At 35.0% G+C, this 72,089-nt stretch overlaps 3 protein-coding genes and 1 pseudogene across 3 annotated transcripts; all 4 read left to right on the forward strand.

The window, feature by feature from the left end:
• The first annotated feature begins 20,117 nt into the window (after positions 1-20,117).
• Positions 20,118-21,524, forward strand: LOC116104973 (peroxidase 24-like). Its single transcript, XM_031391403.1, has 4 exons — positions 20,118-20,345; positions 20,526-20,714; positions 20,846-21,011; positions 21,086-21,524. Exons 1-4 carry the CDS (start codon positions 20,118-20,120, stop codon positions 21,493-21,495), a joined length of 993 nt encoding a protein of 330 aa, XP_031247263.1. The 3' UTR covers positions 21,496-21,524.
• A 916-nt stretch (positions 21,525-22,440) lies between these two features.
• On the forward strand, positions 22,441-24,914 carry LOC116105103 (annotated as a pseudogene).
• Positions 24,915-29,042: 4,128 nt separating this feature from the next.
• Positions 29,043-32,398, forward strand: LOC116105286 (ankycorbin-like). The gene is made up of 3 exons (XM_031391734.1): positions 29,043-29,305; positions 29,963-30,436; positions 31,802-32,398. The coding sequence occupies exons 1-3, from the start codon at positions 29,209-29,211 to the stop codon at positions 31,963-31,965; spliced, it is 735 nt and encodes a 244-aa protein (XP_031247594.1). The 5' UTR covers positions 29,043-29,208; the 3' UTR covers positions 31,966-32,398.
• A 13,533-nt stretch (positions 32,399-45,931) lies between these two features.
• On the forward strand, positions 45,932-47,905 carry LOC116105111 (ankyrin repeat-containing protein At5g02620-like). The gene is made up of 3 exons (XM_031391539.1): positions 45,932-45,998; positions 46,792-46,976; positions 47,267-47,905. Exons 1-3 carry the CDS (start codon positions 45,932-45,934, stop codon positions 47,903-47,905), a joined length of 891 nt encoding a protein of 296 aa, XP_031247399.1.
• Positions 47,906-72,089: the final 24,184 nt, after the last annotated feature.

A 72,089-nucleotide genomic window follows, 5' to 3' on the forward strand; every position in this document is an offset into this window, starting at 1 on the left:
AAGTGTCCGTAATCTTTTCAAATTTTTGGCTTTTGCATGTAGCGAACTCTTTTACTAACAGTACCTACATGCAATGACTATGCCGCCCAAAGTACCAAGGTCGTTGAGAGAGAGGGGGTTCATTTTCCCCTGGGTCAGCGCCATAGAACCAGCCTAAGCGGGCCCTAACGACACCTCTATCGAAGGAGCACAAGTAGGGGTGTAGCCACCCACCGAACAACCAGTAATACCTGCTCAGCCTGTGGTCGCACGCCCAAAGCAAGAGAACATATGCCAAAATTCCAAGAAAAGAAGAGTGATGCAACCCAAGGATCAGAGTCCAAGACGGAGGGCTTGGGGGTGCAGCTTGGGAGGTTGTAGCCTTATCAGGTTTTTTGCTCGGGAGGGAGCTCGAGGCGCACTACTGGGGTTACAATGGTCTGTCCACGTAGGGGACAAAGGGAGGCTGCGACTTTCGGGAGGAGAGAAGGCAAAGGGCCGGCTAGGGAGGTGCCATCTACTTCAGAAGCTGACACACTAGTGTTGGACTCTATGGGTCAACTTCCGGAGCACCTATAGCTAATGGTGTTCACCCTTTTAAAGTGCCAACTTGCCAAAGTCTTTGAAGAGCTCGTGGCCTCCAACCTTACGGACCAGATGATAGGGCAGTTCAAATACAAAGCCAGGTAAGACGATTTGTCCTCATCAAGGAATTTCCAATACTTTACTCTTTTTAAGGAGACAGTCTAACGCTTGCTTATTTCACTATGCAGTCTTTGTTCGCCATACACCTGGCCCAACAAAAGGTCCAACTAGAAGCTGTCGAGGGATTCTTCGAGTTGAAGGAAAAGAACACGCAGCTAAGGCCTGACTTCAGCTACGAAAGAAGAACTGACCTTGCACGTCATTCAAACGAACCAGTATATGTCAAAGAGGAACTTTGCTCTCCACACGGTGGACTTCTAGAAGACTGAGCTGGAGAAGAAGGGAGAGGAGCTTAAATAGCTTCAAAGGACAGTGGCCAGGCTTACCAAAGAGGTTGGCGAGAAAGAGCTGGAGCTGTGAGGGAGCTCCGAACGGGCCTTGCGGGCGGAGGAAGAGAAAGCTCAGTTGTGGGAAACTTTCGAGAAGCAAAAGAAGGCACTCGAGGTGGACCTCAAATTATCCCAGGGGCAGGTCGCTTCATTAACCAAAGAGATGAAGCGACAAGAATTAGAGATTGAGAGGAAAGCTACTGACTTGTCGATTCAGTCCATTTATGTCTTTCTGCTAAAGAATCCGACCATGGACCTCACTGACCTTCCGGATGATTATCAGAGGATCCTTGTCTCTATGGCGAGAGCCGACGATGAGGAGGAAGGTCTAGGGCCTCACCTGGAAGAGGATCTACTGAAGGAGTACGTCCCAGTGAACTCGGTAGCTAACCAGGTGGTCAGCGACTGGTGGGTGTCGAATCCAACAAATAATAAAATTCTCACTCTCAAAAAAATACAAATTGTAATAGTGATGAGCAAGGTCGTATCCACAGAGATTGGGTAGATTTATTTTAATAAAAATTAAAGCAAAGAAAATGGAAGTTTTGAAATTTCGAAGTGAAATAAAAGAAAGCCATTATAATCAACTAAAAATTAAGGAGAAATCAATATCAAGCAAATATCCAACCAAAGGTATAATTTCATAATTGGTTCAAAGAATTGATCACAGATACAAGGATAAAATCTTCTATTCTTCACTAAATTGGTTATGGTTATTAACAAGCTCTAACAACCTATCTCTCCTTACTTTCTCGATAACCAAAACAAGCTCTTTGATTACTTCCCTTATTAATAAACAACCCTAAACAAGCTCTTAGGATTTAATCTATCGATAGCATTAATAATTAGAGAGACTACAAATTCTAGCCAACAAATACACAAGCTCGATTCATTTAGACTAGATTATATATCTTCATAACATAAATCGAAAATCCCTTTATAATCAACTATGTTATGTTACCACTAATATTAGAACATTTAAACAATTACGGATTTAAAGTTCTAAATAGCAATCGATTAACCTGATAATTGAACAACCGACCCTTTGCATCAATCAATCAAGACAATAATTGTTAATAAACATAGAAGATATATAAATAGTGAAAAAATAAAGAACACTGAAAATTATTTAGATCTCACAAATCTTGAAGAACCAAAACTTCAATTATCCTTTAGTTGAAAGAAAAGTATTTAGCTACTCATAATTAAAAGAATGCCTAAAGAAAAAAATAGAAGAGAGAGAGGTAGAGATCAATGTCCCTTTTTCTTGTGAATAATCTCCCTATTTATAACTCCATTTAATAATAGTTACCCTATCTAGATCAGGAAACTAATTAAAAGCAAATCCCACCTTAATAGGGAGTCTTGGCAAATCCTAGAGATAAGAATGGGTAACTAAATCTTTCCAGCTGTCATGCATATCCTTTTTCTCTAACAAATTCGTAACCCTAGGTCAAAACCTTGGATCCAATAAGGCGCGCCCACGCTTTATCTGCTGACTGCTTTTGTGAACATTCTGGGAAAACAGGATGTGGCCACGCTTTAAGCAAAAACCGCTTCTGGAATGTATCTATTTTTGAGCTCCGATTTTTTCTCTTCAAATCTCTTGATTGAGGAGTTAAATCAAATTGAATTCAAAATTAAGAGATTTGGAGAGGAAAAATCGGAGCTCAAAAAGATATACATTCCAGAAGCGGTTTTTGCTTAAAGCGTGGCCACATCCTGTTTTCCCAGAATGTTCACAAAAGCAGTCAGCAGATAAAGCGTGGGCGCACCTTATTGGATCCAAGGTTTTGACCTAGGGTTATGAATTTGTTAGAGAAAAAGGATATGCATGACAGCTGGAAAGATTTAGTTACCCATTCTTATCTCTAGGATTTGCCAAGACTCCCTATTAAGGTGGGATTTGCTTCCTTATCTAGAGAGGGTAACTATTATTAGAGGGAGTAACTATTATAAAGGGGGGATTATTAACAAGAAAACTTTCTCTTCTCTTTTCTTTAGGCGTCCTTTTAATTATGATTAGCTAAATACTTTTCTTCCAGTTGAAGGATAATTGAAGTTTTGGTTCTTCAAGACTTGTGAGATCTAAATATTTTTCAGTGTCCTTTTATTTCTTCACTGTTTATATATCTTCTATATTTATTAAAAATTATTGTCTTGATTGATTGATGCAAAGGGCTTGTTGTTCAATTATCAGGTTAATAAATTGCCATTTAGAACTTTAAATCTGTAATTGTTTAAATATTCTAATATTAGTGGTAAAATAACATAGTTGATTGTAGAGAGATTTTCGATTTATGTTATGAAGATGTATAATCTAGTCTAAATGAATCAAGCTTGTGTATTTGCTGGCTAGAATTGGTAGTCTCTCTAATTATTAATGCCATCGATAGATTAAATCCTAAGAGCTTGTTTAGGGTTGTTTATTAACAAGGGAAGTAATCAAAAAGCTTGTTTTGGTTATTGAGAAAGTAAGGAGAGATAGGTTGTTAGAGCTTGTTGATAACCATAACCAATTTAGTGAAGAATAGAAGATTTTATCCTTGTATCTATGACCAATTCTGAAATTATACCTTTGGTTGGATATTTGCCTGAAATCATTTTTAGTTGATTATAATTACTTTCTTTTTCTTATTTCACTTCGAAATTTCAAAACCTCCCTTTTCTTTGCTTTAATTTTCATTAAAATAAATCTACACAATCTTTGTGGATACGACCTTGCTCATCATCAGTGTTACAATTTGTGTTTTTTTTCTTTTTTTTTTTTCTTTTTTTTGAGAGTGAGAATTTTATTATTTGTTGGATTCGACACCCACCAGCGACCAACCAGGAGATACCTATGTCGCACCTTCAAGGCCTAGGGATGAAGACTAGTGATCGCTTCTGCCTTTATTTTTCCCACAACCTTGCTTTTGACGGCCCTTGCATGCTTTCTTGTACTCAGAAATTTATGAATAAAATGATCATTTTTTTCAATTATTTGTGAGCACTTATAATCTTTCGTACTTTACAAACATTACATATGCGAACAGGGAGATGTACTCTAGCTATTTGCGATATTAAATTATTTGCGAGCACTTATAATTTTTCATACTTCACAAACATTACATATGCGAACAGAAAGATAAAAACAATGCGAGGAACAAAATCATTAAATTATTTGTGAGCACTTATAATTTTTTGTACTGCACAAACATTACATATGTGAATAGAAAGATAAAAACAATGCGAGGAACAAAATCATACAAGATTGGTCTTATTTACAAAGCTCAGAAGAGGTCTTTACGAGGAAATTAAAGAGCGAATTCGGAATTACTAATAATAGGGGCGAAGATGTTCAGCATTCCAAGCTCACGGTACTTCAGATCCGTTAAGCCTTTTGAGGTGATAAGTCTCCGGTCGTATTACCTTAGTGATGTGGTATAGGCCTTCCCAGTTGGGCCCCAATACTCCCGCACTAGGTTCCCTTGTACCGAGAAGGACTTCTTTCAGAACCAGGTTGTTGACCTAGAAATCTCTTCTCTTGACTTTAGAGTCAAAGAATCTTTTCGCGCACTATTGGTAGGCTGCTATCCTTAGTTGAGCCTAGTTGCAATATTCTTCAACTAAGTCCATACTTGCACATAGAAGTGTTTTATTGTTTGTTTCATTGAACAGGTCCCTCCGAAGTGAACCAGTCCCTACTTCCACTAGGATTATTGCCTTGCAGTCATATGCTAGTGAGAAGGGTGTTTCTGAAGTAAAGGTTCTCAGAGTTGTCTTGTATGCCCATAGGACTTCTGGGAGGTTGTTGACCCAATTACCCTTGGCAACACCAAGCTTAGCTTTTAAAGTATGCTTAATGGTTTTGTTGACAGCTTCAACCTAACCATTGGCTTACGGTCTTGCGACTGAAGCAAATTTTTTATGGATCCCCAGCTCATCGCAAAACTGCTTAAATTCCTCGTTGTCGAACTACTTCCCATTATCAGAGATGAGGGTATGAAGAATTCCGTAGTAGCACACTATATTTTTTAAGACGAAGTCCTTGAGCTTCTTGGTAGTGATCGCGACCAATGGTTTAGCTTTGACCCATTTGGTGAAATAATCCACCGCGACCACTACATACTTGACTCCTCCCTTTTCGGCTAGCATAGGTCCAATAAGATCAATTCCCCACATGAAGAATGGTCAGGGGCTGGCTATTGTTATTAGCTGGTGGGAAAGAGCTTACGGTATGTTCGCGAACTGCTGGCACTTGTCACACTTTTTTACAAAGTTGAAGATATCCTCTTGAAGCAGAGGCCAGTAGTATCCTTGATGAACAACTTTTTTAGTGAGGGATCGCACGGCAATGTGACTATCGTAGATCCCTTCATGTATCTCCCTCATGATATAGTCTGCTTCCTCGTCGGTTACACATCGAAGAAGAGAGGCGCTAAATCCTCGCTTGTACAGCTTATCTCTTACGAATGTATAACGAGCAGCTCTGGTTCGTAGGGTTCTTGCCTCAACCTTGTCATTGGGCAAGGTCCCATCTCGGAAATACTGAATAATTAGGGTCATCTAGAAAACTGATTTGATTGTGACCACGGTCTGTTCGGGCGAGCTGATACTAAGGATTTCTATAGACTGAACATGAATACTTTCTAGGGCATCTGAGTCTGGCGATGAGGCTATTCTTCCTAGGGCATCCATGACATAATTATTATCTCTAGGAATCTGCGTGATCATGAAGTGCTTGAAAGATTTAAGTGCAGCCTTAGCTTTCTTCAGATAACTGATCATGTTTTCTTCCTTAGCTTGATACTCTCCCAAAATCTGATTAACAACTAGCATGGAGTCACTGTGAATACTGATTGCGATTGACCCTATTTCTTTTGCAAACTATAGACCAGTGAGCAGTGCTTCATACTCGGTATCATTATTGGTAGCTTTAAACCCAAACTGAAGAATACTGTGGATGCGAGTCCCCTAGGGGACTAAGGAGGAGAAGACCTACCCCGGCCTTTTTCCTATTTGAGAATCCATCGACATAGAGGCTCTAAGTAGATAGATTCTGAATAGTTTCTTAGGCGACTTCGATGGACTGTTGCTCAGATTCTTGAATTGGTTGGTGTGAAAACTTTGAAATGAAATCGGCAACAGTCTGCCCTTTAATGGTTACTTTTGGTCTGTATTATAGATAGAACTGACTTAGTTTCATCGCCCATTTGAGAAACTTACCCGAAGCCTTTGGCTTTTGGAGGACTTGCCTGAGCGAGTAGTTGGTCAATACATGGATAGTGTGGGCATGGAAATAAGGTCACAGTTTCCTGGAGGCGACCAGTAGGGCATAAGCTAATCGCTCCATTTCTGGATACTGTATTTTGGCATCCAATAGACGCCTACTCATGTAATACACTGGCCATTGGACTCTGTTTTCTTCTGAATCAGAGCTGTACTGACCGCGTGCTGAGAGACGGATAGATATAGGAGAAGAATTTCTTGAGTGAGTGGCTTGGATAGGAGAGGAGACTTTCCGAGGAGCTCTTTTATACTCTGCAAAGCTTGTTCACAGTCCGGAGTCCACTCAAACTTCTTGTTGGTCTTGAGTATATTGAAAAATGGCAAGCAACGATATGTTGCTCTTGATATGAAGCGACTAAGAGCCGCTATTCGCCTATTAAGACTTTGAACCTGTTTTCGGTTGGTCGGGCTCCTCATATCAAGGAGAGCTTGGATCTTTTCGGGGTTAATTTCTATTCCCCTCTAGTTAATCATATACCCCAAGAATTTACTCGATGATACTTCAAACGAACACTTCAGGGGATTGAGCTTCATTTGATACCTTCGGAGCATACCGAACATCTCAGCGAGATGTGCTATATGATCTGAAGCGACATGCGATTTGATCAGTATGTCATCAACATAGACTTCCACTGATTTTTTGATCTGCTCAGAAAACATTTAGTTAACCAGCCGCTAGTAAGTTGCCCTAGCATTTTTTAGGCTGAAGGGCATAACCTTATAGTAATACAGCCCCTGATCTGTAACAGAGGTATGCTCTTCGTCCGGCACCATCAGAATCTGGTTGTATCCCAAGTAGGCATCCATAAAACTCAACAGCTCGTGTCTGGAGGTGGTATCTACCAGCTGGTCAATTCTCGACAAGGGAAAGTTGTCATTCAGACAAGCCTTATTGAGGTCGGTGAAGTCAACGCAGGTCTGCCATTTGTCGGTAGGCTTCTTTGCTATGATCGGGTTGGCAACCCAGCTCGGGTAAAATGCCTCCCGGATGGACTCGTTCAAGAAGAGGTTATCTACCTTAACTTTTAAGATGGCATACCGCTCGGAGTCCATTGCTCTCCTCTTTTGGCAAACCGGCCTAACTACACTATCAATATTCAAGGCATGACATATAACTTTCGAGCTGATCCCGACCATGTCAACATGAGTCCATACGAATACGTTGACATTTTCCCTAAGGAAGCTTGTTAGGTCGTTGGCGAGCTAAGGGTTGAGATTACTCCCAATCCTCAACACTCGAGTCGACTCGCTTTGATCGACCGATACCTCGGATAGGTCCTCAACCAACCCACTGTGAGGGCAATCCTAGATGCGAGGATCTATGTCATCCTCAATCGGGCCAGGCTGTGGCTCGATCCTGCTGATCGCCATTGCTTGCTCAGCGATGCCAACTGGTGTTCTCTTTCCTTTGCACGTCATCTGCACTGCCCTTACATAGTAGTCACAAGATGCGCGTTGAGATCCACTTACTTCCCCTATCCCTGTCGGGGTGAGGAACTTCATCTTCAGATGGTATATTGAAGTGATTGCTTTGAAGCTTTTTAGTAGAGGTCGTCCTAAGATGCCATTGCAAGCGGAAGGACAATCTACTACTAAAAACTCAGTCATTTTGGTTAGCTCGTTGGTTTCTCCCAATGTGACCTAGAGCGAGATCACTCCCTTGGGAATCAAATGATCGCCAGTGAAACAGTACAGAGGGATAGAGGCAGGCTTCAGATTTTCCTCGTCCAGTTTCATCTTCTCAAAGGCTTGTTGAAATAAGATATTCACGGCATTTCCATTGTCCACCAGCATCTTGTGGACTTCGCACCGACCTATTTTAGGCGTGATGACGAGAGCATCCTTATAGGGATGATGCAATCGCACTGCATCTTTCTCGGAGAAGGTGATTTCCTCTTATCTGCAAATCTTAGCGGGTCGCGGCGTCGTGCTCATGAAACTTATGGGGTCATGACAAACTTCCCGAGCATACCTTTCCTGGGCACCTCCAGAGTTCCCTGCGGGGTGTGATCCTCTAAAGATGATCCCTACACTATGGAGACCTTTGCGACCACGATGCCTCTTCCCTGGTTCCTCTTGATTTTTCTCCCAAACGGGAGTTGAGTCATCAACATACTCTTTGAAGTGCCTTTGTTTAATGAGGTCTTCAATTGCTTGCTTGAGGGCCTAACACCCGTCGTTTTGGTACCCATTATCCTGATGATAACGGTAGTACTTTTTATTATTTATGGCTGAGAGTGGATTTTTCATGGGTTCGAGCTCTCCGAGCAAACCAGCCTCCTCTGATTTATCCAAAATAGTCGATACCGAGGCATTCAGGGGAGTGTATTGACTCTTATCGCGATGGTGACCAGGAACTAGGGCATAAGATTTCTTGGGCTCGTACTGCTACTTCTTTTCTTTTCGTTGATCATTATTAGCCCATCTGCGATCATCCCTCCTATTCTCCCCCCAATTGGGAGCACTGCCTGACGGATCAAGATCATGGCGACTAAGAGCTGCCACGGAACTTTCGATCCGGAGGTACTTTTCAGTAAGGTTGTAAAAGCGAGTAAGGAAAACATCATCCTCAGATTGCAGTTCCTTCCATAAGTCTATCTGCGGGCAAACTCCTACAACGATGAGAGTCCGAACAGACTTTTCGGGAGTATGAGCCACTTTGTGGAGCTCCCTATGGAACTTGTCTATATAAGATTGGAGGGGTTCATCCCTCTCTTGCCGTATATTGCTTAGGTAGCTTAGCAGTATTGAGAACTTTCTATTTGCCTAGAAGTGTCTCAGAAATGTTGAGCTTATTTGAGGCCATGAGGTGACTGATCCTGCTGGAAGTGACCTAAACCATCGCTTGGCATAGGCAGTAAAGGTTACTGCCAAGCAACGACATTTTGCCAAGTCAAAGACTTGGTGGAGTTCCATGAGATCGTTGAACTTGTATAAATAATCATGCGGATCAGAATTCCCATCGAATGCTCGCATGTCAAACATTCTGAATCTTAATATGAGAGGGGCAGCTAACACTGTCAGAGAAAAGGGAGACACCTTTGCGACCTGCCCTTGCTCATTCTGTTGAGCCTTAAGCTGATCTAGAGCTCGTTGTAGTTCCTCAATCTGAGGCAGCGGAGGTACCTGGGGAACACTTTCGGCAACGTGGGTTCGACCCCCACAGTTGCGATTAAGGAAAAATCGTAAATCAGACTCTTTCTCACCTTGGCCGGAAGCTCCGGCCAATCTCGACACATGTTGGCTAAAGCCGTGTGATTGCATCAAGTGATTCGGGGAGTCTTCCCAACCCCCGCGGTGGTACGAACCGACCCGCAGAAGATGGGAATCCCTTGCACTATGACGATTGAAGTCATCATTTTGGCAATATTGGGAATTTCCTCGCCTTGCCCTTTTGTGGGAGTACTAGTGCAACGTGGCGTAGGACGGCTCATGCTGCGACATGTTGCCGAGTCACAATGCTACGGGTATTCTACCTGGGGCACGATCGGTGTTCGCTAGTCCCTCAAAGCCTTTGGGTCCAGTGTGAGCCACTTGTTTTCCCTTTCTCTGACGCGCTTTAGTGTGTGCAGTATGGGCTTTCGCACTTTTCCACGCTTTCACGCGACCTGCAATCGTTTTTGGCAGTGGCATCGCCTCATTGGATTCGGGTGGCATGACCCAATCCAATCGGTCTAGCCTTTGGCGGATCATATGAATAGTATTATTGAATCTCTCTAGGTAACTCATGACGACTGAGCTGCGAGCTTGAAAGAATATCCCCCGAGATATTCTGCTGGACTGGCAACATTTCGGGAGAATTGTCCTCCTAGAACTAGGGGATTTCTTCATTGCCATGATTGGTTCACTCAGATTCGAAACAGCAAGCCATTTGCTGTTGTGGGACTGATTAGTTAGAGATTTCTCTGATGAAGAGTAGGTACTAAATCAGGCCCTCTTTTTAGCACCAAACTATTGATGCTTGATTTTGACACCAACTATTCGCACGTGTAAAATGCTAAAATGACTTAGAAGTCACACGTGATATGGGGGGATTTAATCAAATAAAAGGTGAAGAGCGATATTTAAAGTGGTTTGGATGCTCACAAGCGAATCCTACGTCCATTGCTATTGTATTAATAAGAGAGAGTGATCAGGTCGCGTTGAGCGAGCTGAGTTACAGTTTAGGGAGAGAGAGAGATATATTTCAGCGTAAAATTAGCTAATCCTGACAAATGAGAGGGAAGTCATCTATTTATAGTGGGAAAGTTCAAAGTAATGATTATGAAAGCTGTAAGTAGGTAGGTGCCGTGCAAATCCTTTTTTTTGCGTCTCATTGATCACCTGCTTGAGGGATTTCCTCGATTTAAAGCAGGGCTTTGACACGTGGGCGTTCTCCAGTCACTTATTGGCTTGGCACTCACCTGCTGTACTGACAGGAGCCATGCCACTATCCTTTACTTTTTCCAGTATAACAAAATTCAACATCAAACATTAAAATGGAACTGAAATTAGTATATATATATATATGAAAACATTATTGTTCCACCTGCAAATCGTAATTTAGGGGTGAGCACGGGTAGCGGGTAGAACCGGAACCAGAACCGGAACCTACTCGAAACCGGTACTGTACGGGTAGGTTCCGGTTCTAATTTTTTGGAACCGATATTGTGCGGTTCCGGTTCTGGTTCTTGTGTGTGGAGGAACCGAAGCCTGTAAAAAGGGTACCCTGTTTGGAACCTGTAGGGGGTACCCGGTTTGGAACCGATTTTTGAAACCTATTTGGAACCTGTTTTGGAACTTGTTTGGAACCTGTTTGGAACCTGTTTTGGAACCTGTTTTGGAACTTGTTTTGGAACCTGTTTTGGAACTTGGACTACAATGAAATATTTGTGAAATGTGAATAATGGAGGGTTTCTATTATTTTACATATAAAAAAATTTAAAATAGAAAAAGTTAAATTTTTAGAATAACTTAATTAAATAAATATACGAATACAATTATACTTATTACATATAAATTACATCATATTAAAAGCTTTAATATATTATAACACATTAATATTAAAGTTTTGATTAATTAAGTGAATAATTGGAATTATGATCCAATTAAAAATGTTTTACATTTTTAATGTTATTAAAAGAATTATTTTTGAATAAAATAGTTATTTTGAATTGAGTAATAATATATTTAGTTATTTACTCAATTATCAAGTTCTAAGTATATCTATAATAATTGTAATTAATTAATTATATATGATAAATTGATAAACATTATAAATTTAATTACTAGTTAAATATCATACTTAATCAATTATAACATTACATTATAGTTAATGATACTTAATTAATTATAATTTTATAATATTACTTAATTGATTTATAGTATATTAATTATAGCATTACATTAATTGATTACTACTTAATTAATTGACTTATAGTATAACATTTAGTATATTACTTAATTAAATAATTAAATTAATTAATTATAGATTTTAGTATAATTACTTAGTCATTATAACATTTTATTATAAACATTATACAAATTTATAAATGATTAAAATTTTAATTAATTATAATATTACATTAAAAATTTATGTATGATTACTAATAGTTAATTCACTATGGCTCCGTTTGGTTCAAGATTGGGAATACTACTCTTGGTATTCCCAAAAAAGTTAAACAGTAAATATCCAAAATCTCTCATTTTTTGGAATACATTTTCAATATTATTTAATTTTTTTTAACCCTCTACATTTGTTAATTTATTAAATACCCCTAAATATTTTTTTTAAAATTACAAAAACACCCCAACAATCCACATTTACCAGATTCCGGCCACCACTACCGGAAAATGGCTGGAATCTGGTAGGATGACGCACTGCCGCTGAATCTGGCCGATAGTGCGCCGATCTAAGCCTTTTCCGGCCAGATCCACCGTGGATCTGGCCAGAAAAGGCTAGATCTAAGGCCAGATCTGGCCGTTGATGGCCAGTCTTTGGCCTAACACTCGGTCACGATGGCCAACAAACTTTCGTCGTTGACCATCAACGACGACCGTTTGTTGGCCGTCGTTGAGCAAATACGGCCAGATCTGGCCTTTTCCGGCCAGATCCACGTGGATCTGACCGGAAAAGGCCAAAGCGACGCATGACCGGCAGATCCAACCGTCATGCGCCCATAGGCGACTCCGGCCACCTCCGGTGGTGGTCGCCGGCTGGGGTGTTTGAGGTGGGTTAGGGGTATTTTTGTTAACTTTTAATGTTTTATTATAGGGGTGTATTTTGTAAAAAAAACAAACATAAAGGGTATTTATTAATTTATAATTCTATCTCGTATACCCGCCCAATTCAACTTTTTTTTAACTTTTTTCAAAAAATTTTTCCCAAAACCCCCAAATTTTGAACAAACGAAGCCTAAACATTACATTATAGTAGGATTAATAATTAATTTAATATTACATAATTATATTACTTAATTGATTATGACTTATTTATAAATATTAGTAATTACTAATTTACTACATAAACATTAGCATAATACTTAATTAAATTACAACTTCATTATAAATTTATAGTACGGTTTGTAATTATTGTAACATTACATTATAATTAAATGATTACTTATTAATTATAATATTATATTAAAAACTTATAGTATAATTACTTAATTCACTGTAACATTTCACTATTTCATTATAGTATGATTAGTTGATTACATAATTAATTATAACATTACATATGAATGATATTTAATTGATTATAACATTAATTATAAACATTAATATAACATTACATTATAAACAAATGATTACTTAATTAAGATTAGAAATTTAATTAATAAATATTACATTATAGTTAATATTACTTAATTAAATATAATATTATTACTTACATTATATTATGATCACTTAATTAATTACAGTATTACATAGTTAATGATTACTTAATTAGTTATAAATTTAACATCACATCATAATATTAGTATTACTACATTATTATTTATACATTAATTAATTAATGATTAAAATTTTAATTAATTATAATATACATTAAGATCTATATCTGATTACTTAATTCACTGTAACTTACATTAGAGACTTATAGTATGATCACTAATTAAATGATTACTTAATTGATTATGAGTTATGAATTATGTTTAAACATTAGTAATTACTATTTACTACATAAACATTAGCACATACTTAATTAAATGATTAAAATAATTAATTATAACATTACCTAAAACTTTTCATTATAAACATTAATTAATCAAATTAAAATATTTAAATTAATTATTAAATATTATAGTTAATATTACTCAATTAATATAACTATTATATTATATTTATGACCACTACTTATTATAGCTTACATAGTTAAATGATTACTAATTAGTTATGAATTTAACATTTAATTACATTATAATTATATTACTATATTATTACATATTTTAAACGTTAAAATTTAATTAATTATAACATTACCTTATATATTATAATATTATACTTAATCAATTATAAACATAGTATATTAATTAAATGATTTGAAATTTAATTAATTATAATATTAAATTAAATTTATAGTATGATTATTTAATCATTATACATTACATTATACTATTATAGTTGATCATATATTAATATAATTACATAATTAAATGATTACTTAATTGATTATGACATTATATTATAAACATTAGTAATTACTAATTTACACAATACTTAATTAAATGATTAGAATTTTATTAATATAACATTACATTATAAATTTATGGTATGATTACTTAATTAATTATAACATTCTATTATAAAAAATTTACAATACTTAATTAAATGATTAACAATTTAATTATTAAATATACATTATATTAAACCCTAAACCCAAATAGTATATTTGTTAGGGTGTATTTGTAAACTTTTAAGGTATTTTTGTCATTTTTTAAACTAATAGGGGGGTAATTGATTTTTTATAGGATACCCGGAAAGGAACCAACCTGCATTTTAGTTTTGGTTCCTTGAATTGAAGAACCTGCACTGTGTGGTTCTGCTCACTTTTTTTGGGAACCTGCACTGTGCGGTTCCGATTCCTCCAAAAAATAGAGGGTACCCGAACGCTCACCCCTAATTCTTATTATATATATAATACAAGTACTGACATTAGGTGACGAAAGGAGATGATTCATGCATTTCAAGAACTATAATGTGAACAATAGTGCAGCCTGGCTTTATGAAGGAATAATAGATGACAAGACAATAGGACTTAAAGTCGTGCCAAATCATGGAATTCATATTATTAATTAGCTAAAGCAAATGATATAGTGCCTAGAAGAAAGATTGAATCCTGGCTTTGGTCAACCGAAAATATTTTTTAGAAGGAAATTAATCCCTTGCATATGCATGCTGCCATACAACTGCTATATATAGAATAAGTATTTTACAAATTAAGTGCCGCACACCTGCCTTGGATGTTCTAGTAATTACCCTGGATTAGAATAAGCATTTACAAATATTGTTTCACCTAGCTAGGGAAGTTTGGCTCTTCGATCTGTATTTATTCAAGTTTTGAATCATCCTGATTAATTTTTCATGAAGTTTGGTTAAATAATCTACTATTATGTCATGGCTGTTTAAACTTTATTTTTAATGTTAATTTTGATGTATTATGTAAAAGTCATCGAAGAATCAAAATGAATTAATGAGTAAATACAAAAAGTCAAACTCATTATTCACTTTTCTATTCATTTTTTGTCACATAATTTTGTATTAAATCTTTTAAGATTTATTTGTACGTGTAGTATTACTCTTTATGAATTATCACGCATCTAAGAAAAATGAAAAGGAATATGAAAAAGAACGTACCATTAATTTCTGTATAAGGCACATTACAATGGCGATCAAGGATTTTTGTCGAGGGAGGGCCTCTGCGGCTCCGTCATTGTTTGCTAAACAACTAGTAAAACTTTAAAAAATCACCAAATCTTAAGCAAAAAAAAAAAATAATAATAATACAATATCAAACCTAAAGAAAATAATGTAATAACGCAATACTTTCCTACTTTAATAAATTCATGAGAAGCAAAATTTGAGTAATGTGTTTAAGTAAACATTGGGGGGGGGGGGATGAAACGTCTTTCTTTTTATTTTTTTTATTTTTGGCTTCCAAAGATTATCATATAAATTTTCATGACTTTGATAAGACCTAATCTAAACTAAAGTTAACCAAAACTTAAATCAAGTCAATATTGCGTTGGCTTTTAATATGAATTAATAAAAAAAAAAAAAAAATTTCTTGATATAAACATAGATAGTAACTTCAATTTCTTTATTTATTTTGAGTAGCAGAATGGTAACATTTGAAATGTAGGAAAATGGTGGGTGAAGGGTAAAAATTAACATCTTTTAAAATATAGTTAAGGTTTTAATTTAGGAAAGTAAGTTCATTCTTAGACACAAAACACAAAAGAAACTCACAAGATCCATGTATTTTCCATTCAAATTAGAATAAAAAACCTCAAAAAAAAAAAAAAATTGATTCAATCCTAAAATAAACTAAATTAAAATGAGCAATACATATACCTAAGACTGATAAAACGGAAAACAAAGCTAATTATGACACCTTTAGTAGTAAAAGCTTCAACAATTTCAATCTTGAAAAGTTTTAAGATTGAATAGCATGAGGAAGAGAAAGAGAGAATAAAAGAGTAAAGAATTTTGGGAATAAAATCATAAAAAGCAATTGGAGTCAGGAGAAGAGTGGAGAGAGTTTTAAACTTTTAATATGATATGGACTTGAAATATATATATTAATAACAAGTTTTTTGTGGGCCTAGATATATGTATAATAATTCTAATTTTTTTAAAATCCAAAAGTGAACCTGAGTATATATATTAATAGCAATTTTTGTGGATCTATATATTAATATTTTTTTTTTAAAACTTGAGGGTAGGCGCGGGCCTGGCTGGATCCGCCCCGGAGGCACAACATATATAAGTTTATGTTGACTGGACATCTAAAGATAAAAATTAATAATGAAATGATGAAAGCAATCGATTTATAATTAAGAAAAAGAAGGTATAATTTTATTGCACCCACATATTATCCTCTTAACAAATTCGTATTATTTGGCAAATTATTCATGAATATTCAATGAATTACTTCAATAATTGGCTGACTTAAACTTTTAATTTAGTTCTTCATCTTCAACATTAATGAAACATGTAGAGAACTGGCTTTTGAAAGATAATTTTTTAGTTAGTTTCTCTACAAGATTCCTGGTGGATTGTTGGTTTTCGAATGGCTATATATAATGTGGTCTCCACTGGCTTGAATTTCATTCAAATTCTAAACAAAACAACACCTGAGTGTTACACTATATCATAATTTTGAGTTGTTACGAGCTAGCTAGAGATCGATCATCATGAAATCAAGCTTCATTGCCTTGTTTAAATTCACCATTTACAACGGCTGAGATGGACCCTGGAAGCATAAATTTTTTTTTTTTTTTAAATTAGGAATTACAAATTTAGGGAAAGAAAAATTTTATTTTTAAGAACATTGGGATAAAATTTAATTTAAAAAAAAAATTAGTAATTGTAAATTTAGGGAAGCAAAAATTTAATTTTTAAAATTTTTGGGGAACGTACGTGGCAGTTGGATGGCCTGGCATATGAGATGGCCGCTGCCACGTCAGCTACTACATAAGAGAGTAAGAAGGGGGAGTAAGGCTAGCATTATTTTATTATTATATGCTTAGAAAATTAAGCTTATTGATTAATTTTTCTATTCATAAATAGCACTTTGATTTCATGATTTGTAAAATAAGTTGTTGGAGTTGTCGACTACTTCAACATTAGGGCCAAGCAAACACATTCAGGGGTCCATGAAGATCTGCGGAAGGATTTCTTTACGTTATTAATTTTTTGTTGGGTTTGGGCTTAGGATTTAGGAATCAAAATCCTTATTATACTATGTTTTAATCTCTTAAACCTAGTATATAAACATATTTTTCTCTTGTAATGAGTGATAGCAAACAATAAAGTAAATTACATTCATTAATTGTAAACGAGAGCGATGAAGCAGGATTACAATAATATTGACTCAGCTAGACATAGCATGTTAATTGAGTGAACTAGGGTAAAAGCATGCATATTTCTTCTTTCTTTTTATTGTTTGTGTTTGTTTGTTTATTGTTATTTTGGTTTTCATATCTTTCTATTCGTTCATAAGTATCCAAGGTATGAATGGGAGCCAACCAATTAATGGGTTAATATCATTTCCTTAAAAAAGGATTCGCTTAATGGGTTAATGTCATTTCCTTACTTGATTTCATGATTTGTCCTAGCCTCTACACTCTTGCCGAGCGTATGTGCCACTTTTCTCTTTTTTGTTTTATTTGAGCCTGCGAGTTCCGTTAGGACGCCTATGCCCATCTCTCTCATTTGTTTGGAGCCTACGTTTTCCCTTTTGGGCATTTGTCCACATCCTTTTGTCCAAAACAATGGGTACATTTGTTTTGGTCTTCTTTAGACCTCTTATAAGGGTATGTCCCTACTTTCTATATAGTTTCTCTTCTTTTATGAAATTTGTATTTTCCAATAAAAAAAAAAAAAAATTGCTTAAATTAAACTTAAAAAGACAAAATGGTGCTAAACTCTTGCAAATTTTTCTGCATAATTAGCCAACTTTGCACCGAGGTAATTTCAATCTCAAAAAATGTAAATATAATCCAAATATTTTTCCTTAATGATATCAATGTTATAACTGTTTATTATACATCTTCATGTCTACATAAAAATATTTAATTAGCAAGCTTCTAACCAACAAACGTCAACTCAACTAAACGTGACTCTTATATCATGATAGAACTTGAGATGGGTATGAAGGTAGTTGCTTGCTCTATCTCCATACCTGCTTGTCAAGCACTCAGCTCAATTGAACCTGACTCTGATACCAGAATAGAACTTGAGGTAGCCTGACTCCTCACCCAACAAGGCCTTATTGGGTGAGGAGTCGAGCCTACCTGAAATTCTATCATGATACAACTTGAGGTGGGCCTAAATTCTCACCCAATAATGTCTTGTTGAATGGAAGGATTACTCCTTTTTATAAATCAATAGGCTTGAGTGTGTCTAGTTGGTATGAAACTCCAACTGTTTTCATTATATAAAAAAAAAAAATGCTGATCCAATTATTTTCATGTGCGTTTCAAGATTTCCGGGAATAATCCTATTCCTATATACCCTTAAAAAATTTATCATTTTCTTTGTTTGATTGTTTTCTAAGTTTGTATGCGTGTGTGCGTCATGAATGGAGATTTAATTTATTCCATCTCCATATATTAAATAAATGATTAATTGCTCCCTAATTAGAAGCATCGATATTCAATGATATATTACTAAAAGATACATTATGTCAAAAAATTTCTCAATATATGCTTTATCTTAGGAAAATATTTAACATTTACAATATACAAAAACACATTAAAATATATGAGGTTTTGTATTGTATATCTACATAAAATCCATCGTCTCCTTTCATACAATGTATTGAAATCAAAAAAACATAATAATATGCAAAGATAATAAGATTTTGAAAAATCTCTACAAGTATAATGCAAAATGAAGAATGTAAACCTCAAGGGGTTGGCCTAGGATCAAGAAGGCTTGCTCCATTCTTTGAGTTTCTGGGTTTAAACCTTAGGGTCACCTACCATAATAATATTGTGGGTTACTTGATTTTTTGGGCTTATAAAGTGTTTAACGAATCCTGAGGATTAGTTGAAGTGCACACAAGCTGGTTCGAACACCCCGGTTACAAAAAAAATAAATAAATAAATAAAAATAAAGAATATAAATTACCTAATTAACTGACTATACGTTAAAAAATATGTACAAGAGTACACTTATCCAAAATTTAAGCTAGATTATGAAAAATCTCTACTACGGAATAATATATCATAGATTCAACCTTAAAAGTCAAACAAATTGATTAACCTAGGGCTATGTTTAACCCGTCACCGAAAAATCAAGGTTCCAACACTATTACACAGGTAACTTAATCTTTTTTTTCCTGAAACACCTATCAGACACAACTATACATGTTCCTAGGGCTTGCTTGATTATCAAGTGACTGCCTGGCATATTCCTCTCTTTCTTGATCCCTAACCGGATTTTAGAGAAAAAAAAATTATTTCTAAGTCGGTGTTATATATTTATGGATTACTATATTCCCTATATTAATAAATCAGGTAAATGATAATGTAAGTTAAGAATAATGATAAGCCCATAATATTGGAGTTGTAATGATATTTAAAAAAATGCGTAGCTTGTTATTGAAATTATTTGGGAGTCCAAAAAAATTGAATTTGTGCCTTCAATTTCATGATTCATCACCAATCCTACGGCTATAAACATCGTTAAGCCGATAAAATTATAATAAAAATGAGAAGGTCGTCACTGCTGTTTACCACTATTGCAAGTGTCCTGAATATATCTATTCATGGCGGAGTAATGAGGATCTATAGCTAAGCCATTAAACTAATCGCCTAATCGGAGATAAAGTCAGTTCATCAGAGAGAAAGATTTTGGGATGAATAAACAATTGAGTATTTGATTTGACCAAACCCACATGCTAGGGATGAGGAGAACTTGTCCTCAATTTTTTATTCTTCAATTTAAGTAATTGAAGTTTTTGTCTCACATCAACTGTTGATTTACTTGCCTATAAAGAGCATGCTCTTGCCCGTTAGTTTGTGCACCTTTTCGCTTCTTATTCAATTCTATTCTATTACGTACAAGCAGGTGCTAGATTTATCGCTCGTTTCTTTCGTCTTCCCTAGAAGAGCAGAAATGTCGATGTCTAGAAATAGCATATTCGTTTTCTTGGTTTCTCTTCTCGTGTTTGGAGTTGCTGAGGTTTGTAATGCAAAGCAGCCGCAACCAAAGTTGAAGATGAACTTTTACGTGACAAAATGTCCAGAAGCTGAGGTGCTTGTGAGGAACATCACATGGAGCAAACTTAAAACTAACCCTGCTTTGGGTGCAAAACTTCTTAGGATGCATTTCCACGATTGTTTTGTTAGGGTATGTGTATGTGTCCATATTGCCTCAATGATCCAATTACTGCAGGCAATAAACATTATAATATATTTAGAACTACATGACGTTCTAAATATATATTACATAATTTATGAATTATGCATGATTTTATGTATATATAACTAACACTTAGTATGTCGTTGTGAATTTGAATTTGCATGGCAGGGTTGCGATGCTTCTGTATTGCTGGATGCAGTTGACAATACCCAGGCTGAAAAGGATGCAAGACCTAATCTAACACTGCAAGGTTTTGTTGAAATTGATGAAATTAAAACCGAAGTAGAGAAGCTCTGCCCTGGAGTTGTTTCATGTGCTGATATTCTCTCCTTGACTGCTCGTGATTCCGTTTCCTTCTTGCCATTTCTTGATCATGATTCTGATTCCATCCCGCCGGTATGCCCTGGCCTTAACTATTTATTAATTTGAACTAAAAACAATGGAAATTAAAATCTAAGTAACATAATATGTAATGGTTTAATTAATTGCAGTTTAAGCCTATGTGGCCTGTGCTTACTGGAAGAAGAGATGGCAATACTTCCCTTGCTTCTGAAACAAACGGAAACGTCCCTTCGCCATTCTCAAACTTTTCGACCCTCATGAACGTATTTGACAGTAAAGGTCTTGACGTTAACGATCTTGCGGCACTATCAGGTACGAAAATTTCGTATGTTCTTACTAGTTAAATAAATGCAATTATTCTGAACTTAACTAACGTCCTTGTGCAGGTGGCCATTCAATTGGTGTTGCTCACTGTGGAACATTCTCTGCTAGACTTTACAACTTCAACGGCACCGGTGAAGCTGATCCTTCCCTTAATGCAGCTTACGTTGAAATCCTAAAAGCTCAATGTCCCAATCCAGCCAATCCTGTCACAACTGTGGAAATGGATCCGCAAAGTTCCGTATCATTTGATAGTAATTACTTCAAAATCCTTCTCCAGAAGAAGGGTCTATTCCAATCCGATGCTGCACTGCTCACAAATTTAAGGGCAGCAATCAGAGTAGCAACGTTACAGAACTCAAAATTGTTCTACATCAAGTTTGCTGAATCGATGCTAAAAATGGGAAACATCGGAGTGCTGACAGGAGATGATGGAGAAATCAGGAAGCAATGTCGCGTAGTGAATAGTAAATGAAAAAAGAAGCTAGCCAGCTGATTGCAATTCCCTTGGATATTTATATCCCGCGACAAGTGATGATCTTATCTCAAAATAAAAATATTAATTTATGTTGACATTCTCATCAATAAATTAGACACTGAAGAGCAAATTAACTCTCCTCTCTTTACGGTCTTGTTACTCTGGTACACGCGAAATCTGTCCAATGAAAAATTGTCCATCCATTTGTCAATTGTTCATAGGGCTTCCAACTAGGGGTGAAATCGAGTCAATCGAGCCGAGTATCTGGATACTCGAACTCGACTCAATTGCTAGAGTACCAAGTTCGAGTTCGAGTTCGAGCTTGGTTGACCTGATAAATCGAGTTCGAGTTCGAGCTTGATACCTAAAAGTAGAATTCGAGCTCGAGCTCAATTAATCGAGTTTTAATTGAGCTTTTATATCTATTTTGCCCTTAATTAAATACCATTCTAGATATAATTGCACTCAAATGTCTACCAAAAATAAATAACCTAAATCCCCTAAATTTAAGAATTTAACTAAAACACCTCAGCCACAAAAAGTTTAAAAGTTAACAAAATACCCTCAGCCACTAAAGACCATTGTCAGTCGCCAACCTCCATCATCGGCCACCAGCAATAATCGCCATATTGACACACAACCGATGGGATTTGGCAGACCATGTGCCGATCTCGCTGTTTTCAACCAAAACGAAAGCCAAAAACTGCCAGATTGCCATGGATCTGGCCAGAAACAACTAGAATAGATCAGCCAATTGTGGCCTTTTTCGACCAGATCCATGGGGATTTGGCTGTTTTTGGCCTTCAATCTGGTCGGAAACAGCCCAGATCAATGTGCCTTCGATCTGGCCGAAAACAGCCAAAATAGCACATGGCTAGCCTAATCTCGTTGGTTGCTCTTTTTTGGTGACTGAAGCCGGTAGCCGGTAGTGGTCTTGGATAGATGGGGGTATTTTGTTAAAATTTAAACTTTGTTGTTGGGGGTATTTTAGCTAAATTCTCAAATATAGGGGGTTAAATGAATTTATTTAAATAATAATAATATTATTATTATTATAAAAAGGAAGGGTAATTCAGTAAAAGCCTCTATTAATAATATTTTATTCTTCCCAACCAAACATATTAATTATTTATACTTACTAATCTAACCAAACATATTGGTATAACATTCCCCCGGAATCTTCAAGGTAATCTATCTCGGAGGTAATCATATCTTTTCAACAATAAAATATTCCCCGAACCAAACGCACTTTAAAAATAAAAGAATATATATTCTCTCTTAATTACCCAAGAAGGTGCTTATTTGGTTTTTGTTGGGTGTTGTTTTTATGGCGATAGAGGGTTAATTTCCCTGGCTTATGTTTGTGCATTCTATTTGGACGAATTGCCCAAAGGTCTGCTTTAATAATTGGTTAGTGCAGATTCTAGGTTTTTGTCTGATCTAGCGTTAAGCTTCTGTCCTCTTTTGGTTGGGTGCTAGGCCTATTGCCTCTACTGGTTTGGTGGCTCTTTTTTTCAGTTCAGTCGGTTGCCTGTTTGGACTTTTCGGTGCTGCTGCTTTGCTGTGCTTGTTGGCTGGTCTAGTTTTATTGCTGGCGAGATTGCCTTTTTCTCTTCTGAAGAGTTCTTTTTTGCATAGTTGTTTCTTGGTTGCTTTAAGTTTGCATAGATTTTTCATTCAAGTTTTGGATGTCTCCAACATGAGTCCTTTACTCTTTTTTTCTCTGGTCTTTATGCTTGTGCATTTGTGGTGGATAGGAATTTTGCAGTTGTAGAGCTGGGTTTCTTTTGCTTGGAGTTGCACTCTTACGCTGGATTATTGCTTTTGTGGTGCTGGGTTTTGGGCTCTTTTTGGTGGCTCTTTTTTTGTACAGCTTGTGCAGTTGATTTGTTTTTCGGAAGCCCTGCAATTTTTGTGTTCCTGGTCTTTTTGTAATGAGCAATGCTAGTTTTACAAAGACATATATAAAGGGGGCATACAAAGACAATTTCCACCTTTGATTTTCATGATTTCTCTCTCTCTCTCTCTCTCTCTCTCTCTTTTTCCGTTTTTTCTTTGTTTTTTTCTTCTGGATGATGTCACTTTGTAGTCCTCTTTGTATGAGTTTTTGTAAGGATAACATTTTTCTTTTGTAATAGACCTCTTTGATCAGTTAGGTAGCTATTATGGATTGTAAATCCATGCCTTTCCTCTTGTTTTGTCTTGTTTGGTTGCTAGGGCCTATCTAAGGACCTTGATTCTGTAAGGGTCTTCTTTTTAGGGACTTATTCTTTATATATTACTTTTTAACCAAAAAAAAAATTGAAATGGCAAAAACGCTCTTTTTCGCCTCTCACACCCTCATCTTAATAGGTGCATAAGAGACAAAAGGAAAAAAAAATGTTATAACTATTGTTACTTCTTTTGTTTCATATACACATATCAAGAGAAGATCACCAAAAAATTTAAAAAAAAAAAAAAAAAAAAAAAGGAACTGTTGCTAACCTTCTTTTAAAACCCCTTGTAAACACATCTAGATAATAACCTTCTTTTAAAACCCCTTGTAAACACATCTAGATAATAACTTTCATTTAAAACCCGTCATAAACAAATCTAGATAATGTATTGTGGTCGTTAATCGTTACCTAGTTACACATGCCTTGGCCACTTGCTTGATTATCAAGGGAGAGCTACACATATTGACGGTCTATTTAACTACAGCTTAAGGCTTAAGTTAAGCAAATAATGTTTTAATTATTTGCAGTGGGAAGTGCTCACTAGAAGAAAAGATGGCAATCTTTTCCTTGTATCTGAAGCCAATGGAAACCTCCCTTCAACATTCTCAAACTACACCACACTTCAGAAACTATTTGCCAATAAAGGTCTTAATGATGACGATCTTGTGGCTCTATCAGGTATAATTATTTAATTTACAAACTTAATGTCATATGCTTTTATTTGAGTTCCATCAATAACACAATGCAAGAACGTACAAAGATTCAAGAGTTTTGTGAACTGAAATAAGGGTAGGTGGCCATACCATTGGTGTTGCTCTGTGTGGAACATTCTAAAATGGGCTTTACAAGTTCACCAGTAACGGCGATACTGATCCTTCCTTAGATGAAGCTTAAGCCAAAACCCTAAAAGATCAATGCCCACCCATTCCAACTAATCCTGCCACAACTGTAGAACTTGATCCTAAAAGTACCTCCTCATTTGATGGCAATTACTTCAATATTCTGCTCCAGAACAAGGGCCTATTGCAATTTGATGTCGCACTGCTCACTGATAAAAACACAGAAAAGAAAGTGAAAAAGTTTTAGAAGTCAAAAGGTTTCTTCAAGGCTTTTGCTGATTCTATTAAGAAGTTGGGAAGCACTGGAGCTGCAAATGCAGGAGAAATCAGGAAAAAATGTCACCTAGTGAATCCTCAATGAAAATAAGAAGCTATAACATATCCCACATCAATCGGTCACTTTGGACTGACTTTTTTGTTTATGTTTATGAATGTTCTATATGCATGAGAAATGATAAATTTTAAATGTTACGTATAGCTACAGCAAATATATTGTTTGCTCTGTGCTTGTGTACTCTTGTCGGGCGCATGTTCCCATTTTCTCTTCTCTGTTTGGTTTGAGCCTGTGAGCTCCGTCAGGACACCTCTGCTCTTCTCCCCCTTGGTTTGGAGCCTGTGTGCTCCCTTTTGGGCCTTTTTTCCCATTCTTTTGTCCAAAAAGATGGTTACATCTGTTTTTAGTCTTCTTTAGATCTCTTCTAGGGTATGCCCCTAGTTTCTGTATAGTTTACCTTTTCCAAAATATATATATATATTAATTTCTCTTAACATCCTAATCAATTAATTAGTAACTTAAAAGCAAAACTCTCCCCTCTTTATGGTCTTTTACATGTGATACTTATCCTCCAATGAAAAATTGTCCATCCGTTTGTTAAATGTTCACAGAGCAATCTGCCACCACCTCCTCTCAAGTTTTACGAAAAACCCTAGTCCCCCATCCAAAGACCTCCCCACACTAGTTGTAATATTATGACTTTTTTTTTAATTAATTAATGTTAGCATTTCGAATTAATTATCATATTTCCATCAGCTGATAAATGAGAAATTGATTAAAATTATTATAGGTACATATCAAGGAGGTGACAACCAATCCTCTAACAGAATAAAAGATTAGTTAAATCAAGCACAAATTAAACAAGCACCACAAAGATGCAGTAACGGGGAGGATTGATCCACAGAAAGTGTTTGAATGTTTTAATCACTTTACCAAGTTGATTAAACTTATGCCGAATGGATTAATCTTGTTCATTTTGTTCTTAATGGTTGCTCATTCATCATCAACACAAACAAAAACATTCATGACATAATGTAAAGCATGCAAAGCAAATTTACATGGTTCGGAAACCTATCTACATCCATGGGACCAAGTGCAAACAAAGCTAATCCACTATGATAAACATTTATGGTTCAATTACAAAGTCCAAGTTAAGCGTCAATTGAAAAACACTCCCTGTTATATCAACACTTCAAACTTCACCCTTTGGTTTAACTTCAAACTGCCACATCTAGCTTCAATTCACGAGACCACCTGGTCAGCCTTAAGCTCCTCTCAAGGTTCAACATCGAAGACACACTTCAGCTCCAAAAGCTTGAAACTCCGTCAAGCATTAACAAGAAACAACGTTTCAATCATGAATAAAACAAAGTATAACAAAGGTATTTGTAAACCTACCAAGCTTATGAAACCTGACTCAAAACAAAAGAAACCTCAAAGAATATGTTAGGATAGTGTTTTTGCTTTATATGAGGAAACAGAACCACCAAGAAGAATGAGAATTAAGAATTTAAGGGAAGAGAACTTTATTGATTATTACTTGCCAAACCCGAATTGTTTTAGGCTTTATATAGCCTTACACATTATTCTAATTCTAAAAAGACTCTAATTGCCTAATTCAAATCTAATTGCTTAATTCAAGAGATATTCTAATTAAATAATAGCACAATTATAAAAGGATTTAATCTAATTATTTTAATTCTATCCTAATTCTAAAATAATCCTAACATTGCCTTCCCCTCTGGCTCAACCTTATCCTCAAGGTTGCAAGGTGCGACACCATCAACAACAGTTATCGTGGTTCATCCTCGTGCTCATCATCATCCTCCTCCATAAGCAAGAGAAAGAAATTGGCCTTGCAGCAATGCCTAGGTTGAAAGTGCTCATTGCAATTACAGCAAAAACCTTTGTCGTGCCTTTCTTGCATTTGTGCCACCGTGAGTCGCTTAACAGGCAAGGAACCTGATTGGTATGGTGTTGGCAAAGGGCTTGCTATGCTGAAGGAACATTAGGAGCTGATTTATTAGGATCCCAAGATATGGGACCAACAGATTGCAAGTATAGGTGTAGATCTTATAGCTTGTCCTCTTGCAAATGGGCAAGACTCATGGTGTGGCTGAGGGTGTGAGTCCTTTCGGATTTCCGATTTGAGCCCTGATATGAAGCAACTTAGAAGGAACTTAGCTGGAAGGCTAGAAACTTGATTAAAGAGTTACTCAAATTCTGTTTAATAAGCGACTACAAAACCTACTTGAGTCAGTTTGGCCAATTGCCCCTAGTAATTGAGAAATTCCGAAGGCCCAAAACGAACATCTAAACCCTGCAGGAAAGAACTCCAAGAACGGATTTGTCTATTAGAATGCATCCAGCGATACCATGAGAGAGCGGACCCATCCATATGGAAGGAAAAGATCATTAACTATTGCTTGGTATGGATATTATGGTAATCAAAGAATTGCTCGACTTTAAACATCTAGCCGCGTGGATCTGTGCCATCAAGGCGGGGCACCTCCAATCGGAAAGGCTTAAAAGGTGGTGCAAACCCAGAAGAACACGAACTTGAGCCGAGCGAGGGAGTGCCATCGCCACTCGCATCACTGTCCCCCATGGTCTTCTTCTGTTATAGTCCTTATTCTAGCTTGGTGTCAATGGCAGTCTGTTTTAGAGTAATAGCCTTCAAAAGACCTCTAGGGAATCAAGTTTGCCCTCTTGAGCATCCAATTTGGCCCCATGTTGAGAGACAAGTTCATCCAAAGCTTTAGGCGAGAAGGGTCAACCATGGAAAGGGAACGAGAGCACCAATTGTTAGGATAGTGTTTTTGTTTTATATGAGGAAACAGAACCTCCAAGAAGAATGAGCATTAAAAGTTTAAGGGAAAGAGAACTTTATTGATTATTGCTTGTCAAACCCTAATTGGTTTAGGCTTCATATAGCGTTACACATTATTCTAATTGACTCTAATTGCTTAATTCAAGAGATATTCTAATTAGATAATAGCATAATTATAAAAGGATTTAACCTAATTATTTTAATTCTATCCTAATTCCATAATAATCTAACATAACATGCAGAGAACTTTCAAAGGTATATTTAGGCTTGAAATAAAATGCATTGGAGTAGAAAATATAAAGAAACTTGAGCACCAATGCAAGGGACAGCCAACCAAAAAGAACTTTTTGTGTTTAGCTATTTTGAGAAAGTTTTCACCAAACTTTCTAGGGACCAATATAAATTAAGCAAAACAAATTTTCTAGTACACCTAATGAGCTAATTATAAGGGTACAAGGACCATTTACACATATCTCAGATAAGGATAAAATTCTAACATCAAATAGAGACAAGACATGTACAAAAGAAATCTGGCTAGGCGAGTGTCATCACACGAACACTTAGTGTCATGACGCCTATAAAAATATAAAATGATTGTGCATTAACAAAGTGATGTTATGACATCAAAAATCAGTATCACCACATTGAATTCATAATTTGACAAAAATACTTACAGTATTGAAGAAATTTTACAAAAAACCTAGGGAAGAGATCGAGTGAAGATTGAAGGTTGATAATAATAAGGAAAAACAGTCGCTAAAACCTGTGATTGATGAACGAAATGCCAAACTAGTTCGTGATTTATCGTTGTTTAATTGTTGTACAAATTAATTAAAGGTTGAAGGTTAATTGCATCGCTCGTCTTGTAGTTGATTAACATTTGTAGTCAATATACTGAGTGCTTCATTAGTTTAGGTCCTTTCTATTAATACTGATATTTGATCTAGCTCAAACATCTAATCTACCTGTTTTACATGAAAGATTATGAGATATATTTAGTAAGAGTTCTCAAAACCACAATAACTTTTGGCATATGTATATGTATACAATGCAAAATGATGAGTTTACATAACAGAACAGCTAGCAAGAGACATAATTTAGAAATACTACTGAAAATATGCAATAGAGTTCAGTGGCTTCCATCGATGCCTGAAAATTAAACATTGCATCAGCCACGACCAGTCCAACATCACCCTAAATGGCACATGGGATTATATAGAATTAGAGGGCTAACAAAGTATGACTTTTTTTTNTGCGTTTTCTGACTCTGACTACCCTTTTAATATTTTAATTTCCAAGGGCAAATGTCACATATAAACTTGCTAAGTTTTTGTTAATATCATATGGGGTCGTCCATTAATTATTTCAAGTTTAATTTTTTGTATTTAATTTCTCTTGTTTGGGGGGAGTCGGTAATCACAACATGCTTTTTGTTCTATCAAAATCCTACGTGTAGCCAATAATCAAAATTTAGGTAACTATATATTTTTTTTCTTTTAATTTGAATCATCAGAGTTTAATGTGGATGTCTCAAAGGAGTCTTCGATCTCAATGGTATTAGGTGGGAATGTTAAGGAAAAACAAATTAAGTCTTCAACGAAAGAAGATGAAACTGTGCCGGTAATAAATTCTACTTCATTCTCAAAAGGTAAGCCAGTTTATTATATGATTGTAGGCTATAGCATCCCTTTCTTAATCAGTTCATGTTTACGGCCTCATTTTCTCAAGTAAATGAAGTGCTGTATTTCATCAGATTTAATTTAATATAACTTTTCTAGCTTACACACGGTTATCTCTAAATAGACTGATACATGGAAGAAGCATATGTATGTAACAAAAACTTTTGTTAAAGTTAATGTGCCTTTGTAGTCCTTAGTTTAATTAACTTGAGTTAAAGCATGTGATGTAAAAGAAACCCTGTGTTGGGCCTTCAAAAAATATTATAGTTCATATACATACCTAGATCATTCCATTGTTAATGTGGATATCTCAAATGGTCATCGAAGATTAAAAAATAGATGAAAAGAAGCAAAAAAGGCTGTTAGGAAAAGTGCAGAAACGGGAATTAAAATCCAGCAAAAAAAGCTGGAATTTTTCCACAGTTTTTCCTCTTTTTTAGTTTCCAAAATTACTACTATACTTGTTCTCTGTTTTAGCTAAAATTTTCAGGTTGTGTTCTTCATTTCCCGAGCTCACTTTTCATTCTAAATCCTGGAAAATTGATTGTGTTGTTGTGTTAGTGATTGAGCTGAAAAATTAGCCAACAAAGTTTATGTATAAACTTGTTCTTGTTTCGCCTTGACAGATCAAATTGAAACGAGAAATAGGCATTTCAAATTGTACCGGGCTGCACTGGCAGGTGATTGGAACTCAGCTGAAAAAATTTTCAAGGAAGATAAAATTTATATAACGGCTAAGCTATCAAAGGAAGGGGAAACTGCTCTCCATATTGCAGCTGCAGCAATGAGCACTGATTTTGTGAAAAAGCTGCTCGAACAAATGAAAAGAGAGGATTTAGCCATAAAAAATAATGCTGGCAGTACGGCCTTCTTTCTTGCAGCTGCATCCGGAATAGTTGAAATTGTCAAGGCCATGATGGAGAAGAATAAAGACTTAGTAAAAATTAGAGGTAATAATGACATGTTACCGCTTCACAAGGCAACTCTGATGGGAAAAAAAGAGATGGTGGAATACCTTTATGAAGCCACTGGAGATGAGTTATTAGATGATAACGATCGCTTCGAATTGCTTATCAGTCTGCTAAACCATGGTTTGTATGGTAAGTCTTACTATTTTTTCTGGGCTAATTTCTAAGCAGCACTGTGATTTATATTTTATACCACCAATGGACAAATGATTAGGCAAATCTAGTTACCAAAAGAACTGATGGAGTCTATGATAGTACAAAACAGTAACATCACCACAAATTAAGGCATGCATATCTAAAGGTGGAAAAGTAACCCGCCCGGCCCGGCCCGGCCCGCGGCGGGTTACTTTGTTTGGCGGGCTGGGCCTAACCCGCCCGCCAACAAAGGCAGGCTGGGTTAGGCCCGCCATTTTCTCCAAAATGGCTGGCTCAGCCCGGCCCGCCAGCCCTAACCCGCCGGGTTAGGTGGCGGGTTGGGCCAGGTTAGCCCGATTTTCCTTTTTTTTTTTTTTTTGTTTTTTTATTTAACTTTTCAAATAAATAATTATAAATATAATTGTTTTTAATTAACTTTTCTAATATCAATAATTCAATTCAATTTTTTTGTTTGTTAACATTTCAAATATTAATTCAATTTTGATATAATAAAATTATAATATAAGAAAAATTAGACTTATTGAAGTATGGAAATTGGAATTTGGAAAATTGGAAATATGAATTAAAAATTGCAAAAACTAATAAAAATTAAAATATGAGCAAATTGCAAAAACTAATAAATGAATAATTGAGAGATTAGAGATTAGAGAATATGAGAGAATGAGAGAATTTGAGTTGTGAGAAAAATGTGAGAACTTAGGGCCAATTTATAGGAAAAAATGGGAAAGAGAAATGACGAAAAAGACCCTTTCAACGGCTATATTTCAAGGGTAAAGGGGTAATTTGAAAAATAAAATAAAAATTTTTATTTTTTTTATTTTTTTCGGCCAACCCGCCGGGTTGCACACAACCAACCCGGCGGGTTGCCGGGTCTCTTGCAAAAGAGACAAAATAGCAACCCGCCGGGTTGCGGGTTGCCATTGTGCAACCCGGCCCGCCCGGGGGTTACAGCCGGGTTAAGGTTAACCCTCATTTTCCCAGGCCGGGTTAGGGTTGACCCGCCTAACCCGGCCCAAATTTTCCACCTCTATGCATATCTTAAAAATGTTCAACTTAATAACCATTAATTGTAGAGATTGACTTGATGGAAAGGAAAACGGTAAATTACATAAATAATTCAAAAAATAATTTCGTGCTATTCTAATTTTTTTCATCGTAACAAAATTATGGTGTAAGGACACTCTAAATTTACAAATTTCTTATTTAGGTAATTCAAGATAGCGTGCCATTAATTGCAACTACATGAGATCATTTACCATTTAATTAAAGATGGGTAGGATCCATTTGATACAAATTAGAGTTGAATTTATATTATTTATGATTTTGATCATTGTTTGGTAGATATTGCGCTAGATTTGGTAGAGAGGCACCCGGAGATGGCTATTGCGCGTGATGAAAACAAGAAGACGGCATTGCATTACTTGGCTCGAATGTCTGGACTAGAGGATACTATCGATTTTAGCGTGGTTGCACGTTGGAAGAGATCAGTGATCTATCTTTGTTAGTTCTCTCTAATCATTAACACCTTTATCATGCTTTGATTTTTTTTTTTTTTTTATGAATCATTATATATATATATATATGAAGGTTTCGGTAACACCACTTTTTTTACATAAAATATAACACAATTCACGAGTCATCCAATGAAATTACACTTACATAATTAATACACTTTGAAAATACCATAATTAAGACACAATCTCAACCATTCAAATGTTTTAATCTAAAATGTCAAAGATTATGTCAAAACTTGTGTAAAAATAGAACGCTCTTGAACCTTTCACACACACATTATTGGAAACAAGTATAAGAAGCAGGGTTGTTTCTGCAAAGATTAGAAGTTAAGTAGGGTTGTTTTTGTAAAGAAATAAAATTGTCACCACACGGTGCGTTTTGTGTGCTTTTGTATCAGACTATATAATGTCTTCTGTAACTAATATTGTATTAACTCATTGTTTTAATAATAGAATAAGAAACAAAGTCTTTCTTCTTTCTCTCTCAATTCATTCATTTTCGGTTATTTTCTTTTCAAGTCCGTCGCTAATCCTTCATGGTATCAGAGCCATAGACCAGCGTCAATGGCTTCGAATCTTGATTCCTCAGATGTTTCGTCAAAATCTGAAGTTGAGTCAACTGAAAATGCAAACGCAAACAACTCAGCTGCTCACTCTACACTTCCTACCATATCAGTAAAACTCGTGGAGAAGAATTACAATCAATAGAGGTCGCAAATTTTTCAAGCGTTAGCTTCACACGGTCTCGAAAGCTTTATCACTGGTGAGAGTATCTGTCCATCCATGTTCCTTTTTGAAAAGCGTATTGATTCTGATGAATTAGTGAAGAAACAAAACCCTAAGTACCTTAACTGGAAAAGAACATATCATTTTTTAGTTAGTTGGTTGTTTTCGTCAATCTCTGAATCCATGTTCAGACACGTTGCTAAGTGTATCAGTGTGTATGAAATATGGAACACACTAGAATTGCATTTTCAGTCAATTTCGAAGGCTAGAACACTTCACTTAAGAAATATGTTGCAGACCACAAAAAAGGACTCTTTAAGCATTAATGAGTATGTCCTGAAAATGAAGGAATTAGGGGATGAGTTAGTAGCAAGTGGTGTTAACATTGGAGAAGAAGAGTTGCTCTTGTATATACTAGATGGTCTAGGACCAGAGTACGACGCTATTGTGGTAAATCTGACATATAATAGTAGCAATGCAACCATTCAACAAGCTCAATTCATGCTTCACAAGCATGAAATGAGACTGGAAAGACAACACTCGACACAACACTCGGCTCTGTCAAATTTTCATGAGCACTTAAACTCTGCCCTGTTTGCTTCCAAGCAAGAAAATACCACCAACTACTCTAATCCTCTGACTAACTCGTCTGGTCAAAGAATGCTTGTACCATTTCATGGTCAAGCTGGTAGTCATGGACACTCACACAGCCCCAATCTTAATGTTACAAACTCTGGTCCAATGCCTGGGTTAGTATATCCTGCAGCAAGCAGTTTTGATTCTGGACAAAGCAATTATCAAGGAGCAAGTTATGGAAGAACTGGTTACTCACCAAATACACAACACTCTGCTGGACACTTTCAGTTTCAAAACAACTTGGCAAGAGGCAGAGGCAGAAGTAGAAGATACTTCAAGCCGAGACTAGTATGCCAAGTGTGTGGTAAATCAGGCCACTCTGCTATCCAATGTTACCACCGATTTGATCAGGAGTATCAAGGTTTTGCTGCCAATTCTTACAGCTCTCAAATGCAGCCTAATCTGTACAATCCAATAGGTCATTCCTCAACTGTCACAGCTGAACACAATACTGAACCTGCACAAGCCTTAATTGCAGCAAATTACACACAACCTCCACACTACACACAACATTCTGCCAATGCTTTTCACAACAACTTTACAGAGTTTCATGATTATTCCACTCCTCTTATGTCTAAGTCAAATGCACCACCTTCTGCAAACTTTCAGTCAGTACAATATCCACAATACTGTCCTGGTCCCTCAACTAATATTGGTAAGTCTATCAATCTTACACCCAAAATGGCTACCAATGAAGCACCTCAATCTTCAGCAACCTGTTATCAAGCAGTGGCCTTTCCACAAACTCTACAAGATCAGTCCTGGTATATGGACTCTGGAGCCTCCAATCACATGACTGCAGATGGTTCCAACTTGGTGTTCAAAACTGCTCACTCAGGAAGTTCAAAGGTGCAAGTTGGGAATGGGGAATCCATCCCTATTACTCATACAGGTATGATGCTGGTACCCTCTTATGACACATCTAGATTGATTCATCTTAAGAATATACTATGTGTTCCCAACATTGCAAAGAACTTATTAAGTATTTCTCAAATCACTAAAGATAACAGTGTCATAGTGGAGTTTCATTCTAACCATTGTTTGATAAAGGATAAGTGTAGTAGAGCTGTTCTTCTTCAAGGTGCAGTAAAGGATGGATTGTACCAGCTTAACTGCCACAGTTTGTTAGCCCACTGGTTCATCAGTCATCAAGTTCAGTTTCGTCTCTCCCTGCTGCTGGTCAGGTTTCAGAAACCTTTAATACTCCTATCACAGCTATGGTTAATAAGTGTTCTACTGATGATGTTCAGTTTACTACTGTTATGAATAAATTTACAAATTCAGATTTGTGTATGTTATGGCATGCAAGGCTAGGACATCCCAATGTTAGAACCCTTCATTGGACAAACTGAATGTGGGGCCAAGTGGTAAAGGCTAAGGGCCAAGGGGTTTGCTCCTGGTGGTCTCAGGTCCAAATCACAAGAATGATCTAATATTATTGGTCACGGACAGTAGAGTTTTTTTGTTTCGGAAGCCTTGTTCGGGGTAGGGACTAGGAGATACACGTAAGCTGGCCTAGACATGCCCGGTAACAAAAAAAAAAAAAAAAAAAAATGTTGCATAAAATACAAGTCCCATATCCTATTTTGATATAATTATTCTTTGATCACCAGAAAAATACACTCATCTACTGCACCTATTGAACATAATTACCTTATATGATACATCAACTATAAGCAATCTAACTTAGAGATTGTGAGCAAAATTAGATAGAATAGGGTTAGAAAGAAAATTAGACTTAATCTATAATATATATATATATATATACACACACACACACAACAAAAGTACAAGATATAGGTTTTTCCCTTTAGAAGATCATTGAATTCTTCAAGTTATTAAAGTTGTGGTTCATTCATCATCAAAAGTGGCCACTTCCATTGGGCTTTGCCCATCATTGTTAACGGGCTTTGTGTAGTTGTGGCAATGACATCCATTGTTGAACCATCAAAAGTTTGGGAGAATTCATTAGCACTTGGATTGAACTCTTCCACCTTCTTCATTTAGCAGAGGCACCCCAGACCATAAAATTGAACCAAAATGGGAAAACAGAAGCATATTAAACATCATGATCAAACAATAAAGAAGAAATAATCAATACAGTTCATGTATATATATAGCCAATGTGTATATATACACTAACAAGATTGCTTTATTGTAATTACAAGATCTTTCCCATATTCAAAATTTCGAAACGTACATTAGAAAAAGAAAGAAAAAAGGATCAGAATCAACTCTCTAGTCTTCATACGAGTACATTTTGATGACACATTTTAGCATAGGTCACAGCAAAATTTAAATTTCTCTGACAATTAATTATAAATACAAGATATATAATGTTTTCTAATAGAACTTCGTACATGGTAACGGCACGTTTAGTTGTTGTTTTATATTGTACTAATTAGTTTTATTTTTTTCAAGAAATTTTAAATAATATTATTTAACAAATTATTAAGAGGATAAAATATGAATTTGCTAAATAATATAACATAAACTAAACTCACCTTCCACGTTATATTGGTTATGTTATAGTGTACATGACTTCCTAGATGATGGGGATCACATTAAAATCCTTGATTATGGATCACTTCTATCCTAATTTGAGTGATCACCTACCTAGTTTAGAACACTACAAGTGATATAAATATGTATTCTTAGCTAATAATAAGAAGAGTGAATATTCATACGTTTATTTACATGGTATCAGAGCCTTAAAAGATAATTAGGGTTTGGGTCTCAAAATTGGGAAATTACGGTTTAGGTTTCAAAATTGGGAAATTAGGGTTTGGGTTTCAAATTGGGAAAACCTATTTAGGTTGAGATTTGTTCAACACCGCCACCCAAGGAGATTCAGAAGCCTCTGACGGCAAAACCCTGAGTTCAGCCTTTAAAATCACCGCGCGTGAGCTCCATGCGCACACTGAAACTCCGATGAACAGTAACACGCGCTGGCGCGTGAGAGCGCGTGCATAGTTGACTTCTTCTCCAATTCTCTTGTCTGCTTCGTCGGTACTTTTACAGCACATTTCCTGGGATTGGGTAATCTTACATGGTTCATTGCTATCTGTTTGGATATTTCGAGGACTTAGTTATGATCTTTCGGCACTTTGTTTCGTTTGGTTATTGGTTTTTGCTTATTGTGGCCTCTGGTTGGTGGTGACTGTTGATTGATTTGGTGTGTCATTGAAATTAGTTAGTTTGCTTTGTTTTAACCGTTTGGTGGTGTGTCATTGGGATTATCATCTTTTTAAGACATGTCTGATACAAAGCCAGTGATGGAAATGATACCGATGTCGAAAATTATAGAACATAAGTCATTGGTATAACTAATTACCATGATTGGCGTAAAACTATATACTGTATTTGCAGAGTATTGATAAGATGATCATATGACTGATGATCCACTGAGGATGATTCGAAAAAGACGTGGGCCGGGATGATGCTCGGTTGATTCTACAATACGGAACTCTATTAACGGTGAGGTACTGGCCTAATTAATCATTGTGAGTTTATTAAAGAACTGAAGATTATTGGAGTTTCTGTATTCTGGAAAGAGGAATGTTTTCATATTTATGAAGTGTGTAAGGCATTCTACCGTGCAGAGAAACAAGATAAGTCTCTTACAGCTTATTTTATGGAGTTTAAGAAGACTTATGAAGTGTTGAACATGTTGTTACCCTTCAGTGCTGATGTCAAGTTCAACAAAAACAACGGGAGCAAATGGCAGTCATGAGTTTTCTTGTAGGTCTTCCTTCTGAATTTGAGAATGCAAATCTCAGGTTCTAGCCAGTCCAGAGATCTCTTCATTGTAAGATGTTTTTAGGGTACTTCGCACAAAAGGTACCCACCGGTTCAGTTTAGTAGTGCTTCTGTCAGTCAAAAGAATGACTATGAATCTGGACGATCACAATTTGGAAGTGGCCAAAAGGAGGGGGGTCAATAGTAATATGGGAGGAATGTGTGTGTCACTATTGCCATAAGCCGGACACATGAAGCGTGATTGTAGAAAGCTTCAGAACAGAATAGAAGAAATCCCTCTGCCCATGTTGCATCCCAATGATACTTCGGATCAGTCAGTTCTTATCTCTGCAGATGAATTTGCCAAGTTTTCATTGTACCAGGAATCATTAAAGGCTTCACCTACTCCTGTCACGGTATGGCTGACTCAGGTAAGCCAAATACATGTCTCTTTCCTCATCCTCCAAATTCGTCATTGACTCTGGTGCAACAGATCATTGTCAGGTAATCAGTCTCTTTGCTACTTATCAATCAAAAACTCTTTCGAATGTGACTTTAACAGATGGGTCACCATCCTACTTTAGGTCTGGCACAGTTACCCCTACTCCACAGCTTCCCTTGTCGAATGTCTTACATTTACCAGATTTTTCTTTCAATTTGATTTCTGTTAGCCAATTACTGTGCTCTTAACTGTGTGTTTTTATTCTTTCCCGATTATTGCTTGTTTCAGGATCTTACGACGAAGAAGATTATTGGTAAAGGACATGAATCTGGAGGTTATACATTCTCGACAGACCAAAATCTACACCTGTCGCTTGTTCTAGTGTTGCATCCCCGTTTCAAGCAATATCGTTGGGCCATCATCTCTTCCTTCACTGAAGAGATTGTGTCCTCATTTTAATAAGTGTCTACATCAGAGTGTGAGTCATGTCAGTTTGCTAAACATCCATCGTGTCATTTAGTCCTAGAGTCAATAAAAGAGCTAATTCTCCCTTTGAGTTAGTTCACTCTGATGTTTGGGGTCCCTGTCCAGTTCTGTCTAAAACTGGTTTAGATATTTTGTTACATTTGGGACGATTACTCTCGTATGACTTGGTTATCTTAATGAAAAATCGTTCTGATTTGTTTTCTTATTCTGTGCTTTTGTATTGAGATTAAAACTCAATTCAATGTTCTGTTTCACATTGCGCAGTGATAATGCAAAAGAATATCTGTCAGTTTCTTTGAAAATCACATGACCTAGAATGGCATTCTTCATCAAACTTCATGTGTTGATACTCCACCAAAACGGAATAGCAGAACGGAAAAACAGACATCTTCTTGAAATGCCAGCCTTATTATTCCAAATGAATGTTCCTAAACCATTCTGGGCTGATGCCGTTTCCACGCCTGTTTTTTGATTAACCACATGCTGTCTTCTGTCCTTCATGGTGAGACCTTGTACAGTATTCTTTTTCTAACAAAGCATTATTTCTCTTGAACCTAGGGTATTTGGTAGCACTTGCTTTGTTCGGGATGTTCAACCATCAGTCACTAAATTAGATCCCAAGTCATAAAATGGTGTCTTTCTTGGTTATTCTCGACTTCAGAAAAGATATCAGTGTTATTTGTCCAAGTCTTAATAAGTATCTTGTTTCCATTGATGTTACCTTTCTAGGAGAAACACCATACTTTCCCTCTTCTCCTACAGTCGTCCGAAGGATAATTGATAATGATGATTTGTTAGTTTATACCTTCACTTCCCCTGCACCAATATCTGAACCGGACACTGTCTCTGACCCTGTCACTATTCCTATGCTTCCACATCGGCTCCATCTCTGATCCTGCTCCTGCTCTGTCCTGTCAAAGTTATTCTCGTCGTCCACCCCTGTTTCATGTCCGACACCAACCTCTTCGTCATCTGATCCAGTTTAAGTGATGATCTTCCTATTGCATTAAGGTAAACGACAGTGAACTTATCTGTTTCTTCTTGTGTTTCTTATGATCATTTGTCACATTATCATGTTCCTTTATTGCTTCCCTTGATTCTATTACCATCCTAAAACTTCATGAAACCCTTTCTCATCCTGGTTGGATAAGCAATGATAAAGGAAATGAATGCCTTAGATGAATGGTACTTGGAAATGGTAGATTTACCTCAGGGAAAGGCAATTGGATGCAAATGGGTGTTTACGTTAAAGTTAATCCAATGGGTCAGTGGCTCGCTAAAGCTCGTCTGGTGCTAAGGTATGCTCAAACTTACAGAGTTGATTATTCTGAACTTTTTCCCTGTGGCTAATTGACCTCTTCGGCTTTTATCTCTATGGCGCTACTTATTTGGCCTTTCATCAGCTGGACATAAAATGCTTTTTTCACGGCGTCTTCAGGAGAGAAGGTATATGGAGCAACCACTGGGTTTGTTGCTCAAGGGGAGTATGGGAAAGTTTGTCACCTTCGCAAATCCTGTATGGTTTTAAACAGAGTCCACGTGCTTGGTTTGGAAAGTTTAGTAGGTAGTTGAGAGATTTGGTATGCAAAGTAAAACTGACCATCTGTTTTTACAAACGGTCTAATGCATCATTCTTCTGTTGTGTATGTGGATGATATTGTATTATTGGGAGTGACATGTGGGCATACATCTCTTAAGTCTTTTCCCATACCAGTTCACAAAAGATTAGGATATTGAAGTATTTCTTGGGGTTGAAGTTACAAGGAGGAAACGAGGATATTCCTCTCCGCAGAGGAATATGGCTCGACTTATTAACTGAGACAGGGAAAATGGAGGAAAGCCATGTAGTGTTCGATGGTCCTAATGCACTACAAAGATGGTGAACTATTTGGAGATCCTGAGAAATATAGAAGATTGGCGGGAAGTTGAACTATCTTACGGTGACGTCCAGATATTGCTATTAGTAAGTGTTGGCAGTCAGTTTATGGCCTCCCCAACAGTCATCATTGGGCGGCTTTGGAGCAGATCTTGTGTTATTTGAAAAGAGCCCCGGAGCGGTATATATGCCAATCATAGTCACCTCATATTGAATGTTTCTCAGATGCAGATTGGGCAGGTTCACGGTAGATAGAAGATCCACATCAGGCTATTATGTTTTGTCGGAGGAAATTTAATATCATGGAAGAGCAAGAAGCAGAATGTCATGTCACGATCAAGTGCAGAGTAGAATATAGGGCTATGGCCCAAGCGTGTTTGTGAAATATGTGGATATGTCAGTTTCTGACTGAAATAGGCCTTGAAACTTCAGTACTAGCGAAATTATGGTGTGATAAACAAGCGGCTCTTCATATTGCATCTAATCTAGTGTTCCATAAACGAACAAAACACATTGAGATCGATTGCCATTTCCGTGGAGAACACAACAAGGTCTGATTTCCACTGGGTATGTGAGACTGGAGAACAATTGAGAGATATCTTCACAAAAGCTACACTGTGATTCGAGTTGATTATCTTTGTAACAAGCTGGTATAGATTGATATCTATACTCCAGGTTGAGGGGGAGTGTTATAGATGTACATGACTTCCTAGATGATGGGGATTACATTAAAATCCTTGATTATAGGGATCACTTCTATCCTAATTAGATTGATCACTACCTAGTTAGAACACTACAAGTGTATATAAATATGTATCCTTAAGCTAATAATAAGAAGGTGAATATTCATTACGTTTATTTACATGATATTAACTACATACTTTCAATTGGTAAATACAATGCAAAAATTTAACCAGACATATGTTTTCTAAAATACGCATATCATATGTAGCCTAAGTATAATTAATAGAACATAAGTTTCGGATTAATTAAGGCAAATTATTTTTTTATTTTGTTTAGTGCACATGGTCAGGTGCGAATATTATCAATTATCCAGAGACTCAATTAATTAGCATATAAATTCAAATACATAAAGAATGCAAATTAAAAGCTTTAAGTTTGATAAATAACTTGAAATCTACGTTACTTGATATAGAGGAATGTTTCCTCTTTGATAATAATGACCAGAAAGGTTATTCCTCTTGATTTCGACTATAACACAAAGTAAAGATACCAATTTAGCGCAAATGCATATTAAGCATTTTAATATAGTTTCCCAGTTAAAATTGCGACTAAGAGGGAGATAATCACCATAGCAAATAAATTGAGAATATACAAAAAAAAAAAGAACGACAATGCATAAAATAATCACAATAACATTAACGATGATGTAGTATTATCATTATTATTTAGTTAAATTTAATATTTTCTCTTAACAATAGTGAGGCTGACCGAGATTATTATATTTTATTATCTTTTAATATGAATCATGAATTACATCTACTTAAATTTTACTCACTATGAACCACAGATTTCCCAAGTCCTATAAACATATAAAAAATGATATTTGACAATTGATCATAGAAAGTTCAACTGAGTTAGTTCACAGGTTTTGGCTACGGGAAGAGGAAGAAGCCATGGAACTTAACTTCAAGAAAGATTCTTTTTCTGAGTTTAACGAATAGTGCAAATGAACTCTTGAAATATTTCCTTTGAGGAGAAGATAAAGAAATAACTGTACTTTGCTGGAAGAAAGGCTCTGAGGAGTTTAGGGATATGCTCACACACCCTGAAAGTAAACCAGGTATCAGAGTTAACTTCAAAAAAGAAAAAAAGAATTAAAAAATTGTATAAAGACAGAAGAAATTAATAATACATAATTTATCATTCCCTTCCGAGTTCGAGAAGCAGATATTACTCTCAAGAAACCTAAGCAGGTACATGAATTTCTTAAAATTAAACAGAAGCACAACATAAATTATATGTAAAAAATGGGAGAGTATTTTGAGAACTTACAGCTTGCAGTCGAATAAACTAGTAGCTGAAGTTCGAAAGGAGTAATTGCTTCAAAGAACGTGGATTCTGTTTCGTTAGGTGAAACAGTCAAAGCATTTATACATATTTCTCCAGGTGGTTTGGTGGATATTAATAGACAACTTAAATGACCAATTACAATGATGGGGTCAACTCCATAAATTGTGCCTTCTATTTATCAAGACCACATGTTTTGCCTGTAATTATGAGCTTACATTTCTCCTTGTATTATGTCACTACTGGTGTATATATATCCAGGTAGTTCGTGAATGAAAAGTGTGAGAGTTTTATCAAAAAAAAAAAAAAGATGGAGGTATAAAACTCTTTGGAGTTAGCGTGGCTTGATACCATATAATGACAGCAATTATATGATAAAACTCTCACACTTTTCATTCATGAATTACATGGATATATATACACCAGTAGTGACATAATACAAGAAGAAATGTGAGCTCATAATTACCTTAAATTTTGCATTTTTAATGAATTAAGTTAATTAACTATTGAAATTAAACAGTCAAATTGTTAAATATAATACTTATCAACGTACTAGTTTTTCACAATTAAAATAATTAATTTTACGGAAAGTTTTGATTTACATAGGGCAAAAATCCCCGTTCGGGGATAAATCCTCGCGAAGCCCTGGTCATCGGGCCGAGGATGATCATGAGAAAAATCCCCGCCCGTGGGGACAGGCCGGGGATGGTCCTCGGAGAGGGTAACGGGGACGCAACCCCATGCCCCGGGCCCGCGCCCATCTCTATATGAAGCAATAGATTCTATAAAATATCACTTTTATCCAAAACAAAATATTTAAATAAAGGGACTGTAGTTAGCATTATCTTAATGGCCAATGTAAATGTAAAAACATAAATATTATAGTAATACACATACCAAATAAATCTTATAAAGTTTTTATACAAAGTAATATGGTAAAAAATGAATAATAATAAATATAATGAATTTGATTTTTTATATTCATCATTCATTCATTTTTTGTCACATCACTTTATATAAAAATCTTTGTAAAATTTCTTTGTACTTATGGTATTATTATAAATATTAAAACATCTCAAATTATATATTAAAATACAATAATTCTGCTTATAAAAAGTTAAAATCCTAATTTTATATCTTAAATGACATGATAATTTACATACAATAATTTAAATACAATAATATTAAGAAATTGTCTTGACTGTTTGAGCTTGTTGCTATCAAATTAGTTGCATGGAAAATGGCGAAGCTTGCTCGGTAGAATCAATTTGGTGAGTGATAGACTTTCATTAAATAAAATCAACTAAGTTTGTTATATTATATATCATAAATATAGATTTATAATATCATACCAACCCAAAAACAGAACTCCCCCACAAAGTTGCGCCACGCCTACTTGAAATAATGTCATCAAAATAGTGATATTTTTTGTAGCCTAGCCGATAACTTTCCCAGGAAAATTAAATTAATCCCAAGAATTCTGAATTCAAAGAAAGAAGGTGGAAGTGGGGTCCATATTTGATGCTTGATGAGTGAGGAAATTGCAACACCTGTAGCTGTATCATTTTCTGTCTCTCTCTTTCTTTCAATTTCAGGCGTTGAATTCAATTGGATGAATATATGAATTTGTAACCTGAAGAACCATACTCTATACTCTGGTGGTGCTGGCAGTAATCGATTAGGAGTACAACCAGTGTGAGAAAAATAAGGCAGCTAGTCAGGGTACTTATGCTAATTTACATGCTTTTGATCATATAAGGGGGGAAAAAAGCAAAAGGAACATAATTGATACATCTAAACCAGAACATAATTAATAACAAGCATTGAAGTCTCATTCAGAACTACTTTCATCACACCGATCTAAATCAGATAAGGGGCTTCCTTGTTACAAGTATTTGATCGTTTTCCATTAAATGTCAGGCAAAGCCACCCCGTACGTATCATTCGCTAGGTAAACTCCTCAATGGTTTCAAAGATTTTCGTATTATAAGCATAAACTAAGAAATAACAACTTAGGATTACTTTTGCTATTACCAAAAAATGTTTGCATAACCAACAATGGGTTGGCCAAGTGGTAAAGGCTAAGGGCCAAGGGGTTTGCTCCTTGGTGGTCTCAGGTCCAAATCACAAGAATGACTACTAATATTATTGGTCACGGACAGTAGAGCTTTTTTTGTTTCGGAAGCCTTGTTCGGGGTTAAGGGACTAGTCGAGATACACGTAAGCTGGCCTAGACATGCCCGGTAACAAAAAAAAAAAAAAAAAAAAAATGTTGCATAAAATACAAGTCCCATATCCTTATTTTGACATATATTATTCTTTTGATCACCAGAAAATATCACTCATCTACTGCACCTATTGAACATAATTACCTTATATGATACATCTAAACTATAAGCAATCTAACTTAGAGATTGTGAGCAAAATTAGATAGAATAGGGTTAGAAAGAAAATTAGACTTACCTCTATATATATATATATATATATATACACACACACACACACAACAAAAGTACAAGATATAGGTTTTTCCCTTTAGAAGATCAATTGAATTCTTCAAGTTATTAAAGTTGTGGTTCATCTTCATCATCAAAAGTGGCCACTTCCATTGGGCTTTGCCCCATCATTGTTAACAGGGCTTTGTGTAGTTGTGGCAATGACATCCATTGTTGAACCATCAAAAGTTTGGGAGAATTCATTAGCACTTGGATTGAACTCTTCCACTTCTTTCTCATTTAGCAGAGGCACCCCAGACCATAAAATTGAATCCAAAATGGGAAAACAGAAGCATATTAAACATCATGATCAAACAATATAATGAAGAAATAATCAATACAGTTCATGTATATATATAGCCAATTGTGTATATATACACTAACAAGATTGCTTTATTGTAAATTACAAGATCTTTCCCATATTCAAAATTTCGAAACCGTACATTAGAAAAAGAAAGAAAAGGATCAGAATCAACTCTCTAGTCTTCATACGAGTACATTTTGATGACACATTTTAGCATAGGTCACAGCAAAATTTAAATTTCTCTGACAATTAATTTATAAATACAAGATATATAATGTTTTCTAATAGAACTTCAGTACATGGTAACGGCACGTTTAGTTTGTTGTTTTATATTGTACTAATTAGTTTTTATTATTTTTTCAAGAAATTTTAAATAATATTATTTAACAAATTAATTAAGAGGATAAAATATGAATTTGCTAAATAATATAACATAACCTAAACTCACCTTTCCACGTTATATTGGTTATGTTATAGATGTACATGACTTCCTAGATGATGGGGATCACATTAAAATCCTTGATTATAGGGATCACTTCTATCCTAATTTAGATTGATCACCTACCTAGTTTAGAACACTACAAGTGTATATAAATATGTATCCTTTTAAGCTAATAATAAGAAGAGTGAATATTCATTACGTTTATTTTACATGGTATCAGAGCCTTAAAAGATAATTAGGGTTTGGGTCTCAAAATTGGGAAATTACGGTTTAGGTTTCAAAATTGGGAAATTAGGGTTTGGGTTTCAAATTGGGAAAACCTATTTAGGTTGAGATTTGTTCAACACCGCCACCCAAGGGAGATTCAGAAGCCTCTGATCGGCAAAACCCTGAGTTCCAGCCTTTAAAATCACCGCGCGTGAGCTCCATGCGCCACCTGAAACTCCGATGAACAGTAACACGCGCTGGCGCGTGAGAGCGCGTGCATAGTTGACTTCTTCTCCAATTCTCTTTGTCTGCTTCGTCGGTACTTTTACAGCACATTTTCATGCTGGATTGGGTAATCTCTTACTGGTTCATTGCTATTCTTTGTTTGGATATTTCTGAGGACTTAGTTATGATCTTTCGGCACTTTGTTTTCGTTTGGTTATTGGTTTTTTGCTTGCTGTGGCCTCTGGTTGGTGGTGACTGTTGATTGATTTGGTGTGTCATTGAAATTTAGTTAGTTTGCTTTGTTTTAACCGTTTGGTGGTGTGCATTGGGATTATCATCTTTTTAAGACATGTCTGATACAAAGCCAGTGATGGAAATGATACCGATGTCGAAAATTATAGAACATAAGCTCATTGGTATAACTAATTACCATGATTGGCGTAAAACTATTATACTGTATTTGCAGANTCTATAATCCAATTACTCATGAATATCCATGTTATTTGTTCTGTAAATTATGTTGGTTTGTTTGTTTGTTTTTTTTTTCAATTTCTGTTGTGGGATAGGAAATTTCCCTTTGTTCATCATAATATTAATAACAATATTCTGCGGATGAATATATTTATATGTTTTCACATGGACAAGAGAAGAATTTTACGATTTAGTAGAGCTTTTTTAATGACTTACTTTATATTAATATAATATACTATATGTAAATTGATTTAAGAATTGCACATTTGTACTTTTTTTTTTCTTTTTAGAAAACATGGATTTTCTGTCAATTTAATAGATCGGCTAATGCCTCTTACTTTTGGTTTTATTTAAATTAATTGGGAGAATATGACAGTTTTACTCATTTTAAATAATTCAGGTTAATTAATCATTTTTTGTGATTGGTTGAGTTATAAGTGAATTCATATTTTTTAGGACTTTAATAAACTGTTTTCATCTAATTAACTTACGATATTTTACTTGACTACATAAAAGAAGAACGAGAGACAGAGTCGACGCATCACCAAGCACTCCAACTTGTCAAACTCTTGTGCACGGAAATTGCAAAGAGTTCAGATCATTCCTCGATACTAAAAGGACCCTTCCTTCTAGCGGCAGAGTTGGGGGTTTGCGAAGTTCTGCAAGAGATTTTAGAATCATATCCTGATGCAATTTGGTTTACAAATGAAAATAATCACAATATACTCCATTTGGCAGTTATGAATCGTCAAAAGAAGGTATTACGCCTCATAAGTGGTAGGAGTGGTTATAAACATATGTTATTAGAGTCTCGAGACATTGACAAGAACAATATCTTGCACTTAGCCGGAAAACCCAAAAGAAAATCAAATCAGCTTTCTAGTGCAGCTCTGGAGATGCAGTCTGAGTTAAAGTGGTTTAAGGTAAGACTTTTGATGTAAACATTACTTTATTATTTAGTAATCTTATATTATGAATTGCTTTTCCCAACCTAAGAAGATAAATTTAATTTAACAATATGAGTTTTATTTACTTTATTTTCATATTTGCCTATTAAATTTGAGCTAATTTATTGAATATAATGTTGTCCTTCTATTGCTGTACATCAAGTATAAAATGGTATAAGACGGTTTTAGAAGTCTGCTCTGAATCTCTGACTATAAGTTCACTCTTCCTATATATTGATGTGGTTATAAATTTTATCTAAATGCAGAAAGTAGAGAAAAGGGTGCCGCCTGACTATCGATTGGAAAACAATTCGGAAGGAAAAACTCCAAGAATGGTATTCATTGAGGAACGTAAAGAACTCAAAATCGAAGTTGAGAAATGGATAAAAGATGCAGCAAATTCATGCTCATTTGCAGCAGCAATCATTGCCACAATAGTATTTGCAGCAGCAATCACTATACCTGGTGATTACGACAATGATGGCCACCCAAATTTGTACGAACAGACAGCCTTCACAATCTTTAGTATTTCAAATTCGTTCTCTTTTTTCACATCAATTGGTTCCATCATGATATTCGTATCCATCATCACTTCACGCTATGGAGAAGAAGATTTTCTTTTTGTCCTGCCCAGACAGTTAATGCTGTGTTATGTTATGTTGCTCTACTCTATGGCATCTCTGATGGTAGCGTTTAGTGCCACTCTTTATCTGGTGTTTCGCGCAAGAAACTCAAACTGGATACTTTCTTTAGTGGTTGGATTACCTATAGTGCCTCTCTCGTTTATGAATTCGCATTATACCCTCGTATTCGAGTTGACTATTCCAGCATTTTTCCTGAAGCTAAAAGGATGGTATAAGATTGTTGCGGAATTGAGAACAAGATCAAGGGTTAGTAGCAACTAAGCAGAGAGGAGGTTGAAACTCTGTTCTTTTAAGTTCATATTCAAAGTATTTGCTTAAAAGTTTCACTTCTGGAAAATTCCATCTTCTTTCAAATTTTCTGTTTGTTTCTCTGGAAAGTTTTACACTTTCTGGTTTTTTTTATTCGAGCCAAGGATCTCAAGAGATAAGTAGAAAATAATTTTGAGATAAGTCATGTTGCTTACTTGCTTTGCTAGCCGTTGCTGTTGCTGTACTGATACAGTGATACTCTTCCAGAAAATGTAGTTTGATGGTCCTTGTTCTAGCAGCTACCGTCGCCTGCTACCTCCAAAGTGGATTTGCATCATTATTGTTTGTTTTGAAATTATAATCACTTCAAAATGTAATGTCAAATAACCTTAAAATTATATTAAAAAAATTATGATATATTAATATTAAATATAATTAATTACCAACGGTGGTTGTCGGCGATGATATATGGTCGACAGGATAAGCTCAAAACGTCAATTATTTTAATTTGAAAATTTGAAAATTAACAAATTATTATTGATTGATCATTATTATCAGGTTCTTTTTTTGGTTTTAGTATTTTCTAGGGGCTTTTTGTATTTTTAAATCAGTTTTTTATATGATAAAAAAAAAATTATATCTAATACAATTAAATTATAATTTAAAACAATCACTTTATGATTCTAAATTATGGAGAATTTTTTTATAATAATTAACTCAAATAAAGGAATAAATTAACAAATAAGAGAGAGAAGGAATAAAGCAAGAGAATTGAGAGAGCTATGGGACTTAATTAATACGTTATTAAACTTCTCAAATTTTTGCATTTATTTAGAACGTAGGGGAGTGGTATTTATAGAAAACACTCCTCCCCCTTTTGACCGCCCCACCATGTCAAAGCTCAAGGCGCTGGAGGTCCACATTATTTTACAACACTCCCCCTTAGACCTCCACTATTAATTTACAGATAATTATATTTAACCTTACTCAAGAAAAACCCAATGGGAAAAAACCTAACTAAAAAAAAAAAAAAGAAATACAACTGTATAATGAAACTGTAACATGAAGTTGGACGTGCTTCATACTATCTCATTAAAAACCTTGTCAAGAAACCCAGTGGGACAAAACCTAATAAGGGAAAAAAAAAAAAAAAATACAATGCACATCTGTCCAATACAATAAACTTTTTCTGAAAACTCCCCCTAATCGATGATTGTCTGGATCAATGCTCCCCCTCATGATGGCAGAATTAATTTAGTAACTTATTGAGCCGTCGCATACCAATGCTATATACTAACTTTTCAAATGTTATGTCGGTAAGGCCTTAGTGAATAAGATTGTCACTAAAGCGTGTTTGTTTGACATCAGTCTCATGATTTTGTTGGAGTTCATGACTGTAAAAGAACTTCGGTGAAATATGCTTGGTTTTGTCTCCTTTAATATATCTTCCCCTCACTTGGGCAACACATTTTGCATTTTCTTCATTGATAATTGTGGAAGCATCTGAGGTACGTGGCAATTTGCATGTACTTTCAATATGATGGATGATAGATTTTAACAATACACATTCTTGACTAGCTACATGAAGCGCAAGAATCTTTGAGTGATTGGAGGAAGTGGCAGCCAATGTTTGTTTTGTGGAGCGCCATGATATTGTAGTACTACTGTAACTGAAAACATATCTCATCTGCGTGCGAGCTTTGTGAGGATCAGAAAGGTACTCATAATTTGTATAGCCAACTAATTTAGGATCATTAACAAATTTCCTTGGATAAAATAATCCCAAATTTTTTGTTCCATTGAGATCACGAAAGACATGTTTAATCCCATTCCAATGTCGTCGAGTTGGTGAAGAGCTAAATCTTGCAAACAGATTCACTGCAAATGCTATGTCTAGTCTCATATATTGTGTCAAATATAATAATGCGCCTATTGCATTTAGATACGATACTTCATGACCAAGTATCTTTTCATCATCTTCTTTAGGACGAAATGCATCATTTTTAGGATCAAGAAATCGAACTACCATTGGGATACTCAAGGTGTGAGATTTATCCATATTAAATTGCTCAAGGATCTTTTTAGTATAATTTGATTGATGGAGCAAAATTCCATATGAACAATGCTCGATCCCTAGGCCTAGACAATACTTTGTTTTCCCTAGATCCTTTATTTCAAATTCTCTTTTTAAGTATTCAGTAGCTTTTGTGAGCTCTCAAGAGTCTCAATTAGGTTCATGTCATCGATATATACTACCATAATTGCAAATCCTAATTCTGACTTTTTTTATAAAAACACATGGGCATATAAGATTATTGATGTATCCTTCCTTCATCAAATATTCATTAAGATGATTATACCACATTCGTCCTGATTGTTTCAACCATTATAACAATCTTTGCAATTTTATTGAATACATGTTCCTTTTATTTGCTTTTGGCACTTTGAATCCTTTAGGGGTTTTCGTATAGATATCAGTATCCAGTGCACCATACAAATACGCAATGACAACATCCATGAGATGCATATCAGGTCTTTTTTAGATTAATAAACTAATCAAGTATCGAAATGTGATCACATCCATCACTGGTGAATACATCTCATCAAAGTCAATCCCGTGTCTCTGTAAGAAACCTTGAGCCACTAGTCTAGCCTTATATCTAGCAATCTCATTTTCTTCATTCCGTTTTCTTGTGAATACCCAATTGTACCTTACAGGTTTCACTTTCTTAGGCGTTTAGACTACAGGTCCAAAAACATTATGTTTTGCTAAGGAGGTTAATTCTACTTGAATAGCCTCTTCCCATTTTGGCCAATCATGTCTTTTTCGACATTCATCAATAAAGCGTGGCTCAAACTCATCATTCATAATTTTAGTAGCTACTGTGTATGAGAATATGTTATTGACAATCGTTGTCTCACAATTCCACATTTCTTTGCTATGAGCATAGTTCATAGAGATTTCTTCATTTCTATTTTCTTGTATTCCTTCAAGGGTTTGTTTTCTCTTTAGGGGCTTGTGTCATTTTAGGGATTGTTAACTCTTCTGGAGTTAGTTTAGAAGATGTGGAACTGCCAATTATTCCAATATTGTCAATAGTGGCACCTATTTGATTTTGTGCCTTTCGTCTTCTAAGAACAGTATCCTTGGCTCCAACAGACCTACCACATTTTTGGCATATAATAGATGAATCGATTGTTTCCCACATGGATTTTTCATTGGTAACATCAATCTTTGCTGGTGTATTGACATAAGGAATATATGATCTCGTTATTTTTGTTGCATTTGTAAATGCATCAGGCATTTGGTTGGCAACATTTTACAAATATGTTATTCTTTGCAATTCAATTTTCGATTGACATGTGCAAGAATCTAAATGGGACATAGAATTCACTTTCCAAGAAAGTTCAAGCCTTACTTTAGGAGGCTTTGCCTTTCCCCTTAAATGAGGAAATATTGTCTCATCAAAATGACAATCTGCAAAACTTGCATATAGTAAGAAATTCAAATGCAAGTAATATTGGTTTATTGGACCATATAATTTCATGCATAGAAAAATAAATCCACTTGCAATTCACAAAATGAAGTTTATATTTAAAAAAAGATGATTCTTTTTCTGCAACAATAATTAAAATATTTTGTCCATGTTGGGGATATATAATATGATATCTTTTTCTACTGATTCCAACCTATCTAACCAAATAATGTACCTTTTTAATACTTTATCTTATCTTATAAAAAAGGAATTTAAGTAAAAATTCCAAATTAAAAGGAAAAATGAACAAAAATCCAACCTTTTTCAAAACCAGGAAAGAAAGAAAGAAATTCCTAAAGTTAACAGAAGCTAAAGGGTATTTTTATAATTATAAAAAATAATTATTGATTTATGGTTTTTAAAATAAAAAAGAATCCTAATTCTAAGATAATTCTTGGTACCTTTAATCAATTTCTTCATCGCAAGACCTAGCCCATTCGTCGTCAACAATTATGAGGTCCTCCATCCACAATAGGTGTCGCCGGCAAGAGTCTAAACCACTCTCTCCAATTATCTACTGAATAGTGAAGTTAAAATTTTGATCCTCTGTTAATCCACTATAGTCTTGATACACTTTTTGATGCAGCTAATCACTACTGTTCTGATAGCTCTAAATAGAACTACATTAGGCTAATGTCAAACTACACCATTTGGTGCATAAAACACTCCGGTGATCTTAAGTCTAAGGATCACATGCACCACCATTCGTTAAAGGATTTATTTTACAAACACTGGGGTTACCATCTATGTGGAATCCTCTAATGGGTATGTGTAGTGATTCGCCTATGACAAGTACCCATGTGTTATACCAAGTTGTCGACAAACAACCTTGACAAGTATTGGAAACAAGTATAAGAAGCAAGGTTGTTTCTACAAAGATCAGAAGTTAAGTAGGGTTGTTTTTATAAAGAAATAAAATTGTCACCACAAGGTGCGTTTTGTGTGTTTTTGTATCAGACTATATAATGTCTTTTGTAACTAATATTGTATTAACTCATTGTTTTAATAATAGAACAAGAAACACAGTCTTTCTTCTTTCTCTCTCAATTCATTCATTTTCGTTTATTTTCTTTTCAAGTCCGTCGCTAATCCTTCATGGTATCAGAGCTGTAGACCAGCGTCAATGGCTTCGAATCTTGATTCCTCAAATGTTTCGTCAAAATCTGAAGTTGAGTCAGCTGAAAATGCAAACGCAAACAACTAAGATACTCACTATACACTTCCAACCATATCAGTAAAACTCGTGGAGAAGAATTACAATCAATAGAGGTCGCAAATTTTTCAAGCGTTAGCTTCACACGGTCTCGAAAGCTTTATCACTGGTGAGAGTATCTGTCCATCCATGTTCCTTTTTGAAAAGCGTATTGATTCTGATGAATTAGTGAAGAAACAAAACCCTAAATACCTTAACTGGAAAAGAACAGTTAAGTTTTTAGTTAGTTGGTTGTTTTCGTCAATCTCTGAATCCATGTTCAGACACGTTGCTAAGTGTATCAGTGCGTATGAAATATGGAACACACTAGAATTGCATTTTCAATCAATTTCGAAGGCTAGAACACTTCACTTAAGAAATATGTAGCAGACCACAAAAAAGGATTCTTTAAGCATTAATGAGTATGTCCTGAAAATGAAGGAATTAGGGGATGAGTTAATAGCAAGTGGTGTTAACATTGGAGAAGAAGAGTTGCTCTTGTATATACTGGATGGTCTAGGACCAGAGTACGATGCTGTTATGGTAAATCTGACATATAATAGTAGCAATGCAACTATTCAACAAGCTCAATTCATGCTTCACAAGCATGAAATGAGACTGGAAAGACAACACTCGGCTCTATCAAATTTTCATGAGCACTTAAACTCTGCCCTATTTGCTTCCAAGCAAGAAAATACCACCAACTACTCTAATCCTCTGACTAACTCGTCTGGTCAAAGAATGCTTGTAACATTTCATGGTCAAGCTGGTAGTCATGGACACTCACACAGCCCCAATCTTAATGTTACAAACTCTGGTCCAATGCCTGGGTTAGTATATCCTGCAGCAAGCAGTTTTGATTCTAGACAGAGCAATTATCAAGGAGCAAGTTATGGAAGAACTGGTTACTCACCAAATACACAACACTCTGCTGGACACTTTCAGTTTCAAAACAACTTTGCAAGAGGCAGAGGCAGAGGTAGAAGTTACTTCAAGCCGAGACTAGTATGCCAAGTGTGTGGTAAATCAGGCCACTCTGCTATCCAATGTTACCACCGATTTGATCAGGAGTATCAAGGTTTTGCTGCCAATTCTTACAGCTCTCAGATGCAACCTAATCTGTACAATCCAACAGGTCATTCCTCAACTGTCACTGCTGAACACAATACTGAACCTGCACAAGCCTTAATTGCAGCAAATTACACACAACCTCCACACTACACACAACATTCTGCCAATGCTTTTCACAACAACTTTACATAGTTTCATGATTATTCCACTCCTCTTATGTCTAAGTCAAATGCACCACCTTCTGCAAACTTTCAGTCAGTACAATATCCATAATACTGTCCTGGTCCCTCAACTAATACTGGTCAGTCTGTCAATCTTACACCCAAAATGGCTACCAATGAAGCACCTCAATCTTCAGCAACCTGTTATCAAGTAGTGGCCTCTCCACAAACTCTGCAAGATCAGTCCTGGTATATGGACTCTGGAGCCTCCAATCACATGACTGCAGATGGTTCCAACTTGGTGTTCAAAACTGCTTACTCAGGAAGTTCAAAGGTGCAAGTTGGGAATGGGGAATCCATCCCTATTACTCATACAGGTATGATGCTGGTACCCTCTTATGACATATCTAGATTGATTCATCTTAAGAATATACTATGTGTTCCCAACATTGGAAAGAACTTACTAAGTATTTCTCAAATCACTAAAGATAACAGTGTCATAGTGGAGTTTCATTCTGACCATTGTTTGATAAAGGATAAGTATAGTAGAGCTGTTCTTCTTCAAGGTGCAGTAAAGGATGGATTGTACTAGCTTGAACTGCCACAGTTTGTCAGCCCACTGGTTCATCAGTCATCAAGTTCAGTTTCGTCTCTCCCTGCTGCTGGTCAGGTTTCAGAAACCTTTAATACTCCTATCACAGCTATGGTTAATAAGTGTTCTACTAATGATGTTCAGTTTACTACTGTTATGAATAAATTTACAAATTCAGATTTGTGTATGTTATGGCATGCAAGGCTAGGACATCCCAATGTTAGAACCCTTCATGTCATCTTGGACAAACTGAATGTAAAACACTCCTTGAGCAAAAATAAAATTTATTACATGAATCTTACTTTTATCATTTCACCTCAATTAATTAACTTTTTGGACAAAATTACCCTTGAAATCAAACAAATCCCACCCACTACTCACCGCTGTCGCCAGCCAAACCACCGTCGACCGCCATGGGAAGTCGCGGAAGTCACTTGGAGTCACGGGAGTAGCCCACCATCACCGGGAGGCTTCGATAGGAGTTTCTAGCCATATTGAAGGCAAAAAAGGCCATATCAAGAGCTGGTCTGGCCGAAAATGGCTAGATCTATTCTGGCCATTTTCAGCCCGAACCCTTGGCCTTTATCGGCCATATCTAAATGAGAATGGCTGTTAATAGCCATGGATCTGGCCGTTAATGGCTAGATCTAGTGATATGGCCATTTTCAGCCATCAATATGGCTAGAAATGATCGTATCGAGGCCTCCGGTCACGGTGGGTTGCTCACGACGACTCCAGGCGACTTCTAGCGACTTTCAACAGTGGTTTGCGGTGGCGGTAGGGTGTGGGGGTGATTTTGTAAAATTAAAGTTTATATAAGCGAGGGTGTTTAGCTAAATTTGAAATATTAGGGGTTAAAAAATAATTTAAAAATTAATAATAAAAATAAATTACATTAATATTTAAAAAGAGGCAATTTAGTAATTTGAATAACATACCCACTAATTTATTCCTCCTAACCAAACATATTAATATAACACGTTACCCATTTATTCCAACTAACCAAATATATTTTCTTAAAGATTCTCAATAATCTTCAAGGTAATAAGATCAGTAATCAAACATTTCCAATAATCCAACATCCTTGAACCAAACACACCCTAAAAGTAAGCTCCTTTCTTTTATTGTTCAGCCACTAAGAATCGAATGCTTTTGTTTGGCATTAGCAAGAAAATCCCTTTACCTACCAGAAGAGCCATTTCATCAAGAGTGAAATCCTGAGAAAATCCATTATTGAAGGTTTGCTTATGGAATTGGTGAATGAATGATAGTATCGAATCAATCCGCCATACATAAACAGTAAATGAATATAAAGCAACTTTTCAAACAATAAAACAACATCAGTAGATCAGAAGAAACCATTAAAAAGAATATAAGGGTTTTTTATATTCACGAATGGAAAAAATAAAAACCTCTTCCCTTGAGGAAATTATACTTACTATTAACACCTAAAAATGGCTTCAAAAGCGCAAAAAGTAAAAATGCTTTAAGAGATGATAGTGTTGATGTGCTGAAATGTTGACTTTAAGTTTCGGGTTGCTAATTTGGTTACGTCTCCTTAAAGCTATTAGACCCTTTGCAAAAGCAGAAAAACTAGGTCAGAAGCTCAAACGGTCATTAGCCTGGGACTCAAGTCAGTGGAGGGTTTCAACAAGAAGCTCAAAAGAGGAGCATGAAGATAGTATAATTATAAGGTTTTGAGCAAGTGCTGTGGAGAAGAAGAATATGAAATATAATAGAGTTTAATAATGAATTCAAAATTGTTGAATTGTACGAGTTACCTATCGAGATGTTCCTTACTTTATATAATAGATAGTGTTCACATGTTTAACCCGATACTAACCAAAAAAAAAAAAAAAAAAATTAGAAATTTTAAAAATTTATCTATTAATGTAATTTTGAAACGTTATATAATTTTAAGCTTAAGTAACTTAATTAAAGCAGTGAGTGAAATAAAGGGAAGCATGAGAAATATAAAGGAAATAGAAGGAGACCAAAGAAAAATGGAGAAGAGAAGAGTTTTTATCTATTGCATTTCTTCTCCTTTAAGTTATATAAAGCTTCAACCAATATCTTCATTAAATGAGTCCTAAAACATTAGATGAAGATGTTGCCACAAGCAATAAGATAATACATCCTAATACAGTAAGGTTGATCGGATCTCGCTAACACATATGTTGTGTTTATGTGTTAACAATTTAATTAGATAGAGGTTAAATAATATAATTTTTAATGAGTAATTTAAATTAGATAGAGTTTGAATCAATAACAAAAAGTTTACACGATAAAATGGGACATGAAATTTTTTATTAAGGGAAAAACAAATTCATTTCACTGGAAAAATATATTAACATAAATAAATCTAATATATGAAGCTATATGGATATAAGATTATTTATCAAAAAATAAAAATATACTTTTATACTTACAACGATGATCTTGTTAGTATAAAAGTCTCTATCACATTTTTGTCAAACAATTGAATACATCTTTAGCATCTGTACATTTCAAAAAACGTCGCAAAAATGAGCCACAAATATTAGTGGCAACCACCACAAAATTGAACTTTCTAAGTAAATCAGAAAATAAAAAAGACAAAAGAAAATCCCCTGCACCCAACCACTCTCACCTTCAAAGCACCTAACCCCATCTCCATGGTTGAGAAGGCCCACACAACAACCCTTTCAGTTGTGCATCATGTCCTGGAGTTCTGCTTTAGTGGATTCTGTCGAGAGATCATCCGTGGTTGTTAATATCCTACTATATGCGATACGTATTCTATAATACGATTCGATACAGGCTGTAGATACGACTATTAAAGAGTGTATCCTAAACTTTTCGATATTGATATGCATCTACGTACGATACATATTCGTTTGTATCCTTAAAAATATTGATACGACTTTATTAATTTGAGCCAAAGGTCTAAAAAAATTCAGGTTGAATTTGGGTCACCCAACCCGGTCACCTAAAACCTGCCCAAATTTACTCATTTTGCATGGAGAAAGTGAAAGGGAAGATATATTGCCTATTTTGCATGATAATAATAACACAAGTAAGAGTTATAGATATTGACAGATCTTGAAAATGATTGAATGATGACAGGCAATGATATAGATTTTTAATTTTGTATTAATTTTGATTATGTAATACCATAATTTAAAGCCAATGAATCACAAAATTTGTTAATTAATCATGAGAATGATATTAATTTTTAGAAAAGTTCATTATTTTATTAATTTTTTTGAAAAAAGGTGTATTCTGTAAACGATACGATACGCAAACATGATTCGAAAATTAGGTTTTGATATATAATACGATACATGATTTGACAACCATACTCATCACAGTTCCAAGTTCCTTGGTGTGAACAACCTGTACAAAATATTTAAAAAAAAAATAACGACGATCAAATATCCGATACAATATATTAAACATAAAAGTTAACAAGAATCCACCAAAAAACAAAATGTAAAAGACCCATGAGGGACATATCTGTTGGCTAATTTTAATAAATGTTATTTTTTTTTTTTGTTCTTCTCCTCGCCTTCATAAACTTGATTTCTACGTATCTAAAAATACTAAAGAAGGCTATAAAATTCATTAAAATTCACATTTCTACGCGACAACAAAATCACCAAAGAGAAATGACAAGAGTAATCCTACATTTACACCACTTTTTTACATCATTTCATTACATCATGATATGGCATATGCCAGAACCATATAAATTTTTAATGACAAATACCAGGCAAAGGGCAGCAACATCAACATCAAAAGACCAATGACCAACAACATTCAGAACACAGCCTGACTACATGCAAGACAAAAAAAGAAAAAAAAATAATAATAACAAAAATTCCAAAAGCTTAAAATGATTTGAAAAGTAATTATTCTAAAGACAAAATCCAAAAGAGTTCAAAGCCAACATAGAAACTAACTTGAATGGAAATAACCATTTGCCACAATATTGCAATGCCAAACCAAACATCAAAAAAAAAAAAAAAAAATGCAGACATTCTAAGCTCGGAAGCATATTTCTCAACAAGGAACACCAATACACCATTCAAAATTTGAAAATGAGATCAATTCCCACAAGCATCAGAAATATTCTCAAAACGAATCTCGCATTCAAAAAGGCAATTGGCAAATAAATTTTTACAAATAAGAACAATGCAAAAAATGTATAAAATAATTTCATCTCCTAGATGGCGTAGATCACAAAATTTCAATCAAAAAACAAATAAGATCTAATCAACAAAGATAAAAAACAGATCGATCATACTAAAACAAGAAACTAGATCCAAGAAATAATAAAAATGAAAAAAAAAAAATATTAGAGATCTGAGTGAAAGATTAGTGGGGATTTGAAAAGAAAATAAAAGGAAATGAATGAATGAAAGAGAAGAAAGACTCTGTTTCGTTTGTTATTAAAAATTCAGTTTAGTAAAGTTACAGAAGACTATATAGTCTGATACAAAACACAAAACGCACCGTGGTGACCATTTTGTTCTTTACAAAAAAACACCCTTTAACTTCTAATCTTGTAGAAACAACTCTGCCTTGTTTGCTTCAAGCAGAAAACACACCAAAAGTCAATTAATTAAGTAGTAATCAATTAATGTAATGCTATAATTAATTATACTATAAATCAATTAAGTAATGTTATAAAATTATAATTAATTAAGTAATCATTTAACTATAATGTAATGTTATAATTGATTAAGTATGATATTTAACTAGTAATTAAATTTATTAATGTTTATCAATTTATCATATATAATTAATTAATTGATAATTTACTATAAATATATTTAGAACTTGATAATTGAAGTAAATAACTAAATATATTATTATTCAATCAAATATACTATTTTATTAAAAAATTATTCTTCTAATAGCATTAAAATACTTTTAATTAGATCCTAATTTCAATTATACACTTAATTAATCAAAACTTTAATATTAATATATTATAATATATTAAAGTTTTTAATATGGTGTAATTTATATGTAATAAGTATCATTGTATATTTATTTAATTAGGTTATTCTAAAATTTTAATTTTTTCTATTTTAAATTTTTTATATGTAAAGTAATGAAACCCCCCATTATTCACAAATATTTCATTGGAACCCAGGTTCCAAGACAGGTTCCAAAATAGGTTCCAAACATGTTCCAAATCAGGTACCCGCTATCGGTTCCAAACTGGGTACCTGTTTCAAGTTCCGGTTCCTCCACATAAGAATCGGAACTGAAACCGGAACCGGAACCGCACAGTGTCGGTTCCAATAAAATGAAACTGGAACCTACCTGCACAGTGTCAGTTCCGGGTAGGTTCCGGTTCTGGTTCTACCCGTAGGTTCCGGTTCTACCTGCTACCCGTGCTCACCTCTATTAATAATATTAAATTACTGTCAACCAAACACTATTATCAATTATAAATCCTCTGCAAACCAAACACAAAAATATTTTATACCCGATAATCTTCAAGGTAATCTACCTTTTCATTAATATAGTATTCCCAAGTAATAAAATTTCCCTGAACCAAACGCTACCATAGTGTTTGCTGTAGGTAAAATTGGGGCTAATCTGATTATCGAATGAAAGAGTGTTATTTTAAGATTGCCGAGGTAATCCGATTTTTATTCCCATTTTACCCTCAGTAAATTAACATTTCAGACACAAATGTCCTCCTATATTTTTCAAATAACAATTAGCCCAACTATGCAAAATGACTTTTGTAACCCCCTGCATTTGAGAATTTGCTAAAATACCATAGTCACGATAAAATTTTAAAATTTAACAAAATACCTCCAACCATCCAAGACAACTGTCGGCCACCACCTAATAGTCGTCGGAATGGCACACGTTCGGTCGGATCTGGTAGATCATGTGATGATCTAATCGTATTTGGCCGAAAACGGCCAAATCGTCGTAGATATGGTTAGAAACGGCTAGATTAGTGGTTTAGCTATTTTCGACCAGATCCATGGCCATCAATGGCCACATCTATGGCCATTAATAGCCTTGGATCTGGATGGAAACAGCCAGATCGGCGCATGTATAGTCATGCGCATGACGACAGCCACCGATGGTAGCTGTTGACCAACAGTCTCTTAGGTGACCAGGGGTATTTTGTTATATTTTAAACTTCTATTGTGGCTGGGGTGTTTTAGCGAAATTCTCAAATGTTAGGTTGTTAATAGTAATAATCTAAATAACAAAATAATATTATAATATTATAATTATATTTAAAAAAGAGCAATTTAGTAAAAGGGTCTTTCAGAATTTTTTCATTCCTTCCTACCAAACTTATTAATTATTTATACCAACCAATCTAACTAAACATATATTATAAAACGTTCCCCTTAATCTTCAAGTTAATCTATCTCACGAGTAATCCCACCTTTTTGGTAATCCAATATTCCCTTAACCCAATGGCCCCTTAGAGCATCACCAATGGTACTCTCTATTTTAAAGAGCATCTTTCATATAAATAAAGAACATCTTCATTAATTTCTAAATATAAAGGATAAAATTTTTATTCAAATTCAATGAACTCTTTAAATCTAATGAAGATGCTCTTTATTTTCAATAAAGAAACTTAATATGAGAGAGAATTAATAAATTAAATGCATAAAAACTTGTAGTTTATTAATTAAAATTAGGATAAAGAATGAAATTTGATTCTCTAGATGTAGAGAGTCAAATTCACTCCTTAGTTTATATTTAAAGGATAAAGAGTTTGTTAGACTCTTGTTTTTATGGATAGACTTTTAATAATAAAGAGTTTGGGTCATATAAAGAGTGCTTTGGAGATGCTTTTAGGGGGCGTTTGGTTGGGGGTTATGTGAGATTACTAAGGTTATGTCATCTTAAATTACTTGATTACCATGTTTAGTTGTCAAGTAATATAAGATTCCGGTAATCTTCAAATACCAATAGTTGTTACTGTTGGTAATATTGGAGGTAATCTAATTACCTCCATTTTCTTAGGTATTGTAAGATTACCAGGATAATCTTTTTTTGGTTATAATTCTATCCCTTATTAATAAAATTTTAGGACAATAATGCCCTTATTTTTAAATTTATTTACATGAATCTTACTTTTATCATTTCACCTCAATTAATTAACTTTTTGGACAAAATTACCCTTGAAATCAAACAAATCCCACCCACCTACTCACCGCCTGTCGCCAGCCAAACCACCGTCGACCGCCATGGGAAGTCGCTGGAAGTCACTTGGAGTCACCGGGAGTAGCCCACCATCACCGGGAGGCTTCGATATGGACGTTTCTAGCCATATTGAAGGCAAAAAAGGCCATATCAAGAGCTGGTCTGGCCGAAAATGGCTAGATCTATTCTGGCCATTTTCAGCCAGACCCTTGGCCTTTATCGGCCATATCTAAATGAGATATGGCTGTTAATAGCCATGGATCTGGCCGTTAATGGCTAGATCTAGTCTGATATGGCCATTTTCAGCCATCAATATGGCTAGAAATGATCGTATCGAGGCCTCCCGGTCACGGTGGGTTGCTCACGACGACTCCAGGCGACTTCTAGCGACTTTCAACAGTGGTTTGCGGTGGCGGTAGGGTGATGGGGGTGATTTTGTTATAAATTAAAGTTTTATATAAGCGAGGGTGTTTTAGCTAAATTTGAAATATTAGGGGTTAAAAAATAATTTAAAAATTAATAATAAAAATAATATTACATTAATATTTAAAAAGAGGGCAATTTAGTAATTTGAATAACATACCCACTAATTTATTCCTCCTAACCAAACATATTAATATAACACGTCTACCCATTTATTCCAACTAACCAAATATATTTTCTTAAAGATTCTCAATAATCTTCAAGGTAATATAAGATTCCAGTAATCAAACATTTCCAATAATCCAACATTCCTTGAACCAAACACACCCTAAAAGTAAGCTCCTTTCTTTTATTGTTCAGCCACTAAGAATCGAATGCTTTTGTTTGGCAATTAGCAAGAAAATCCCTTTACCTACCAGAAGAGCCATTTCATCAAGAGTGAAATCCTGAGACAATCCATTATTGAAGGTTTGCTTATGGAATTGGTGAATGAATGATAGTATCTGAATCAATCCGCCATACATAAACAGATAAATGAATATAAAGCAACTTTTCAAACAATAAAACAACATCAGTAGATCAGAAGAAACCATTAAAAAGAAATATAAGGGTTTTTCTATATTCACGAATGGAAAAAATAAAAACCTCTTCCCTTGAGGAAATTATACTTACTATTAACACCTAAAAATGGCTTCAAAAGCGCTAAAAAGTAAAAATGCTTTAAGAGATGATAGTGTTGATGTGGTGAAATGTTGATTTTAAGTCTTTCGGGTTGCTAATTTGGTTACTGTCTCCTTTAAAGCTATTAGACCCTTTGCAAAAGCAGAAAACTAGGTCAGAAGCTCAAACGGTCATTAGCCTGGGACTCAAGTCAGTGGAGGGTTTCAACAAGAAGCTCAAAAGAGGAGCATGAAGATAGTATAATTATAAGGTTTTAGAGCAAGAGCTGTGGAGAAGAAGAATATGAATAATATAATAGAGTTTATATAAATGAATTCAAAAATTAGTATGAATTGTACGAGTTACCTTAATACGAGATGTTCCTTACTTTATATAATAATGATAGTGTTCACGTGTATTAACCCGAAATACTTACCCAAAAAAAAAAAAAAAAAAAAATTAGAAAATTTTAAAAATTTATCTATTAATGTAATTTTAGAAACGTTATATAATTTTAAGCTTAAGTAACTTAATTAAAGCAGTGAGTGAAATAAAGGGAAGCATGAGAAATATAAAGGAAATAGAAGGAGACCAAAGAAAAATGGAGAAGAGAAGAGTTTTTATCTATTGCATTTCTTCTCCTTTATAAGTTTATATAAAGCTTCAACCCAATATCTTCATTAAATGAGTCCTAAAACATTAGATGAAGATGTTGCACAAAGCAATAAGATAATACAATCCTAATACAGTAAGGTTGATTGGATCTAGCTGGTTGATGCAGATTTCTGTATCAACACATATGTTGTTGTTTATTGTTTAACAATTTTAATTAGATAGAGTTTAAATAATATAATTTTTTAATGAGTAATTTAAATTAGATAGAGTTTGAATCAATAACAAAAAGTTTACACGATAAAATGGGACATGAAATTTTTTATTAAGGGAAAAAACAAATTCATTTCACTGGAAAAATTAATATTAACTATAAATAAATCTAATATATGAAGCTATATGGATATAAGATATATTTATCAAAAAATAAAATATTTACTTTTATACTTACAACGATGATCTTGTTAGTATAAAAGTCTCTATCACATTTTTGTCAAACAATTGAATTACATCTTTAGCATCTGTACATTTCAAAAAACGTCGCCAAAAATGAGCCACAAATATTAGCTGGCAACCACCACAAAATTGAACTTTCTAAGTAAATCAGAAAATAAAAAAGACAAAAAGAAAATCCCCTGCACCCAACCACTCTTTTCACCTTCAAAGCACCTAACCCCATCTCCATGGTTGAGAAGGCCCACACAACAACCCTTTCAGTTGTGCATCATGTCCTGGAGTTCTGCTTTAGTTGGATTCTGTCGAGAGATCTCATCACCGTGGTTGTTAATATCCTACTATATGCGATACGTATTCTATAATACGATTCGATACAGGCTGTCAACGATACGTATTAAAGAGTGTATCCTAAACTTTTCGATACTTTGATATGCATCCTACGATACGATACATATTCGTTTGTATCCTTAAAAATATTGATACGACTTTATTAATTTGAGCCAAAGGTCTAAAAAAAATTTCAGGTTGAATTTGGGTCACCCAACCCGGTTCACTAAAACCTGCCCAAATTTACTCATTTTGCATGGAGAAAGTGAAAGGGAAGATATATTGCCTATTTTGCATGATAATAATAACACAAGTAGAGTTATAGATATTGACATTGATCTTGAAAATGATATGAATGATTGACAGGCAATGATATAGATTTTTAATTTTGTTATTAATTTTGATTATGTAATACCATAATTTAAAGCCAATGATATCACAAAATTTGTTAATTAATCATGAGAATGATATTAATTTTTAGAAAAGTTCATTATTTTATTAATTTTTTTGAAAAAAGGTGTATTCTGTAATACGATACGATACGCAATACATGATTCGAAAAATTAGGTTTTGATATATAATACGATACATGATTTGACAACCATACTCATCACAGTTCCAAGTTCCTTGGTGTGATACAACCTGTACAAAATATTTAAAAAAAAAATAACGACGATCAAATATCCGATACAATATATTTAAACATAAAAGTTAACAAGAATCCACCAAAAAAACAAAATGTAAAAGACCCATGAGGGACATATCTGTTGGCTAATTATAATAATAGTTATTTTTTTTTTTTTTTGTTCTTCTCCTCGCCTTCATAAACTTGATTTCTACGTATCTAAAAATACTAAAGAAGGCTATAAAATTCATTAAAATTCACATTTCTACCGGACAACAAAATCACCAAAAGAGAAATGACAAAGAGTAATCCTACATTTACACCACTTTTTTACATCATTTTCATTACATCATGATATGGCATATGCCAGAACCATATAAATTTTTAATGACAAATACCAGGCAAAGGGCAGCAACATCAACATCAAAAGACCAATGACCAACAACATTCAGAACACAGCCTGACTACATGCAAGACAAAAAAAGAAAAAAAATAATAATAATAACAAAATTCCAAAAGCTTAAAATGATTTGAAAAGTAATTATTCCTAAAGACAAAATCCAAAAGAGTTCAAAGCCAACATAGAAACTAACTTGAATGTAAATAACCATTTGCCACAATTATTGCAATGCCAAACCAAACATAAAAAAAAAAAAAAAAAAATGCAGACATTCTAAGCTCGGAAGCATATTTCTCAACAAGGAACACACAATACACCATTCAAAATTTGAAAATGAGATCAATTCCCACAAGCATCAGAAATATTCTCAAAACGAATCTCGCATTCAAACAGGCAATTGAGCAAATAAAATTTTTTTACAAATAAGAACAATGCAAAAATTGTATAAAATAAATTTCATCTCCTAGATGGCGTAGATCACAAAATTTCAATCAAAAAACAAATAAGATCTAATCAAACAAAGATAAAAAAACAGATCAGATCTAAAACAAGAACTCTAGATCCAAGAAATAATAAAAATGAAAAAAAAAAAAATATTAGAGATCTGAGTGAAAGATTAGTGGGGATTTGAAAAGAAAATAAAAGGAAATGAATGAATCGAAAGAGAAAAGAGAAAGACTCTGTTTCGTGTTTTGTTATTGAAAAATTCAGTTTAGTAAAGTTACAGAAGACTTTATATAGTCTGATACAAAAGCTTACAAAACGCACCGTGTGGTGACAATTTTGTTTCTTTACAAAAACAACCCTTCTTAACTTCTAATCTTTGTAGAAACAACTCTGCCTTGTTTGCTTTCAAGCAAGAAAACACCACCAACTACTCTAATCCTCTAACTAACTCGTCAGGTCAAAGAATGCTTGTACCATTTCATGGTCAAGCCATTGGTCATGGATATTCACACAGCCCCAATGTTAATATTACAAACTCTGGTCCAATTCTTGGGTCAGTATATCCTGCAGCAAGGAGTTTTGATTTTGGACAGAGCAATTATCAAGGAGCAAGTTATGGAAGGACTGGTTACTCACCAAATACACAACACTTTGCTGGACACTTTCAGTTTCAAAACAACATGGTAAGAGGCAGAGGCAGAAGTTACTTCAAGCCGAGACTAGTATGCCAAGTGTGTGGTAAATCAGGCCATTTTGCCATCCAATGTTACCACCGATTTGATCAGGAGTATCAAGGCTTTACTACCAATTCTTACAGCTCTCAGATGTAGCCTAATCTGTACAATTCAACAGGTCCTTCCTCAACTGTCACTGCTGAACACAATACTGAACCTGCGCAAGCCTTAATTGCAGTAAATTATACACAACATCCGAACTACACACAACCTCCAAACTACACACAACACTCTGCCAATACCTTTCACAACAAGTTTGCAGAGTTTCATGATTATTCCACTCCTCTTATGTCTAAGTCAAATGCACCACCTCCTGCAAATTTTCTGTCAGTACAATATCAATGATACTGTCCTGGTCCCTCAACTAATACTGCTCAGTCTGTCAGCCTTACACCCAAAATAGCTACCAATCTTTAGCAACCTCTTATCAAGCAGTGGCCTCTCCACAAATCCTGCAAGATCCTAGTATATGGATTCTAGAGCCTCCAATCATATGACTGCAGATGGTTCCAACTTGGTGTTCAAAACTACTCACTCAGGAAGTTCAAAGGTGCAAGTTGGGAATGGGGAATCCATTCCTATTACTAATATAGGTATGATGTTGGTACCCTCTTATGACACATCTAGAATGATTCATCTTAAGAATATACTATGTGTTTCCAACATTGCAAAGAACTTACTAAGTATTTCTCAAATCACTAAAGATAACAATGTCATTGTGGAGTTTCATTCTGACCATTGTTTGGTAAAGGATAAGTGTAGTAGGGCTGTTCTTCTTCAAGGTGTAGTCAAGGATGGATTGTACTAGCTTGAACTGCCACAGTTTGTCAGCCCACTGGTTCATCAGTCATCAAGTTCAGTTTCGTCTCTCCCTGCTGCTGGTCAGGCTTTAGAAACTTTTAATATTCTTATCACAGCTATGGTTAATAAGTGTTCTACTGATGATGTTCAGTCTACTACTGTTATCAATAAGTTTACAAATTCAGATTTGTGTATGTTATGGAATGCAAGGTTAGGACATCCCAATGTTAGAACCTTTCATGTCATCTTGGAAAAACTGAATGTAAAACACTCTTTGAGCAAAAATAAAAGTTTCTTTTATGAGGCATGTTAGTTTGGTAAGTTGCAACAATGCCAATTTCCTATTTCTCACTCTAGAGCCAAGGATCCTTTAGAGTTAGTTTATTCTGATCTTTGGGGACTAGCTCCAGTCAATTCTAAGGAAGGATTCAAGTATTATATCATATTTGTTGATGACTTTAGCCGGTTTACTTGGATTTATCCTTTGAAATTCAAATCTGAAGCTTATGGAGCATTTGTGCAATTTCATTGCTTTGTGGAAAAACAATTAGGTTATAAACTAAAAGGTCTACAAACTGATTGGGGAGGTGAATATAGATCATTTAGTGGTTATTTACAGCAGCATGGTATTTTGTTTAGACATCCATGTCCACATTTACACCAACAAAATGGGCGAGTGGAGAGAAAACACAGAACTATTACAGAATTTGGGTTATCCCTTCTAGCTCATGCTAGTATGCCATTAAAATATTGGTGGGCAGCCTTTAGCACAGCTACATATATGATAAATAGACTACCCACCTCAGTTCTTGAATCTGCCTCACCATATTCTGTTTTATTTAAACAACAGCCTAACTACACCGAATTAAAGGTTTTTGGATGTAGTTGTTATCCCTACTTGAGGCCATATCACAGACACAAACTCTCTTATCATACTAAGAAGTGTGCTTTTCTTGGATACAGTCTTGCCCATAAAGGATATTTGTGTTTGGCCTCTACTGGCAGATTGTATGTTACTAAGCAAGTTAAGTTCAATGAGATAGATTTTCCATTCAAGAGTGATTTTGGTTCATTCACTTTGCATAGCTGCACATCTCCAGTTGAACTTAGTTTAAACACCACTAGTAACTCATGGATCTTACCTCAAAGTGTTTATGATTGTATAGAATCTACTCCTACAGAACATTATTCCCAACCTACTTTAATACCCGAATGTATTCCTGCTCCAGAACCTGTTAAACCTGCTGCCTTATCCAACCTACCTACTTTAACACCCGCATGTATTCCTGCTCCAGAACCTGTTAAACCTGCTGCCTTATCCAACTTGTCTCAAATATCAACAATACAACCTGATTCAGGCCCTGTTCAACCTACTGTTTCACCCAATCTTGCTTTTGTATCATCAATACAACCTAATCAGCTTGATACATCAACTATGAATACAAATTCAACCTCCCTTGAATCAGATTTCACATGTCCTGAAATTAACCTGGAAGTAGTTCTTCCACTACCCAATACCTCATCTTTAAACACACATCCCATGATCACCAGATCAAAGTCAGCCACTTATCCTAATCTTAGTTCCATTGCTTATCAAGCTGAAGTTACAAACACTTCTATTCTTTCTGATACCATGAAAGATTAGTGGCGGATTTGAAAAGAAAATAAAAGGAAATGAATGAATCGAAAGAGAAAAGAGAAAGACTCTGTTTCGTGTTTTGTTATTGAAAAATTCAGTTTAGTAAAGTTACAGAAGACTTTATATAGTCTTATACAAAAGCTTACAACATGCACCGTGTGGTGACAATTTTGTTTCTTTACAAAAACAACCCTTCTTAACTTCTAATCTTTGCAGGAACAACCCTGCTTCTTATACTTATTTCCAATATTGAGAGAAGAGACCATCACCATCCTTGTCGAAGAGGCTGAAGGCTTCCTTGAATTCAGAGATCTGATCATTGGTGAGTTGATCGGCCATATTTTTTTGAAGAAAGAAAGAGGGATTTGGGATTTGGTTTTGTTTAAGTTTGATTTGGTTGTAATTAGTTTTATTATGTAAAATGAAAGAGATATTGAGGTATTATATGAGGGCATTTGGATCATATAATATTTTATTACAAGGATATTATATTAATGAAAAGAAAGATAACCTTGAAGATTATTAAGAATGTTTAGAAAATAAGTTTGGTTGGTTTGAATAAATTGGTGAATAATATGTTTGGTTGGGAGGATAAATGGGTGGCTATGTTATATAGATTACTAAATTGCCCTCTTTTTTAAATATTAATATAATAGTGTCTTTTATTATTATTTTTTGAATCATTCTTTTAACCCCCTACATTTGACTTTTTGCTAAAACACCCCAACCATATAAAACTTTAATTTATAATAAAATCACCCCCGCCCACCTCAAGCCACTGTCGGCAACCATCCACCATCACCGGTCATCGCCGGCAATCGACGGAATGGCACACGATTGGCCGTATATGGTCGGTCGTGCACCGGTAAAGCCGAAAATGGCCATGGATCACAAATCCATGGCTAGAAAACGACCACATCTTTGGTCATGAAACGGTCATAGAAATGCCAGATCTAGCCGTTTCTGGCCATGGATTTGTGATCCATGGCCGAAAAAGGCCTTACCAACGCATGACCGGCCAGATCCCATCGATCGTGCAACATTACGATGACTGACGCCAACGACCGACAGTGGTGAGTCACAGTCGGCGGTGGTCTTAGGTGGCTGGGGGTACTTTGTTAATTTTTAAACTATTTTGTGGCAGGGGTGTTTTATCTAATTTCTCAAATATAGGGGTGCTGGGAACTGTTATTTGGTAGATATTTGAGGGCAATTGTGCTGAAATAGTTTTTAATTAAGGGCAAAATGGGTAAAAAAATCAGATTACCCTAGTAATGTTTTAATTCTACGCGTAGGGGAGGGTATTGAATTACCCCCAGCATCACCAACAGTAAACACTGTTTGTAATAAAAGATTCCTGTAATATTTTATTACTTGCAAACCAAACATTGGAATCTTGCAAAATGAACGAAGATTACCCCTGTTATCTTATATACCCCCAATCCAAATGCCCACATATATATATTGAATTTAAAGGAAAGAGGTGGTGGTGGTTTCGGCATCTAATTCTTTCTCTCGCTTTTTACCATTTTACCCTCTTCTAGACTTTCTTTTTTATATATTTTTCGCCAAAAGGTTTTCAAATTTATCATTTTTGTTTTATCCTTTTGTGGCCAAGTATTATTAGTTTGGACACATTCTTTTTAGAAACTTACGTGAAATATTATTTCTCTTCGTTATTAATTTAAAAGTATTTTTTGGTTAAATTTATTAGTAATTGACAATTTTTTTAAGACCCTGTTCTACATTTTAAATCTTATATATCTTTTTTTACTAAATATCTCCCCAAAACTAATAATATTCAATGTAGTGGATAATAGATAAGGTTGACTTTTACCTTAATATGTGTTAAAAAAAGGTTCCTAATATTAATTTGTTTAGACTATACTTAATTACCATTAAATTCACTTTTTTTTTCTTTTTGATGACGGGGTGTTTGGGCTAACTTGCACGCACCTCAAGTAATTCCTTGGTACCCTAGAATTACTGACCGGATAAGAATTTTAATGGTCACCCCTATTAACAGCTGGCGGTACTCAAACTTGAGAGACCATGTAAATTCACTTATTTGATTGAAATGATATATTTTTACGTGTAAGACTCCAATGGTGATCAAATGTAGTATTAATAAAATTGATATAATGACATCTTAACTAGAGAATTACTTAGTACAAAAATACATATTTTATAAGTTAAATAAAAGATATAGGGTGTGTTTGGTTGGGAGTTATATGGGATTACTGAGGTAATATCATATGATATTACTTTATTACCATGTTTGATTGTCAAGTAATATAAGATTTCGGTAATCTTTCAATATCAATAATAGTTCCTGTTGGTAGTATAGGAGATAATCTGATTACTTCCATTTTCTTAGGTATTGTAAGATTACTTGGTAATCTTAATTTTGTTACAATTTTACCCTTCACTATTAAATTTTTTGGACAATAACGTCCTTATTTTGAAATTAATTTACATGAATTCTACCATTACAATTTTACCCCTAAATAATTAAAGTTTTGGATAGTAATGCCCCTGTTTTTAAAACAATTTACAAGTCACCCAAGGGGACTGTTGCAACCAGCCACCACCACCACCACCACCACCGGTGGCCACCGTTGCTAGAATGGCTCACGATTGGCTGGATCTGGCCAATAGTATGCCACTATAGTGTTTTTCGGCCATATCGATGGCCGTGGATCTGGGATTTTTTGGGTTGGGCAACCACCGGTATTAAGCCTGATCTGGGCTGATTCCGGCATCACCGTCGGCCCTAACCACCACCATCTTACTCTTCTCATTTTCCTCTCCAAATCCCACCAAACCCCATCGCCAGAGTTGCCCCCAATTATTGGCGAAGCCCAATGTTTTTTTTTCGTGATTTCCCTTTTTCTCAATGCTTTGTCGATCGCATTTTCTACCGGAAATCACCCCCACTTGCATCGGTCAACTCCCCTTCACCTCCTCTTTAAAACCCCTCAAAGAACATCTCTGTTGAACTTCCGGATCAACGACAGGTGGTGGTTTAGGAAGCCGACAGTGGCTTGGGTAGGTAGGGGTGTTTTTGTTAAAAATTAAACTTTTATGTGGTTGGGTGTTTTAGCAAAATCTCAAATGTAGGGGGTTAAAAGATATGATTCAAAAAATAATAATAAAAATAATATTATATTAATATTTTAAAAGGAGGGCAATTTAGTAATCTTTATAACATACCCACCAGTTTATTCCTCCCAACCATACATATAATATAACATACCCACCAATTTATTCCAACCAACCAAACATATTTTCCTAAACATTCTCAGTAATCTTCAAAGTAATCTATCTTTCTATTAACATAA

Source organism: Pistacia vera, unplaced genomic scaffold (assembly GCF_008641045.1).
Source record: "Pistacia vera cultivar Batoury unplaced genomic scaffold, PisVer_v2 Contig116, whole genome shotgun sequence".
NCBI classification, from domain to species: domain Eukaryota; kingdom Viridiplantae; phylum Streptophyta; class Magnoliopsida; order Sapindales; family Anacardiaceae; genus Pistacia; species Pistacia vera.

What these genes read in the sequence shown, in the direction of transcription:
- LOC116105286 (XM_031391734.1), top strand. Translation starts at nt 29,209, where the DNA reads ATGGTATTAGGTGGGAATGTTAAGGAAAAACAAATTAAGTCTTCAACG. An exon ending in TTCTACTTCATTCTCAAAAG is followed by an intron (nt 29,306 to 29,962) that starts GTAAGCCAGTTT and finishes TCGCCTTGACAG; the next exon opens with ATCAAATTGAAACGAGAAAT. An exon ending in GCTAAACCATGGTTTGTATG is followed by an intron (nt 30,437 to 31,801) that starts GTAAGTCTTACT and finishes ATTGTTTGGTAG; the next exon opens with ATATTGCGCTAGATTTGGTA.
- LOC116105111 (XM_031391539.1), top strand. Translation starts at nt 45,932, where the DNA reads ATGTCTGATACAAAGCCAGTGATGGAAATGATACCGATGTCGAAAATT. An exon ending in TATAGAACATAAGCTCATTG is followed by an intron (nt 45,999 to 46,791) that starts GTATAACTAATT and finishes TCCATTTGGCAG; the next exon opens with TTATGAATCGTCAAAAGAAG. An exon ending in CTGAGTTAAAGTGGTTTAAG is followed by an intron (nt 46,977 to 47,266) that starts GTAAGACTTTTG and finishes ATCTAAATGCAG; the next exon opens with AAAGTAGAGAAAAGGGTGCC.
- LOC116104973 (XM_031391403.1), top strand. Translation starts at nt 20,118, where the DNA reads ATGTCTAGAAATAGCATATTCGTTTTCTTGGTTTCTCTTCTCGTGTTT. An exon ending in TCCACGATTGTTTTGTTAGG is followed by an intron (nt 20,346 to 20,525) that starts GTATGTGTATGT and finishes TTTGCATGGCAG; the next exon opens with GGTTGCGATGCTTCTGTATT. An exon ending in CTCGTGATTCCGTTTCCTTC is followed by an intron (nt 20,715 to 20,845) that starts TTGCCATTTCTT and finishes TTTAATTAATTG; the next exon opens with CAGTTTAAGCCTATGTGGCC.